The sequence below is a fragment of the Gymnoscopelus microlampas genome (genome assembly GCF_963454915.1).
Source record: "Gymnoscopelus microlampas genome assembly, chromosome: 3".
Lineage (NCBI taxonomy): Eukaryota > Metazoa > Chordata > Actinopteri > Myctophiformes > Myctophidae > Gymnoscopelus > Gymnoscopelus microlampas.
The window spans coordinates 34,724,237-34,788,092 of record NC_139940.1 but is presented as its reverse complement, the minus strand read 5'-3'; the positions used below and the strand labels follow the sequence as shown (position 1 = coordinate 34,788,092).

Below are 63,856 nucleotides of genomic sequence, written 5' to 3'. Positions count from 1 at the left end.
TCTTGTGTGTTCCAGACAGTAACATGTTTTTCATGATTTGAACCAAATTCTACTCTTAGCAAATGGGCTGCATACCATCTTTTTTTGTTAAAAAGGGTGACACTATATTTGCACCCCCTCATGTCAAAGCTGGATTAGATTGGGGCTAAATTGGAGCTAAACTTTGTTTTAAAAAAAGAAAGAAAAGAAAACATCATGTAGTGTGCATCCATCTTTGGTTGGAAAGGCTAGTGCACCTGCCCCGCTTCATTTACAGGTGTCGACTGATTCTCTCACTGGACGGTCACAGGGACTGACCAAGCGACCTTAACCTCCCCCATCCCATCACAGCACCCCACACACACACACACACACACACACACACACACACACACACACACACACACACACACACACACACACACACACACACTCACACACTCACACACACACACACACACACACACACACACACACACACACACACACACACACACACACACACACACACACACACACACACATCTAGACATACATTAAGATACAGCATACACACAAACACACACGCGCGAGAGCGGGCGCGCGCGCACACACACACACACACACACACACACCATGTGCACACTCAAACACACATACTCCCCCATGAGAGTAAGGAAGGGACGGTTGGGTTAGTATGAGCTGGGGCACAAAGACAAGCATTATACCTCCACATCCCTCACACCAATCTCTTTGGACTGATTTTTTTTTTGTTCCCTTGGGGGGCTGTATTATGACCAGGGACTTCATAATATTTATTTTTGGAACAATTATTTATTGATTTTAGTGCATATAAACATACAGCAGTACATAGGGGATAAACAAACCAAACAAACAACTAAACAGACCTAACAAAACAACATAAAAGGGAAAGAGAGAATGAAAGGAAAAGGAAAAAAGGGGGGTGCGGTGGGACAGAAAGACAGAAATAGAATAAAGTGTGTGCATCATAGCTCACAACTAACCAGAAAACAGAATTAGAGGTCATCCCACCAAACAGTCAGTCACGTCATAATATTGATCGATATTACATTTTGTTTGTAAGTATGTGTACTCAAGCCCAAAGGTGGGAAACTATCACTTTGTCTATTGAGAACATTATTACACTATTTATTAAATAGTGGACTATTTTGACCACTGGGTTTAATGAACACTGATCCAACATGTCACACGCTGGCATATGGGGTTGAGATGACATCACTTTGTATTTGGATAGGCTATTTCAGGTGCCTTCAGTGCTCAACAAGGTCACAGGGTTTACAACGACACAGCAGGCATCTCTCTTTCATGTCTCCCAAATGTTCTAGTTCTGAGTCACCAGAAGGGGCAAACACAGAGGTTTCCCCAAAAAGAATGAAAGAACCCACACAATGTTTGCATTGCTTTCCACAACCTAGTGATTGATGGAACCCCAGAACCCACAGTGGGGTGAAGCACGGATCTTCTGCATACAGTGCCAAACATCAACACACACACACACACACACACACATGCACTGGTCTACAAAATGAGCCCCCATGCACCCACCCACCCACCCACCCCCCACTCTCACTGCTCTGTTTCTCTGCTCTAATCTCCTCTCCGCTTTTCTCTCCTCTTCTCCCCTGTTCTCCTTTGCTTTCTATTTGTCTTTTGTCCAGCTCCCAGCATCTTCTCCGCTCCTGTCCCGTTTTCTGTCCTTCTCTCCCCTTTCTGTTTTTTTTTCTTCCTCACCAGCAATATTACTGAAAAGCTTAGATTGTGTCACTCCTCAGGCTTTTATGGCACTAACCCCCTCTAGAGGTGATATGATGTAATGATTCTCCTCTTACTGTCACACAAAACTTAGTGAGGTTTTCTCTCTCTAGCCTAGGCTACTTCTGAGGCTGTCACTTCTCCTCAAAAATAAAATGAATAACTTTGGACTTTGTGTAACTGCAACCAAATATTTTCTTCAACCCTCATTTATATATATCAATTCACTGCTGCACATAATTCAAAGTGCGTTATGACCCCATGGTGCATTGTGGCTATTCAATCTCTTTCCTTTTTGGGGTCCTCTGGCTTGCGCTGAGTAGGATCCTTTGTTTCTGCATTGCATTCATCTGTGAATAAACTTGGGATGCATAATTGGCACCACCTTTCAGACTAATATTGTAAATAATATTTTCAGTCATTCAGTCTTGAATAAGCATTGAAACTGACTGTGTAAAGAAGGCCGATTCATACTTCACCATATGACAGTGTTGTGTGGCGAAATTAGCAGACAAGCTCACAACTTGATGCGGACGCCTTGTGAACTTGTAGCTATTTTCGGCGGAGCATAAATTACCCCCCCCCCCCCCCTCTCTCTCTCTCTCTGTGTCCCTCTCTCTCTCTGTCTCACTCTCCCTCTTCCCTCAAGCTCTCCTCTCTTTATGGCCTCCTCCACTCCAGGGTTATGACCGGCCTACCAGAGCTGAGAGTAGCCTATCCACCGTGTAGGCTACCAGAGCTGAGAGCACCCACCGTGTGGCTACCAGAGCTGAGAGCACCCACTGTGTAGGCTACCAGAGCTGAGAGCAACCACTGTGTAGGCTACCAGGGCTGAGAACACCCACCGTGTAGGCTACCAGGGCTGAGAACACCCACGGTGTAGGCTACCAGAGCTGAGAGCACCCACTGTGTAGGCTACCAGAGCTGAGAGCAACCACTGTGTAGGCTACCAGAGCTGAGAGCAACCACTGTGTAGGCTACCAGAGCTGAGAGCAACCACTGTGTAGGCTACCAGAGCTGAGAGCACCCACCGTGTAGGCTACCAGGCCGGACTGGTGGGGGTATAACCGAAATCATTAGCCCCAACCCCTATGCCAGAGAAAGAAAAAAAAAACGAAATAAATATTGTTAATTGTACCATATCTAAATCAAGCCCTCCAGATCCGTGCAGATAACTAAAGAGGATAATATTACATCACCCAAAATTCTATGGTGCATAAAAACAACTCTAGAACACTGTCAAATTTACAAAGGGTAGGCCTACTTAAACTCTCTCTGTCTGACTCTGACTCTGTCTGTCTGACTCTGACGGTGTGTGTGTGTGTGTGTGTGTGTGTGTGTGTGTGTGTGTGTGTGTGTGTGTGTGTGTGTGTGTGTGTGTGTGTGTGGGTGCGCACGCGCGCGTGCGTGCGCGTGTGTGTGTGTGTGTGTGTGTGTGTGTGTGTGTGTGTGTGTGTGTGTGTGTGTGTGAGAGTGAAACTCTCTCTCTCTCTCTCTCTCTCTCTCTCTCTCTCTCTCTCTCTCTTTCTCTCACTCTGTGTGTGTGTGTGTGTGTGTGTGTGTGTGTGTGTGTGTGTGTGTGTGTGTGTGTGTGTGTGTGTGTGTGTGTGTGTGTGTGTGTGTGTGTGTGTGTGTGTGTGTGTGTGTGTGTGTGTGTGTGTGTGTGTCTCTCTCTCTCTCTCGCTCTCTCTGACGTGGGGGTTTGCCCTCTAAATAAACTTTGCAGCGCTAGGAGGGGGGGAGAGAGAGAGAGAGAGAGAGAGAGAGAGAGAGAGAGAGAGAGAGAGAGAGAGAGAGAGAAACGGCAGAGGGCTGAAGTCATCAGCGGGCCATACAGACGGACTGACTGAATAGGTCCTGCACGCAAAGCAGAAAAGCGCTGAAACTGCGGAGATTAGGCTGTACTTTGGTTCAATTGCCTGCTGCCGACAGAGAGAGAGGTGTGTGTGTGCGTGCGCTGCTGCTGCGACAATCAAAAAGAACAACGAAACATTCACACCTCATCGAAACCCGACTTTATTGGCACTTTATTTCATAGTAATAGAGGTGGGCGTGTGACGGCGTGCACTTTTGGTACCAACTTTGATGCTGAGATGACGCGAGGACCTTCTTCTCCGCGCCTGGCATGACAGGCTACTAGAAACCAACCGGGACGCACAGAACAGGCGCATCTCCAAAGAGCTTCTTATAGAGAATTTACAGCTTGGAATACTGGAAGGAGAAATCAGATCTCTATCATTTCTGAATATCTCAAACTTTTGTATTTCTTTTTTTTCCTTTAATTTAGAGTAGCCAATATTTTTAACCCCCTTTTTCTCCCCAATGTAGTCGTTATGCCAATTATTTCCTTTAACTTTTTTTCATGTGTTAATATGGTTCTGCTTTCCTCCTGCGCACAGCGGATAATAATATAGTATTTTTTTTTCTTCTTCTTTTTGTTGTTGTTGAGTAATGCTCTCAAACACGGCACGGATCATATAACTGCTACCTGATTGATTTCAGTCTGGCTTTCCTGGCTCCATATGAGGATCCTATCCAGGATGTTACTGTCCAAGCGGCCCAGGCATCATTGGGCCATCACCGCACATTTTTATCAACACATTATATCTCATGCGTTCGCAACGGGCTGGGGGTCCTGCTCTGTCTAGGAATTCTTCTATAGGCCTGCTACAGACCCCACACCCACTGCCAGCGTGTTGTAGCGGGACACAGCGGAGTCATCATCATCATCATCCAATCAGTGATTATAGGTGGACATTGACATTGGCTTGTACGAGTCTCATCATCTGTGGGCTAACTATGCAATTACAACTGATCTCCTTTGTTTTGATCACCTGGCACTGCATGGAATACACTGGTTGTCAGCAGCACAGCAGCGCCAGGCACCGGCCTCACAAACGTGAGTAAAAAAAAAGTTCAAATACTTTAAGTTAAAGGGCGCACTGCATGCGCGTAACGAGAGGCTGCCTGATGGTGCGTCCTGACTCTCTTCTCACCCTGCTCTATGCCAATGGTTCTCAAACGTTTACATTTCAAGGTCTGCCCTTAAACTCTGACAGGGTACAAATGGAACCAAATGGACCCGTCCATTTGGTCCCATTTGCACACTGTCAGAGACGCGTTACAGACTTGTAAGGGTCAATTTAGAACCCCCTAAAAGGAACCCAGGCAGAGAGAGTCCATGGATGGAATCAACTTTGAGAACCACTGCTCTGTGCACCCGTCACCACATTCAGCGCAAGTTCAAGCTACAGTTTACTTTAAAAAGAATGTAGGTTATATAGGCTATATATTAGCCTATATATTATTATTTTTAGTCGGGACAGTCGGGATAACAATAATTAACATGCTAGGGACACTTTTTTCCGCAACTTTTTATAAATCAAGAAACACATCTGTGAAGTGATACACGCTTCACTGCAGTGTAATCACATTGATGTTTTCAATTTTCATACTAAGACGATTTCTAGGCTATAGCCTATAGGCTAGCCTACTGGTTGGCCCTTTTCTGACAAGATCCATAACAATTCAATTTATTGCGTAAAACAACTCATTCCATTCATTAGCCTACCTTGCAAAAAGCTTCCAATCCCCGTATCCAATCTTATTCTATTACCATTTAATATCCAGTCCTGGAGATTTTCTCTTTCGATGCATTGTGCTCCATCAATCCATCCAGGACGCTGCAGTCGCTCGGTAGCTGAGCGTTGCATTCAGTCCCCTGGTTCCCGTCGCTCTCTAGCGGTCAGAACAGTAGCCCGCACTATGTGGGGTCAGTGCCTAAACCAGTGGTTCACAAACGTTTTAGCTCAAGACCCAAAAGAGAAATTAGACGTTTGCCCGGTTCCCCAAACTAGTGAAAATAGCAGATCTACAAAATAATTTCATGAATAATCATTTTTAAAAATCCATAAATTAGAAAATACATTTTAAGAAGTAGGCCTAGTGATAATAGCCGATCTACAAGCTCACAACACCGTGTTATGAGCTTGTAGATCGGCTATTATCACTACTTCTTAAACATTTAGTTTTATAATTTATGGATTTTTAAAAATGATTATTCATGAAATTATTTTGAAAAATCATTGCATTTTTTTTTTATGATTCATGAAAAATGTTGAATTTCTTTGGATTAAAAAAAAATGTTTTTTGACATTTACTCGTGACCCATAAAAATGTGTCCATGACCCACAAATGGGTCCCGACCCAACGTTTGGGAAACAGTGTAGCCTATTCAAGGTCCCACTCATGTGTTGAGTATAATTAGTTATTTCCCCTCTTTCTTCCACCTAATGTATTTGTTAATGTCTGTTCGCGATTCGAGTCCTTCCAATGTGTTACTGTTGCCAGGCCACATTTCTCCCCTGACAGCAGCAAGCCAGATAGACTCATTAAATATCATATAGTCAGACTCTGTAGCCTACACCAGTGGTTCCCAAACTTTTACATTTCATGGTCTCTCCTTAACTATGACAGTATACAAATGGAATGGTTCCAATTCAGAGTTACAGACTTGTAAGGGTCCATTTGGAACCCCCTCAAGGAACCCTGAGAGTCACTGGCCCCCACTTTAAGAACCATTGGCCAACGCTATAGCCTTGGATCAAGACGGTCATCGAACAGTCTTGTATCAAGAGGCTATGCAGGCTATTGGTCTGAGCAAAATCCAGATATCTGCCTGGCAGAAACAATAGGAAGCCTACTTTCAGGCTATACGTTCCACAAGTTGTACACTTTATGTGGTTGTAAACTGAGGAGAAAGGATCACTTTGTGGGATTTTTTTACCATGCAGGTTGCTATTTATCTATTTAGATATTGCGCTGTGCTCTAAAATGTTGTGCTAGGCTTACTTAAGATGGAAATCATAACTCACTTTAATTACCACTCCAAATCCGAGATAACGCTAAATGTAGGTCCATCAGAAGAACAAAGGAGACACCACATATTGAGAAACGGTCCTCTAAATCTCTTGGTATTTCATATCCCATACATCACCCCTACAGTCCAACATTATGTCTCATCTCTTGAGCTATGACCAGCGTTTTTCCATGACACTCTGAAATGAGTATCAATAAAGTATATTTTTGTATTCTTCCTACGCACACTTTATCACTGAGGGTGTCCAGATGTGCATTCTGACCAAGTCTGCTAGAGGAGAGCATGCAGAGATAACTGGAATATTCCATGTATCACCTGCCAGCGTGGCTTAAAACTGTTCATGATGTGCAATAATAGAGTTTAAAGTGATGTTTTTATCTCTGCCACCTGTGGTTGAAGTCTCATTCTGCATTTCTTTCTCTTCAAAAGTTTACGCGTCGCTCTGTTATTTGAAACCTCGCCGACCAAGAAAAGTCCCCGCCGTTATTTTAAACAGGTGTACAACACCAATTAACACAGCAGTGGTTAGTGTGTAGAAGGTGAGATCACATGTTGTTTTTATGTATTGTTTATGTATTGCTGGCATCTACAGAGTTATGCTCGCAGAGCACTGAGATGTACTTCAAATGAGCAAGGAGCTGTGCTCACTTTGGAGAGACCAGACCCAGTTCAGTTCAGTCCAATATAATTTGGTTCAGGCTTTTTGAGGTAAGCAAGGATCAGTGGGCTCTGGTTCAATAATAGTCTTCAGCAGAAATAGAGCAAACAAACAAAAGTCGCCCTCAGACAGAGGAGAGGAGTAAAAAACCTTTACTGTATGTGTTGACTGTAGAAGTTCATTTTACATGCTTACTTTGTTGCTCCCCCAAGAGGAATTGTACAGAAATCCTGCTGTCACTAATGTAGGACAGATGCAGATACACTGGACTACAATGTCTGTATGCTTTTACCATACATCTCCAGAAGCTAAGAGATCCTTTGAAATGTTAATTTCTGTCTGAAAATGTAATGGAAAAGGATATAAGACTGGGAAGACTGGACAGACAGAGAGAGGGAGAGGGAGAGAGAAAGAGAGAGACTATGTTTTGACTACAGTCACACCTGATTTTTAAACTATTCCAGGACCAAAATTGGGTCAGTGGCCAGTCTCTTCTGATTTATAACAAGAATAGCAGTATGTTCTGATGAGCCTGTGTCCCGAGATGAGATACCAGCATTCTCAGTTGAGCTCATGTTAATATGATCCCATCTGACTAAGAAATGCACTCACTCTGCATTGAGGGTTAAGTAAGAAGAGTGAACTTCTGCCTTCCCGATTGGCGAAGCAAGCTTTGATGGAATTGAGATGGACATGAATCGGATGCATCCACAGATATCAAGGAGGATGGAGGAAGCAAGAGTGTGAGGGGGGTGAATGAGTACACACTACTCAGAGAGGAAGAAGGGGCAGGAGAAGGAGAGAGTCAATGACCATTCAGTCAACTGGCCAAAATTACCATGCGAAGGCTGGGTCAGATCTCCAGGCTTCCTGTGAGTGATGATGCATGGGTACTAACCATGCACACACACACACACACACACACACACACACACACACACACACACACACACACACACACACACACACACACACACACACACACACACACACACACACACACACACACACTAACCACAGATTTTAGATTTAATCTGAAGGGAAAACAATGAGAAGGGACGGGCATCCATTGTGTAGCATGATGGAAACCTTAAAAAGACAAGGAAGACATTAAAGAATTCATTGTGAAACTTGAACAGAGAATCACTGTCTGTGGTTCCACCTGTCTTCTATTAGACTATAAAACTAATATTTTTTTAACTGTATATGTGTGACTGTGTGTGTGTGCGTGCGTGCAGATGCGTGGTGTGTGAGTGTGTGTGTGTGTGTGTGTGTGTGTGTGTGTGTGTGTGTGTGTGTGTGTGTGTGTGTGTGTGTGTGTGTGTGTGTGTGTGTGTGTGTGTGTGTGTGTGTGTGTGTGTGTGTGTGTGTGTGTGCGTGCGTGTGTGTGTGCGCGTGTGTGCATGCGTGTGTTTCTGTGTCCATGTGTGCATTATGTGAGTGAGTGTGTCAGTGTGTGGGTATGTTAAGCAAGATACCACTGCCCAGCTGAGGGTGTGTTGGTGCAAGTGCAAGGGCAAGGCCAAATTCCTGTGTCTTAAGGCTTCTCTGAATCAGGGCTGCTTGGCAGGAACACATGTGGGCAAATGGACAGCAGTTGTAAAGATTGCTGAGATATGTCAAACACAGTACCATGATATATGGCAAATTGGCAGCAAAATGCTGAGCTGCGAAGAGTGGGAGAAATGCCAACTCAAACCCAGTGGCATAAAATGTGTGTTTGAGAGAGAGAAACCTCCCCCTGGACACCTGTGGTAGCCATCTCCTTAAAGCATCTATTATATAAACTAAGTATTAGTGCTGAATACCAAAAAGGGACCAAAGGATCCAATGTCATAGACATTGGATCCTAGACATGAGTTTTAGAGCAGGAGTATAAAACACTGCACTTTACTGATGGATTAATCTGTTAAGTTCTGTCATCCCCTGTACAATATGATACAGCCACAGAAACCTGCATGCATGCATGCCCTTGGCAGCATTAGCTCTTGGACTGAAACATTGTATTACGTGACTTTAACAAACCTCCTCGACTGCTATACCCATAAATATAGTGATATAGCTGCAGTGAGTGTAGGACCAGAAACTATCATCTAAGGCAAGGGTTCCCAAACCTTTCAGGCCGCGACCCACCAAAGTAATCATTGTTGAACTGGGGACCCCCCAAAATAATCGTATTTGAACTGGGGACCCCCCACCCTGACAAGCACTTGGAATTGTTGGCATTACATTTGACTCGGTTCCACAGATGAATATTGTGAAATTGGCCGATCTACAAGCTCACAACGCCTCGCTCTGCGAGGCTTTGTGAGCTTGTAGATCGGCTATTTTCACAATGTTTGCCTCTTTCTTACGTAATATTTGCCAGTTTGGCCAATTTGGTATATATATCATACATACAATAAATAAATAAATATAATACATCAGTAAAAAAAAATGTGGCGACCCCAGTTTGGGAATCACTGTTCTAAGGTGATTTCATCTGTGTTGCAGTTGTATTTACTAGACTTTAGACTTTATTGTCCCCAAGAGAAATAATCATTTCCACAGCACAAAATAACAGCAATGCAGCCACATTAACAATGACATAAATTGACAGACAAGCACTCAGGCCTGTTTAGTGACGCCTGTTTTTTAACCACATGAACTGTCTGTAGTGCCTCAGTTCTGGGGTGAACGTTCGGTTATTGGCTATTTTTGACGAAGATATTTGTTGTCGAGTGAAAACAGCAAGGTGCCTAGTATAAAGCCACGGGTGACTGTTGCTTTTTGGCGAAAACAACCCACATTCAATTGCCCATAACTATGGAATGGAATATCGTGGCGACACAATTGTTTTTCTCCGATTCTACGAGACCCCCCTGCGTCCTCTGTGCATTTTAACCTCAATTAAATTGTAATTGTTCTGCAGAATCTTGTATATCCAGTTAGCCTTTTTCATGAGCTGACATTGTCTGGTACATTATATACTGTATCAACTTTCATTAGCCTACTGTACATATTGTAAAGTTTTAATGACATGGACATGAATTGATAAATCAAAGCATTTCTCTCTCTCAAAAAAAAACTAAACGCATATTCTTAAAATACATAAATTATTATGGGATCTTAACAATAACATTTGTGTGTATTATTCAGGTTCTATATCAGTACAGGAAACGTTTCATTATGTGGGTAAATGGATGCCTGGGTCTGATGTTACTCTGGATTTGTTTTTTTTACCAAAGAATGGAGTAACCTATTAGCATGATACCCTGAGATTTGGATCCTTACCTTATTTAAAATATACCACTTCAGAAAAAGATAGTTGCTGTGGTTTGTACTAATTAGAAGGACAATTATGAGCTTAGTAAAGATCTCAGACATTACTGCATTCAACAAAATGAATGCAGTAAAAATTGTGCGCGTGATATTGATCTCTGCACTATCAGGACACAGGTGGTGATAGACAGAGGTTGATAAGAAAAAAAGAGTTCATTCCTCCATTGATTCAAATAATTTAATTGAAAGCATTATTAGTTGAGCTGCGAAGCAATTGTAATGAGGCTGTCTATGTATGTATGTATGTATGTATGTATGTATGTATGTATGTATGTATGTATGTATGTATGTATGTATGTATGTATGTATGTATGTATGTATGTATGTATGTATGCATGTATATATGTACAGTATGTATGTATGTATGTATGTATGTATGTATGTATGTGCGTACGTACGGTCATGGAACTATATAATATGTGACATGTTGTGCAGTTTGATGGTCAAAGGTAAAGGTCGGGCCTCATAGCTCAACTAAACCTATGTTGCCCATGTTCCTAGAGAATGTCTCACGATCTGGTCATTACCTTAATATAATGGCTAACTGATATGGATCTGTCATGGTGATTCACATGGATTTGGCTTTAGATCAAATGCAGTGTATATGTGCATGGCTATCATCACTCTGAAACAAAGTGGAGAGTGAATGGAGATTTGCGGTGCTCATATCTACCCATGCAGGGCTGTGTAAGTTGTGGGTTGCGGCCGTCAGGACCCAGGCCCCTCTACACGTGATTGCAATTTGGGCTTGATTGGATGTTCATGATGTATGCCGTCTTTTTTTTAATAAGAAATAGACACCTCCTGACACTAAATTTGGAAGCCAATTACATGCAAACGTATGGCTTATCCAAAACCTGTTTGACGCTCATTGTCACATGACACCTGAGATCATGTGTACCTAATTTGGTGAAAATCAATAGCAAATAGCTTTTCTGATGCCACTTTGATCATGGGTCAAAGTGAAATTGCTTTGGGTTGATCAGACGATGATATTTTGGCCTTCTTTGTAAAGTAGGCCCCTCCTGCACATTTTGGAAGCCAATTGTTAATTAGCCAATCGGAATGGAATGTGACAAATTGGTACGATACATGTTCACATGATTACAGAGATAATGTGTAGTGATTTGTGTGAACTGACGAGTAGTAGTTGTTTTTAAGAAAATGGCTGAAAATCTAGTTAGGACAGAAGCTGGGACTTTATGGGCAGTTGAATAATTTTCAGGGAATCCAGGGGAAATTAATTGTATGACCTAAGGTTCAAGAGTTTTAGGCCAAACCATAAAGAGGGCTGGTGTAGCACCACCTTCGCACAATGCCACCTTGAGGCCGATTTGGAAAAATGAGGGTGTCTGCCTTGGCCTACTGGCAGTGCGTGTGAAAAGTTTACGCACGCACGCACGCACGCACGCACGCACGCACGCACGCACGCACGCACGCACGCACGCACGCACGCACGCACACACACACACACACACACACACACACACACACACACACACACACACACACACACACACACACACACACACACACACACACACACACACACACACACACACACACACACACACACACACACACTCTCCTGGTAGGCTACACCAGTCAATCAAATGACCCTGCACTCACCCCTCATAAAGAAAATACTAGTAAACAATAATAGATGAATGTTGGACAAATCTCTACAATGGCTACTACCTACTGTTGCCATGATGTTTATCTTGAACGATACTGCCTCACAAAACCAGAGTAATATAGCAGCAACAATTAATCTCGATAAGACACCCTGCTATCAACACTCTACCTTTGTCAGAGTACATGCCTAGAGAGAAATCAAAGTCTCTCTTAGACTCTTTCAGTCTAATATGGACATGTGTTTTAGAGACAATTGGATGCTGTGGGAAAATAATCTGACAAACAGATAGTAAATGTGAGTTATGTTACTGTTCTTTTGCACAAATGTCATGGTAACTTGACAGACAAGGAAATTATAAGTTATTTTGTTTCATTTCTCAGAAAGTCATCCAAGAAAGTTGTTGGCCTGGGTGAATGTTAATTGTTATACGTTTTATTTGTTATTGTAGTTATTATATCCAGTAGCTGTACAGATGTTTTGAGTTTGTCTGTTTGCATGCATGTGCATGTTTATGTTGCTTTGTCTATCTGTACACTTAGATATGTCTAGGACAGAGCCAAAACATGTAAACCCTAAAATGTTATGTCAGGCAGTGGGACAAACTCATGAATCGCAGCATATCCTAATTGACCTGACGTGTGCACTATTACAGATGAAAAACTTTAAACACCACAACACCCTGCACAGTGAGTCCCATAACAATAACATCTGGCCCTTATACAGCATATCTCACTCAGGAAATTGGTCAATTTGGACCATCGGGAAGGATTGTCTGCAATATTGACATTGAAATCAGTTACACCCTAAAAGCCTTTTGTTTTGTTTTTAAGCTCTCCACAAACTTGGTATACTATTACTGAATAAAAATGCATTTACATTGTCTATTGGATTGTGAATCCAGCCCAGTTAAATACACAATATAGCTGTTCACCAGTAATGTTGAGAGAGGATGTGCTCCATCAGAAACTTGGCCATATCTCTGGTACTGTTTGTCCAACCATCATGATATATAGTGAATACCGTATGTTTAAAATGGGTCAGAAGTTGTCTGCAAATGCATTTTAAAATCAACAAACGGGTGCACCACAAATGCCAAAGGTTGAATCTCTTTTAATCTGCTCATTTGAAATTCATCTCATTGAAGAGCATCTCCTCCGGAACAAAGAATCATTCAAAATGCAATGCTTGGTTTTTGTTCCTATATGTGGTTGTGGACTACCACATAGAGCTTCTACTGTAACATAAAGGTTTGAACTATAGTTATAAGCTTGCTAAACACATGGAAAACTATGTTGAATATCCACACACACAGATTTAAAGTATATAGGCGCTTTGGAATTTGTGGATGTTTAGGATGTTGCAGAGTGCAGACCATCTGCCTGCGTGTTCTTTGTAGGGTGCAACGCTTTGCAATCATCATAATATGGAATGACAGACTGAGACAGGGCAAAGAGAGCAAAAAAGAGAGAGAGTAAAGGAGACACGAAGACTCAGAGAGAGGCTTGTATCACTGAATAAATCCCAAGGAATGCTCACAATGTTACTGTAAAATGAGACAATATCTGTTTTTTTTTGTCATTCTGTTTTTACCACAGGAAGACTTGCTTCTCACCATAGAAATATTCAAAGTTCACTCTTTGCTACAAAGTCAGGGACTTTTGGTTTCTTTGTGGTTGGGTTTTATATGGAAATGCGAACAGAAATGCAAACAGGATGACACATGTACAATACAACATACTTGTACAAGCTGGTAATTTCTTATCTCTTCTCTTGTTACTTTCTAAGAGTCAGAATTTAATACCCGAACATGATAGAGCCATATTACCATTGTACGCTGCAATATTTACTGCAAAATCCTGAGTGTTAGGTTAAGTTTGAGTGTAAAACTAAACCCACCTCACGGTTAGCTCTCAGCTGCTTGGCTTCTCTCTTGATTCATAATCTATGCAAAACATAACACACACTTGGTCTTCAAAGCATAATAGAAAAGGTTATTCGAGGTCAAGCTGAACTAAATTAATTGTAAGACATTGGACCATATATCTTACAAACTGACTTCCTGAACTATTGTCTGGGGCCCCTAATGGCTCTCTTGGGGCTACTTTTCTTGAATTCATAGATGGCATCAGTCGTAATTTGTTTTTAAAAACCTGCTTTTCAGGTTTAGACAAAATTTGTCATTTGCTTTCCTGCTGCTAGCTTTTCCCAAGTCCTAAAACTGATCCATATGTGAGAGATCCCACTTAAAGATTTTCCTTTTTTTTCTGGTTTTATCCCAGGCACGGACAGAAAGACGTATTTCAGCTGTGAGTTGACAATTGGGACGCTGGCATTATTATTTGGGTACCCACAAAACTTGTGTGTGTGCACACGAGCACGCATGTACGTGTCTAAAAGGTTTATGCAAGAAGACGGTTACCAACTAGCTATAGTGACTTATTGCCACTTAAATATGGCTCATTTTCACTTTGTTGAGGTGCTTGTGTTTTCCATTGAATTGTTGTCTCTTCCACAGAGAGCACGGGGTGCCAGCAGAGTGGCTGTCTGACCTGCTCAGACTATAATGGCTGCCTGTCCTGCAAGCCACGTTACTTTATGCATCTGCAGCGGAACGGGATGAAGCAGATAGGGGAGTGTGTGCCTTCCTGTCCCCGGGGATTCTATGACACACGCTCCCCAGACAGAAACACCTGCACCAGTAAGTGACTATGCCACAGCCAAATCCTCAGTTTCATGCTTAAATAATCCATCGTATGACGGTGCCTCGCACCAAAAATAGACTGTCTATAAGCCCACAATGCGCCACATACGACAAAGTATAAATCAGTCTACACTAGAACTTTACCGTAAAGCTTTTACAATTACATCAGTTGTTTTATATTACTCACATGGATTTTTGTTTTTACAAAAGCATTGATCAAACTGGTAAAGAACACAACTATTTTGGGAATAATACATAGAAGAACAAATACTGTTAGGTATATATATGTATAGTGTTAGTGACCTGTGAATAACACTAGCTTTTTCCCCCGTACTCAAGACAAACACATGCACAAGAAAGAATCTCAAACTTGTCATGAGTCAAATTTGTCCTCTTTATGGTATGTTTTAACTTGCACATAATAAACACAAGCACAAGTTGGCTATGTGGCTCTGAGACCTTGTCAAAATACATGTCCTCTGTCCATATACAATTCTTAAAAAAACAGCCACAGAACCTGTGGCAGTCCTACTGGCCCCAATGCTAGTGATATATGTTCCTGTTTGCCAGATACGGTCATGCTCACGAAACTTACTAGCAACCTGATTATTGCAAAGTTGGATCGTCTTCCCTGTTCAAAACGTCTTTGTACTGAAAACATAGGTCACCACCCACCCAGTAAAACACATCCATTTGTCTGCAGTGACCCATATTCTCCTTTCCCAATGACATATGCACACATACAGTATGCACACCCAGACGTGCAGGCACACACACACAAACACAAACACACATGCACGCACGCACGCACGCACGCACGCACGCACGCACGCACGCACGCACGCACGCACGCACGCACGCACGCACACACACACACACACACCACACACACACAAACATAAATGACACCCTGTATATTTAAAAGGCAGTATATACACACGATAACTTGTGCGGTTAAATAAACGCCAGTGGTGGGTCTGTCATGCATTTCCCTGTCAGAGTGCAGACCGGAGTGCGACTCCTGCTTCAATAAGAACTTCTGCACGCGCTGCCGAGCAGGATTCTACCTTCACCTGGGCAAATGCCTGGAGAACTGCCCCGAGGGGCTGGTCCGCAGCGACGCACAGAGGGAGTGCGTTCCCAGTGAGTATTTACTGTGATCACATGTTAGTAGTCCATCGACAATTTTGGTTATAAACAATGACATCCTTAGCGTTAATTTGTCCATTTGTAACTCTTGAGAGTGCACATATAATTAACCACTTAAACGCCAGGATCCATATTCTGAGGGAAAACCTTCGCAGAAAAAAGCAGATCGACAAGGGCTTGTCGATCGGCTATTTTCAGCGAAAGCTTTCCCCACAATAACAGAAAACAGAAAAGTACAGAGCCCTGAGGGACTTCGCTCAACCATATGGGTTTTAAGGGGTTAACAGTCAAGGTTTCACAGTGTATGGTGACAGACATGACATGTGTGGCTCTCTGCAGAGTGTCCTGCGGAGTGTGACTCATGTGTGAACAGTGACACATGCACACGCTGCCGACCAGGCCTGTACCAGCTGACGGGACGGTGCCACCACGTCTGTCCCGAAGACTACGAGCCCGATGACAAGCTCATGGAGTGCACCCCGCAAGGTCAGGCTTGTGTGTGTGTGTGTGTGTGTGTGCGTGCGTGCGTGCGTGCGTGCGTGCGTGCGAGTGTGCGTGAGATGCAACAACATATCGGAATTAGATGATGTCATTCACATGAAGCCCAGTGGCAAATAAATTGAATCCCAAACAACTGTCTGGAACTTGCAAAATACTCTTTATTCAGTAACAACGTTTTGTTTACACGGTATAGTTTGTTCTATCATGTTGTTACAGAATAATGATTATTTTTGCAAGTTCCAGACTTGGTTCCAGACTTAGTTTGTGGGATCGCTCTCTCCTTTTTATGCTTGTGATTTTTCTGTTATCCTGTGCACCTGTCGTGCCAATGACCCCCAAATTGATATACATATACATGGCAGCGGACCCCCACCTGAAAATGTTTTGTGCCAGGAACCCCCAGAAGAGAACACTTTCAAGATCTTTCAGAAATGTTCAGAAATAGCAGATGTACAGTACAAGCTCGCAGCACGGCACAAATCTTAATGGGTTAAGGTGTGCATCGGCCTTTAGTCAAATATATTTAATCCACCTTGGACAAGAATGAGACTCGCTCATAGCCTTTGCTCCTAACTTATTTATAGAATGTGTTATCATTATCAAAAACAGGAGAGAACACAATATTGCCAGGCAGGCACAACAAACACAGGACAAGCTCCATCTATTTTGGCCATTGATCCACTTTAGTGACCATATGACCATGAGCTTGACCTTTCAAGGTCACCCAAGGTCAAAAACAATGAATATGTCTCTTACTTAAACAGTTGACCAGTTATAGGATAGAAAATAGGCTATTTTGACTGATGACGTTGACACCAAATATGTAGAACCCTACCCATTTTCGTTTTACTCCTAGTTGTATCTGTCCTGTGTTTCATAACTGTGGTACTGCCATGACAGATCAATAAAGGTTTATATAGAAGGATGTTAACATTTTTTATTAGGTTACGAAAACAGAAAACAATTCAAAACGTTTCTGTGACCTTTGACTTGGACTATGACCCAATTACCTCCAAAGTTTGATCAGCTAATCAAGCCATGGATCATACCCATCTTTCCTGAAAGTTTCATGTCATTCTGTGATAACGGTTTTGTATAAAGTTGCAGATTGACAAAAACAATATCCTCACAGCTCAGTTCAATAGAACATTATTTTATAAGCAATCTGACAAACCTATGTTTGAAAAACAATTCTGGTAAGAAGAAAATAATGCAGTGGATCATAAGATAGCAGGATGAAATAGAATAGAACAGAATAGAATGGAATCTTCTTTTAGGATATCATATTGACACAAAACAAAGTCCTATACCTTCTCCAAGCCACTGACATCAACCTTCTTTCCTCCACTGGTCTGACCGTGGTCCACAGTGCACTGTGAGGTGGGTGAGTGGGGTGAGTGGAGTCCCTGTGCTCGGGCAGGGAGAACCTGTGGATTCAAGCGGGGCCAGGAGACCAGGACACGGCAGGTCCTCCAGTACCCATCGCCCTTCGGAAACCCCTGCCCGGAGATTTCCGAGATCAAAGAGTGCCTGGTCAAAAGGAGGAAATGTCCAGGTAAATGCAATGAGGATGTTATTGATGATGATTGTGAGAAAGAAGGAAAATGCTGGTGGTGCAGAGATGTGGTTTGGTGGTTATGTGTCTGGCTTATCTATACCACAGGCATTCGTATTGTCTGTCTGAAAGTGGTGTAATCCCAGCATTTCCATCAATGTCTCTTTTGCAAAGTGTCAAAAACAATGGGCGTAATAATAATCCCAACCCATCAGAAAACTGTTCACACGTCAGATTTGACGTGTGAACACACGTCAAAACACACGTCAGCAGCTGCACATGCAGCTGCTGTTGATTCCTGTCATTCTGACCATCAATGCTTCTAATAATTTGTAATATGGCAGCATTACAATTTTCTCTGAAACCCAGACTTGCTGCTTCAGCCTGTATAATCTGAACTAGTCATTCTTCCGTTAGGGACTATGGCTGTTTACTCAGAGGATTTTCATTGTGGTTAGAGCGGAGGACAGAGGGGGGGACACACATGTGTGATGTTGCAATAGGGTTGTTTTGTGTTTTTCCCCTGAGACCTTTTTCGATATTTAAACAGTAAAACCGCGCTCTGCTTCTCATAAACATGGGATCGCGTGATCATCTCTAATGAATTGAGTGCAAAATGCTTCTCAGACTAGAGTCGTAAAAAGAAATAAAGGCATGTGTCGTCGAAGATTTAGTACTGTGTATGCGCACGCAAGTGCACAGTAAAGTACACACAGCTCCATCACCGTGTTTAGGGCGTGTGTGAAGGTGCATGCATGCCAGTATGCATGTGCGTGTGTGTGTGTGTATGTGTGTATGTGTGCGCGTGTGTATGTGCCTGTCTGCGCATCATTAAAGTGGTGTTTTGTGGCTGGTTGTTTTTCAGCCGTCCATGTAGTGTTAAATGATACATCACAGACAGGCTAGGAGGCTGCGATCCAGTCCCCTGGGGCCTCACACTCTGACAGAACAAACACAGTGGGTGTGGGTGTGTGTGTGTGTGTGTGTGTGTGTGTGTGTGTGTGTGTGTGTGTGTGTGTGTGTGTGTGTGTGTGTGTGTGTGTGTGTGTGTGTGTGTGTGTGTGTGTCAGGCACATACACATGCACACACATGCACACACACACACACGCACGCATGCATGCGTGCGTGTGTCTGTCATTCTGCTCCAGACTCTGGAGCAGAATGGTCAGTTCAACATCAACATCCTCCCATAGGGGGGGCACGCAGCGACTGGGGATCAGAATTGCTTTATCCCCACAGCTGCTGGTACACACACACACACACACACACACACACACACACACACACACACACACACACACACACACACACACACACACACACACACACACACACACACACACACACACACACACACACACACACACACACACACACACATGCGCACACACACTAGGGCTGTGTTGACACCGGACTCTGTCTTATATATTTCGCCCAGATCAACGTGATTTTGAGGTTATGTTTAGGTATAGTTTATGTGATAGGGTTAGGGTTAAAGTTAAGGTTTAGGCATACTTTCTGTGAAGTTAAAGGTTAGGGTTTCAGAATCAGAATCAGAATCAGAATTTAGGCGCCAAACCAAAGGAAGAGGGAGTCCCGTGTTGACATATTCACAGCCAAAGCAGATACAGATACACTCTCTCACAGACATGTGAGCGCACACACATGCACAACAAACAGCATGTCCAACATGGCTCACTGAAATAACTACAAGGCTCACACTCTAGGTGGTAATTTGTAAAGAGAGTCTACTGCCTGGATCCAATCTGTAACGCAGACAGTGAAATGTGCCCTCTGTCACCCCTGTCTCGTGCCTCAGTGTGTGCGTGCGTGTGTGTGTGTGTGTGTGTGTGTGTGTGTGTGTGTGTGTGTGTGTGTGTGTGTGTGTGTGTGTGTGTGTGTGTGTGTGTGTGTGTGTGTGTGTGTGTGTGTGTGTGTGTGTGTGTGTGTGTGCGTGCATGTCTCACTGTCCTCCATCTGCCACTTTCACTCCCCCTCTTTCACACTCTCTATCTCTCTCGATTCATTCTCTCAGCTCGTTCCCCTCCACACAGACGCCTGCATACACACGGATACACACATTCCCTCCCGTCACTATAGCACTCCAAAGAAAACAACAGGCCACCTCTCTCACCCACCCCACCCCTGTCACCTCTCTCACCCACCCCCTCCCCTCATCACTCACCTCCCTCCCCTCATCACCCACTCTGCCCCCTCCCCTCTCTCAACCTCACCTACCCCGTCCTCTCACCTGGTCCACCCTCTCATCCCTCTCTCTCACCCACCCCACCCTCTGTACCACCGTATCCCGACCCAACCCCTTCTCCCTACTAGGGATACTGGTTGATTGGGTCGGCGCTGAGACTTGGTGTGGAGTTGACCGCTTCATTGGTCCCTCCTGAGCCTAGTGGAGTCAGAGAGTGAGAGATGATGGATACAAAGCTGCGTGTGTGCGTGCGTGCGTGCGTGCGTGCGTGCGTGCGTGCGTGCGTGCGTGCGTGCGTGCGTGCGTGCGTGCGTGCGTGCGTGCGTGTGTGTGTGTGTGGTTATCGACCTTGCCACCGTGTGTTATTACCCAGCTGCCCCAGCCAAACAAGAGTTAACTATGTGCCCTGGCAGTGTCCTTCCCTGGTTGTTTATGTTGTGAACACGCTATGCAGGTCAGTGGTCCCCCAGCAGAGCCCCTTCTCCTGTCCTAACAAAAATAGCAAATCTACAAACTATCTACTGTACAAGTGATATTTTCACTGCACTACACCACCATACGACGAAAGAAGTAAACTCATAGTGGTTAACACAGTTTTACTGTGTACTTGAATTTTGATCCTCCCTTTATTCTCCTACTTGTCTGATGCCTTTCCTCGTCCTCCTCCTTTCCTCTCCTTTGGCCCCTTCTCCTCCTGCATCCTGATCACTTGATCTGTGCTTTTCACTCTGTCCCGCCACTCCTTTCTCATCCTCTTCCCCTACGAATCACCTTGTATGCTTTGACGTGTCACCATTTTATCTCCTTCCCTTTTACAAAACTCTGCAAACGCACTTCTGACACATTCTCTGTCAACTTTACTCCACTTTCTCTGCACTTTTATACAACATCCTTCAACTTTGCTACCTAATGCCTCTCTTTACATTTTCATTCTCCGCCCGTCATGGTTTCTGTTCTCAAGTTATTTTTGTCTCTCTCCATTCATGAACTCGCCAATAACCTGAATACATATTCATTCTTTTATCAAACTCTCTTATATCTTCCAGTTCGATGTACAGATTCACAGCGACACTCTTTGACTGCCAATGATGAGAATGACGAGATTTTATGTTTTCAGTGGTTTTACGCTAGATGGCGCTGTTCGCTAACCTATGAGTCACCATTTGAGTCTCAGTGAAGCAATGAAGCAGCAAATCACGTGATCGCAAAAAAACAACCACATTCACTTCCATGTTAATGGATTTGGAAAAAATGCTCTGCTTTATGTTGCTTTTTGGCGAAAACAACCTACTTTCACCTGCCAATATTTATGGCATGGATGATCGCGACGGCACGCTTGTTTCCCCCCGATTCTTCTCGGATACGTCTTTTAAAGCGATCATACTGGAGATAAATAAAATGTTTTTTCAAAGGTTAGTGAAAACACTCGATCATCGCTGTCAGTGGCTTAGCAAACAATGTTTTATTTCTGGCAGTCAAAGACTTAAGGTATGTATGTACACATCGGGGATATATATTTGTGCGATTAATTTGCCTTAAAATCTATTTTAGTTTGTTCGTCATGAGAATACATTCACATAGAGCGTGAATATTACTCACCAATAAAGTGGTGTAATATTTATTCTGAACCAGGTAAAATGTTCTCAGTTTCCGCACTTTGAATAAAGGCCTGTATAAATGAAGTATCAACTGTATTCATACTAGTTTTGATGCGAATAACTCGCCGGCGAGTATTTCACATTTACGTATAATTTATTCGTCACGCCCCTGGTGTGTAGAGGCCTTTAGATGTGATTTCAAGTCTTCAAGAGTTGGCAGTAAAAAATCCCAACTTCCAGGAGGAAGTGATTAGCTCCTAAAAGCGTAAGTGGGTGATATCGTCTTGCAACAAGCAGAAAGCAACAGGAAACAAGAAGACAAATGCAAGCCCTGAATGTCAGGGGAAAACCTTGGCTCTGCTCATCCCTTATCCATGAGTAGAGATTGTGAATGTTTATACACATCCTCACCCGCCTCCATGCCTTTCAAGTTAACGCTGGTTAATTTGTCCTCCGATCGACCTACTGTTCACCTCTCTATCTCTCTAGCCGGATAGATTGGGTGCCCTCTGCCAAACTTAACCCCTTAAACAGGCCACCCCCTGCACACGTACACGCACACACGCACACCCAACCACACACACACACACGCGCGCACGCGCACACGCACGCACACACACACACACGCACACACACACACACACACACACACACACACACACACACACACACACACACAATCATGCCTCACCCCTCCACACATGCAGTTCCCGTCCTACGCATATATACACACTCACATACAGAGACACCCCCCGACACACACGCACACACACACACACACACACACACACACACACACACACACACACACACACACACACACACACACACACACACACACACACACACACACACACACACACACACACACACACACACACACAAGCCAGCACCAACTAAGTGAGGAACGTTACATACACACGTACACACAACACCCCCCCTGCACAATAATGCTGGCGGCCGCACGGCGGGCATTCCTCCTACAGGACAGGCCAGAGCCTTTAATCCCAGCCTGGCTCCCGCCAGAAGCCCCCCGGACGACAGCACGCCTGCCACGGAGGATGTGCCATCATTACACTGATTGTACAAACACAACATGCATGCATGCACGCACGCACGCGCTCACACATGCACACACACACACACACACACACACACACACACACACACACACACACACACACACACACACACACACACACACACACACACACACACACACACACACACACACACACACACACACACACACACACACACACACACACACACATGACACATCCTTGCTCTGTCTGTTATTGTCCCCTCATTAAAGCCTAAAATATACTTTGTCATGTGACAATATTGCTCTCCGAAAACTTTCACTTTCACGTTGATGTTTTTTCTCTCGAAAATCTGTTTTTTTCATGGTTGTACAACAGCTCTCTGGTGTACTCCCTCCCTGGTCTGTCTGTCTCTCACTCACTGTGCCAGCATGCCAGACAGTCTATGACAGCTTCTCTCCCAGTAAATCCCCTCGGCCCCGTTCGGCGGTACAGTTTACTGGCCAGTGTGTGCTCTGTGTGACCATTTGAGCGTTCTAGAAGTTACAACCATCTTTTCAGCAGAGTTAACAGCCATGAATGGGTTTAAAAAATAATTAGGGCTGTGAAAGACATTGAGAGGGGATAGCACAAATGACTGCAGACATTCCTCTCGTCATCTAATTATTAGAGAACATGAAAACAATACAATAGTAATCGTTTATATCCTGAAGAAGGCAGTTGTCTGAAACGTGGTTTCTATTTCTCTGCGTCCATAATAAAAGATTGGCACTTGGACTAATTGTGTGTGCGGCCACCTTTATGTCTAGTCTTTATTTTTATTTATTTTTACATTTTTGGGGGGATTTTTCTGCCTTTATTGATAGGAACAGTAGACTGGCAGGAAATAGGGAGAGAGGAGGGTGACACGCAGCAAAGGTCGCCGGGATCGGGAGTCAAACCCACGACACTCTGTCAGGCTGGGTGCCCAGACGGTTACGCCAACCGTCCGGGCCAAGACTAGTTTTTTACAATACAGTAATTCACTTCTTGGTTAATTGGTAGAGATCTTAAGAAGAGCTTCTGTGAGATATTAAAAGCGTACATCACATCTCATCTTGAGACCAGACACAAACCTTTTGTTTTTACCCAATTTAGGGCCTGAATTAAAATGACAAGACAAATTCACCACTCATTGTGTTACTAAAGCATGATTTATATTATGAGTATAAATTAAGCATGAGAGATACTATAATCATTAACACGATCCTTTTAAAGCTAGTTTAAAGAAATATGTTACTTCTCTATTGATGTGTGTTTGTGGGTCGATGTTAAAAAACACATTTAAGTGCAGTGTTGGCTATACACAGTAAAAGTGTTTTATGTTGTAATTGTAAAGATTGACCCTTTTTACGCTTTCACAGTTAACACGCCAGATTTGACTGTGTATAATGTTGTGCAACTCTCAGCATAAATGGAAAAAAATAACATATAACGTGAGGTGGGATTGGTTAGAGAGGTTTCCATCTGCATTCACAGTACAACCTCAGTATTACATGAGTATCACCGATTATCCCTACACATTTGTGGCCAATTGATTCCAGATGATATTTTGGTATCCCTGTAAAGAGCTATCTGCTTTGTGAGGTATTATGGTGACCACGCTTGGATGTATTCACATGAGATAAATACATCTTTTTTTTTGTAGATCTGCTATTATCGCCAAATATTCACAGATGTGTGCCAGATGTTTGTTTATTTTGATCAATTTTTTGTCTATTTTTGCCTATTATGACATGCCCAGAATAGGGGTGATAGGGTTCATGTGGTTAAACTTGACATGCTGTACATCTCTGATATTGGAATACCTTTTAATACTATACACTAGAATCTAGACTTTACTCTCAAGATCACATAATGTGAATTCTGTTTTAGGGTACATTTTGTTTGGCATTCAAAAACATTTGATAAATGTATGCAGTGGTATAACTAAGCACATTTACTCAAGTACTGTAATTAAGTAAAGTTTTGAGGTATTTTTACTTTACCGGAGTATTTCCAAATTTCTGTACTTTTACTTCTACTCCACTACATCTCAGAGGCAAATATTATACTTTTACTCCACTACAATTATTCGAAAACTTTAGTTACTAGTTACTTTGCAGATTTTGATTATTATTACAAATCATACATTACCCACTTCAGACGTATATATACATTTCGGCCATTTGAAAATAGCTGATCTACATGCTCATCGCGACACATTGTGAGCTTGTAGATCTGATATTATACATTTTACATTCTGCATAATGAGCACTTTCTACTTTAGTACTTTTAAGTATATTTTGATGCTAATACTTTTGTACTTTTACTCAAGTAAATTTTGATTACCGGACTTTTACTTGTAACAGAGTGTTTCTACATTGCAATATTCATACTTTTACTTAAGTTTAAAATGTGAGTAATTTTTCCACCACTGTCAGGGTCCATGCGCCCCTTGTCAATACATGCAAGATTGATCACAAACTGGTCCAAGTCCAACTAACAAAATGCAGGTTGGTTTGATAAACGCTCCCCCTAATGATCTCAACATTGGCATGGATTAGGTTTCTGCTTTGGCTCTGCAAAAGCGGAGAGAATACAGTGTGACTAATCTGTTGATCTTATAAATAGTTATGGTGTCAAGGCAGAGAAAACATTGTGAACCCAGAGGACTTCCTGTGTTGAAAGGGGAGAGTGATGAGTCGAAATGAGTCAGACCACCAAGATACGCTATCTGTCCATCAATTCATCCATCCCTTTTAGTGGACTTTGTTTGTTGCTTTAATTTTTCAACAAAACTTCTTTCACACTGCACCGTTCGTACACAGACAGTGTGCATATGCATATATGAGTACATACAGGTTCATTTGTATGTGTGTATGGGGGCAGGGGCCATCTCCTCTCCCCCTCACAACTTGTATACCTCTAAGGTCTTTCATTACTCCTGCTTAAAGACTAAACACAGTTGGCTGGTAGGGCCCTGTATCGCTTTGAGTGGACCCTTGGAATGTATGGGTCAGGTCTGGACTGGCAGAGCAATGGTGAGCCCCACTGCCCGGTCCAGGCAAGGAACTGGGCTGATTAATGGAGAGAGGGAGAGGAAGGGAGTGCGGGGGGTGCTATGAGGCAGACGGGGGAGGAAGAAAGAGATATGGGTCTTTCTCTTTCGCTCCAACTCTATCACCCCTCTTTCTCTCTCCCCCCTGTGTCCATGCCTACTGCCTACTTCAGCAGTTTCACAATCCCCATGCATCCAGCCAGTCAGCCAGCCATCCAAGCAGGCTGTGGTGCTCCACTCCAGTCACACATGGACAGCAGCAGCACAACAACAGGAAAGGGCCCCTGGTTTCACTAGCTAGATCTGTCTCCACTCGCCCTGGGGGTGTATCTTGTTATTATCATTAATAACTTCTGCCTGAGCTCCAGCAGATAAACCTCCAGCATTCCTAAACTCCTTGTTTTGTTTATGAGATGGTGTTGCAAGAGCAGATAAATTGGGGGGTTTATTTAAAGGCTTTCTATTTTGGACAAAGCCTGCTTATCAGACCAGCGGATTGCAACAGCTGAAAGTCTGACAGGGTGTGGCGTCTGTCTGTGGGGGTAGACTGACATCTTGTGGTGAATGGAGAACATTGCATGAATTAATGTCAAAATCTACCACATAGCACAAGTTAGTAGGCTATATGGAAGTTATAAACATTTAAACATGAAATTATCCATGCAATCTTTCGCATTCTAGGAGTTTCACATTTCTTTCTTTCATTCTTCTGTCCACCACATTTTTTTTCCCTGTGGGGAGAACTCAGTCAGAATAACAGCACTTTTGTTAACAAAACAACGCACCAAGCAGGCTATGTGTGAAATTAAACTGATTTGGCAGATGCTGGTTTGAAACGGCTTATGCTGGAATGAATGTATGAACAGTATTCATGGACACCGGACCACAAAGAGAAACCTCTTCAGTACCAGCCAGAACAAAAACAGATGACATGATGATGTGGTGAGGATTACACTGTACAGTATGTAGTCCCACATTTTACATGACATGAGCTGACTTTATCCTCTTTCTGCTCTGCTCTTTTCGTCCAGGAGGCAGGAGGAAGGCTGGGGGAAGGGGGGAGCGGCGGAATCGCAACAACCGGAGAGACAAGGACAGCCAGGAAGGGCGCAGGGAGAGGAAACGTGAGAGAGAGAGGGAACGAGAGAGGGAGAGAGAGACAGGTGACCGTGAAGACTCTGAAAACAGGAACAAAACAGAGCACCGGCACCGCAGAGGCCAAGACACACAGCTGGCCTCACCGGAGGAGGATGGCACCACAAAGTAGCGCTCCACCTTCAAATGACTCAACCACCTTCCTCCTTTCATTCCCCAATTCCTTCTCCTCCCTCCCTCCCTTCCACCCCCACCCCGCCCCCCCCCCACAACCCCTCACCGCAGGGGTGCTGCTGCTATCTGTATGATTTGAATATACTGTTTATGCACAAAGAAAGATGGGGCACATTCAGCCACAAGGCTTGGGCCATTATGGACTTTAAAACTCCTTTTCTTTCTACCCTCTCCACCCTAGCCTCTTGTTCACCGCTAAGAGTCTCTCATCACGTTCCCCCCCAACTTGCATTTTCCTGAAATGCATTAGAGAAATAAGACTGCTGTTGTGACTGGACAAGACGAAAAAAAGAGCAAACATTTGGGAAAAGTGGAGGACTGATAGGCAGATGGATGGACATGCGTATTGGAGGGACATTGAGGTTATATTATGTGCTTGTTGATATGGTTATTTAAAGGGGCCCAGGTACAACATTGCGCCTTTTTTATGTAGATTTTGTGACATTATGTAGAATCTTTGTTTATTGTTGTTTTTATTATTTAGATGTCTTTACAATTTTGCTTATTTGATGTGTAATTTGTAAAAAAAAGAAAAAGAAAAAAAATAACAAAAAAATAACTTGTTTGCTCGTCATCTTGTGACATCATCACCACCACCAGTGACAGAATGGAACAGATGTAGCTGCATGTTGTCATTATGTAAGTCAAATGAAATTGACTGAATGTTTTGTCATTGGAAAAAGGCTGCAGAGGGGGAAAAAAAACAAAAATATATATTGTTTCTTCTGTATCTCTGGGAGGGAAAAACCTAATTTGGCCCAAATTAATGACTAATTTAATCTGTCACTGGTTCTGCCTATTGGTGCAAACAGGGTCTGTGCTTTCAATAAAGCCCCTGACCAGAAACCAAAAGTACCTTTATGTCAAATAAAAATATAATGGGTTTGTATGCGTCTGTGTTGCTTTTCATTATCTCTTTACTTTCTGTGTAACCTTTCTCACATACATATTCAGCACAAGAGGTGATAATCACGTGATATATGATGACATATTGTCGCTGTTGGGCAGAAAACTTGTATGTCCAAAACCGTAACTTTTCAGGAAATGTAAAAAAAAGAAAACCAGTGATCCAATATTTATTGGTCACAAGGTCTTGTTAATACTTTTCATTGGTTAAATATTTATAAAACCCACATACGGACTTTACCACTTTCAACATGCCGTCTCTATTTTGGGCATGTCATAGGGTTCACATGAGGCTAGTCTTATGACAGTCATGTTTCAGGGCTAGGCATGTCATAGGTGTAAAGTTTTAGGATTTTCAGATATCTTAAAATAGTTAAAATCTACAATACATGATTGCTTATTTCCGCTATTTTTGTGTGACACTGTCATACAGCAAAGTATAAAACAGAGTATTCATTTATGAAATATAGATGAAACATGGAGATCCAAGGTTTTTACCCGACAGACAATATATTCAGCTCTGGAAAGATTAGAGACTACTCCAAGTCTTTCTCAAGTCATCATATCTATGGCAACCATTCCATTCCAGTGTGTTGAATTCCAACCCAAACACACCTACTACTACTTTGTGAGTTACTGATTAAGTAATCAACTGAACCAAATCTCCTATAATGAAGAAAAGTATAATAAAAACAGTGTTTTGGTCGCGACACGGGACACCATAGCATTCCACTGGAAATGGCTACTTAGTACTTTGCATAACAGGTTTACACCATAGAGTTAAATCACCATTACACCACTGGTCATCACTAATCCTCTTGCAATAGCAGTTGGGAACTTGGGAGGCAAACAATCCTAGTAATTATTTTAGTTGAAGAAATCAGGGTTGAACTCTTGCATTAATACATTTGTATTGCTTAACTATTTTTTTTTTTTTTAACCAATTATCGTTTTATGGAAAAAAAGAGAACTGATAATTTCCAGCCATCCAGGCTCCTGGTGAATCATGACCATAAAACATTTGAGTCTGTGTAAAAAAAAAAATCCCAAAAATATATACGTATATATATATTAAGTATATATATATAGACGCAGAATCAAACATTTTATAGTCATGATTCACCAGGCTTAAAACAAAATATATTCAAAAATCTCTATAGGAAAAATGAATGGGTCTTCTATCTGTGGCACCACAAAATGGCCGCCACTGCTATGCCCTATATGGTATGACAACAGCAAGCAACAAGCAAAAACAAAGCCCCCTGTGATATTAAAATGTCATTATTTATCATAAAACACATACCCGTGTTTGAAATTATGGAATGGACACATTAGCATAGTCTATTCAGTTGGTTTTATTTTTTTAAAGGTCAGATGATATTGATTAAATTAGAAACATCCCACTCATCAGCAACAAACAGGTAGTTGAGACAGTTTTGAGACAGTTTTTCCTCTATTCTTTAAGCAGCAGTGAGGGGGGGCACACACCAAAAAATAGTTTATCCTGCAATAAAAATAGACATGCAAATGCAATCCATCACTTGGGCTTGTTATTTAGACAAGACAAACAGGATATTCACAGTAGCACACAAGTAGGGAAATATATGCTCTTTAACTTCACAGGTCAGGTACAGTAACAGGGACATCAAGGTCAAAACTAGGGTCCTGAAACCAAGGTTACCCCCCACAGCTACGAAAGGAAGAGGAAACTCTGAGAGTCTGAGGTGCCCTAGGATGCCATTGCCATTCTAAGACTTGGAGAACTGAATAACGAATGAACGAATATTGTGAACTATTAATTACATGTCCAATCTACTTAAAGTTGGCCGCAAACTCTTCCCCCTTCTTGATAGAGCCCTTAAGCTCGCCAATAGCGTCGGCCACCAGCTTCTCCTCGAAGGCGGTCAGCTTCCCTAGGCCCAGGTTCTTCTCGATGCCGTTCTTCCCCAGCAGGAGAGGTGTCGAGAAGTACTTGCATTCGGTCTCCTCTGACCTGACGTACCCACACTCCACCACACCCTCTTTGCCGTTCATGGCGTCCAGGATGGAGAAGGTGAAGCGGGCACCTGCATAGGCCATGGAGAGGGTGGCAGAGCCGGCTCCAGCCTTGGCCTTCACCACCTCAGTACCAGCCTCCTGGATCCTCCCGGTCAGGGCGGCCAGCTGGTCAGCAGGGAACTCTACCTTGGGTGTGCACTGTGAGATGAGGGGAATGATGGTCTTTCCTGCGTGGCCACCAACGACTGGCACATTGACCCGTGCGGGGTCGAGGCCCTTGAGCTCTGCCACAAACGCGTTCGCCCTGACAATGTCGAGGGTCGTCACGCCGAACACCTTGTTGGGGTTGTAGACGCCGTGCCTCTTCAGCATCTCGGACGTGATGGGGACGGTGGAGTTGACGGGGTTGGCGATGATGCAGATCATGGCCTCGGGGCAGTAGCGGGCGCAGGCGTCGGCCAGGGTGGCCACGATGGTGGCGTTGGTGTTGAAGAGGTCGTCGCGGGTCATGCCGGGCTTCCTCGGCACGCCGGCGGGGATCACCACCACCTCGCAGCCCTGAAGGGCAGCGCCGAGCTGGTCGGGCCCCATGTGGCCGGTGACTTGGGCCCGGGTCTCGATGTGGCTGAGGTCGGCCGCCACGCCGGGCGTGTGGGCGATGTCGAACAGCGAGAGTTGGCTGACAAGCGGGCTGTTCTTCAGCAGCAGGGACAGCGGCTGGCCGATGCCCCCTGATGCCCCCAGTACCGCCACTTTGGCCTGGCTCTGGGACGACGTGGAGAGGCTGCGGGCAACGGTCACGCACATGGCGGGTCTCACGGCTCGGGAGAACATTCTTGAAGCTTTGGTTTGCAGTTACTTTAGTGTTAAAATGGTTGAATTCAACGTCCCCGTCGATGTGACACCAGTGTCCTCTGACCGCGATAGAACCGGAAGACCAAGTTAGCTTAGCAGCTGAGGGAAATGGCAAAGGTATAAGAAGGCGTCATCAGCCTGCGTCATAAAACGCAGTCAGTGTTGCCAGGTTGTGTGAGAGAAACACGCAATCAGGTCTATGAAAACAAGCCTGTCTACAGTACTTTGGCTTTTTGGAAAATAGCCGATCCACAAGCTCACATAGATCTACTATTTTCAAAAATAAAATAAAATGGAGATTTTTTTTTTTTTTAAACATTTTAACAACACAAATCTTGTATGGGGGTCCCTACAATATATTTTGTGCCAGCTGGCACAACATATTTTCAGATGGGGGGGGTCCTTGGATTATATAATTACATAATTACATATTCATTTGATACTATATTTAAGAACCACTGGTTTAAAACAACATTAGGAAGCAAGCCCAAAATAAGCAACTACACACTTTAGAAACGAGCCCAAAAAAAACGCAACACTACCAAGCGACTTTACAGAAAAACACGCCCAAAGTCGCTTATAATAAGCAGACCTGGCAACGACACTGATAACGTTACGTGCGTCATTGCGTACACTTACGCAGGTTCGCCCCCGCCCCTTTCCCGACGGGTCGACTCCTTCAGCACGAACATAGCCGATCTACAAGCTCACAGCGCTTCACGTCCGCGACGCGCTGTGAGCTTGTAGATCGGCTATTGTCGCCGCGCGCGACACCGTCGTACGACGAGCCTAATATAAATCGGGGCTGTTCGTCTCGGATTCTGTTTTTTTCGGAGGAAAACAAAAGCCTCAGTTAGCAAAGCATTTCGATAACAGTCTCCCCTCTAAAACAACCGCTGGAAACAGCAGTGGCACGAACTGATACTTTATATACACCATAAAGAAGACAACAACATCCAGTGACACGGCAGGTAATGTGATTGTATCTATATATGTGTGTGTGTGGTAATTATGTGTTTATATGTTCGATACGTAATAGGCAGGCTAGCTGTTTGTATCGCCCCAGCTGTGCTAACACTAGGCTAACCAGTTAGCACTGTCAGTTGAACTCCGTCTATTTGCTGGAATGGAAGAGTTTTTTTCAACGCTAATCACAACAACAGCACTCATTGTTTTGATCAAGTCATTATAAATCTGTCCATTCGATCGTTACTGTCTTTGGGTTTTTGTAACAAAAGAAAACGTCACGCATATTTACATTTTGCCCAAACTAGCTTGCTAACTAACTTATCAGTTCACTTTTAACTGACGTTTTGTCCACAATATAAACTAAGACAAATGATTGTCACTGCCTGGCTGACATGAGCTGTTTGTGCTGGTTTACAAGTGTCAAGACAAAAAAAAACAGATTTAACAGTTCCCTGTAACCAACAGAACAGTCGTTTCCCCGGTAATCCAACACAACAATGTCATTGTTCGTATTCTTATATCAGACAGCCAGTAACGTATGACCCCGTAGGGAATGTTATCAAACTTGCCAACTCTCTACAGTTTATGATTTATAATATATTGACAATGAAGAGGCCCCAAAATAACAGACATGCATTTCAAGTTCTAGCTGTCTTTGTGTTGGATGTAACGTAACTTGATCGTGTTGTTGACACTGTCTTGTCTTTTCTTTCCATTTGTCAGTGGCTGGTTTGAAGAACAGCACTCCTAATGATACACCGACATTAACGGTTCTCGCAGTAAGTATCTAGTAATGATTGATTGATTGAATACTTAATTAGCAGTTTTCCAAAAAAAAAAAAACACAGGCAAGTGCAGTTCAATACAAGATCAGCTAAGAGGATTTTAAACCTATGAAAGCCTATGGCTTGTTTCCATTGGGGTCCTTTGTAATCAATTCACCGAGTAGTGTTTTTATTCTCCCATTATTGTAAGAAAATAAACATGATCGAGTGTAGAATAATGTATTATAGCGAGCTAGCAAACAAGAATTGTTGCTGTAGGTACTTGGTTGCCAGCAACTCAGATGCTATATATACTCTAGAGATGGCATATATATCTGCCATCTAGAGTTGCAATACCAACCAACCCATAACAGCCCATTCATGCAAACAGAAAAGTCCTATCTGATTGTATTAAACAATGTTAAACTCACCAAGATTGCAGCTGTACGGAAACTTGGATTATCCTCTTTGTATGTGTCAAGTCTTTGTTTCATAAAAGTCCACCGTTGTCATGTTATGTGCAAAATGTCTGTCAATAAATTCCGTCCTGGTGATTATTTTTCTTATTCTTCAAGTTTGTAAGCGCTCGTTGGTCCTGCGTACCACCTGTTTCTAAATTGCACATAATTCAGGAGGCAGCAGGACACGTGAATCCCGCCCACTACATTTGATTGGGTAAAGCGCGGCCTGCTTCCTGATCTGAAGGCACGCCCACTTGTAGGCCAGTGTGTACACGATATGACGAACCCCCCCGACAGATTCAAGCGCAGAGCAGAATCTGTTCTTGAGAGATTAAACTGGCCCTGACACATAGGAAAATAATCACCTGCACGGAATATATTGACAGAAAGTAGCTACTAGCTCATACCATGTCTAAGGTGGATTTTTATGAAACAAAAAAAATGACTTTTCTGTTTGGATGAATGGGCTGTCAAGGGTTGGTATTGCAACTCTGCCAGATAGCATTATACCATTTCTAATGCTCTTTCAATGTTCCCTATTCCACAGTACTTTCGTAGGATGGCTAGCTGTAGCGAGGTAGACCACTCTGTTGGCTCGCTCCCATCCAGCAAGAAGGGTACTGACGGCGGTGGGGGAAGTGGTAACAGTGCAGAATCATCGTGTTCTGGCTCCAGCGGCTCTTCTCCGGCTCTGCCCGTACCAGAGTGTGCCATCTGTCTGCAGAGCTGCGTCCACCCGGTGCAGCTGCCCTGCCGCCATGTCTTCTGCTTCCTGTGTGTTAAGGGAGCGTCCTGGCAGAGCAAGCGATGTGCCCTCTGCAGACAGGAAGTGCCAGAGGATTTCCTGGAGAGACCGACGCTGCTCTCCCCGGAGGAGCTGAAGGCATCGGCTGGACGGCCGTCGGCAGGGGATCACGCCTGGTACTATGAAGGGCGTAACGGTTGGTGGCAGTATGACGAGCGGACCAGCCGCGAGCTGGAGGACGCTTTCTCCAAGGGCAAGAAGACGGCCGAGATGCTCATTGCTGGCTTCTTGTACGTGGCCGACTTGGAGAACATGGTGCAATATCGGCGCAATGAGCACGGTCGTAGGCGCAAGATGAAGAGAGACATTGTGGACATCCCCAAGAAGGGGGTGGCGGGACTGCGTTTGGACACTGAGACTGGGGCTGTTGGGGCAACGGGTCGAGAAAACTCTGCAGATGGTGCTGATACCATAGCAGGGGCACAGCAGCAGGTCACGATCCCCCCGGCTCCCACCAGACCCCCCACCTCTCTTGGGGGCCAACCTGGCGGCAGCAGCAGCCCCTCTCTGGAGGACACTCTCTCCCAGTTGCAAATCAGTCCCAGGCCCATACCTGCCCAGGAGAGGTCTGAGGTTGGGGAAGGAGAGGAGGAGGAAGAGGAGGAAGCCTCTCCCTCTAGGTCCTCTGACCCTCATACCTCTGTGGAAGAGTCTGGCTCTGGCGATTGGAGCGATGATGAAGAAGAGGATGACGACGAAGATGAGGAAGAGGGTGGAGACGACGAGCGTGTGGAGCCCTATGAGATGAGGCCAAGGAGGCAAAGACTGAATCCAGAAGACAGAGTGCCCCCTGGGGCAGAGTCTTCTGACCCTTCCTCATCTTCCAGGGGCACTGGAAGGTCCAGAATGCCTGATGGCCAATGTACAGTGACTGAAGTGTGAAGTCATCAACCTCATTAAATGGCTATGTTCCATTCCATTAATTTATTCCTTCTCATATGCCCTTGTTCACTTCACTGTCACAGATCTGATGTTGGTGGAGAACTTGATATCGGGGGGTAAAAACAAGCTTTTATCATTTGTGCTTATTTTTGCAGTAAAATTAAATCTTCAGCGTGTTTATTCCCATTTCAGACACAGAGGGCATCCACGTTCTTGTGAGCTTTTAGATCGACTATTAAGGGGTCATCGGAAAAGGGAATGGCGTGCCTATGTAACTTAGGTAATGACTTGCGTACTTACTTGATGATGCCTTTTATACCGTTGCCATTTGCTAAGATAGCCGCCTGGTCTTCCAGTATGCTTGTGGTTAAAGGACACTGGGTTCACATCGACGGGGACATTCAAATTTACATTTAAGATTAAAGTACAACAACCAAACTTACAAGAATGTTCTCCTGAGCAGCAGTGAGACCCACGATGTGTGTCGCCCCGGAGCCTGTCCACGCCGCAGAACCACACAAAAGTGGCGGGGGACATTGAATTCACGTTGAAGATTGCCCATTGTCTTTCTATTAATAATCACGATTCCCAGGGACGGTTTCATAGTCCCAGTCCAAATCTGTGACATCAAGTTGTGAAACAAGGCACACAAGAGGGAGTTATTGTAATGGGGCTCAGCCACTGACATTTAACATGAATATCTACAGCTTAGACACACGCAGGCTTTCCAAAGCTTGGCTTTTTAAGACCCTTAAAATCCCCTATAGTATTTCCTTGCTTCAGATTTATCTAATGATGAAAACATACTTTCAATTTACGGTTACTGTTTAAAATTAAAATCTTTGGTACAGTGGCAGTTTGTTTCCTCCATCTGAAATCAAAGCTGGTCTTAAATTAATAATAATTTGTTGATTCAGGGCTGTAACCCCATGAGCGATGTAAATATTGCAAGCTCAGACTCAATATTTCACAATGCAGACCTTAAAGAGAAATCAGCAAAACCATCTGGCTGCTTGAGATTTGGTTCCGTTTTCGACTTGACATCAATTAACCTGCAATTTTCAAGTGTCTTACATAGAATCTATCAAGAAACATGTTGCAAATAATTGCTCATTAACGAAAGCAGATCCCATTCATTTCAATCTCTGCTCTGACATAACAGGAAGATAATTGGCCATTTTTTATATGAATCATCTTGGTGTTAATCTTCTGAGTCGGTTTCCAGTATTCTTTCTAGCCCTGACTAACGTATTCTAATTGGTGTGTTGCTGAAGAAAAACATGGTCTTTGAGTGTTCATTATTACCCATGTTGAAAGGCTAGTCTGTTTGTTAATGTGCATGTGTTTGAAGACAGTTTGTTTTTAACACTACTGGGTGGGGAGGAGGATGTTGCATTGATTTTAGGATTTAGTTTGAATAAATGTTTGTTTTTGCCTTTCTTCTGGTTGTAAATCTTCTCTTGCTTTGTCTCATTCCTAAGGCAGTAAGAGAACAAGAGCAAGCCATCACTATTGGCCGTCTCCTGAAATGTTAAGTTTTAAATATATTTCTTTGTGGGGGAGGGGGTGTTGTTTCTCTCCCTTTTCTTTTTTTTAACATTTCTTACATGCATACATTACCATTTCCTCCAGTGTCTCAGTTTTAGACTTCTCATTCTGAAAAATAAAGTAAACGTAACTTTCTGTAACAGTCTTTGCTTGATTTCACCGTTTGTAATTTAAGAATAAATTGTCATTTCATCAACCTTAAAGGATGAGATTTTGTGCTGTTTTCCAGTTGAATCTAAGGTTTTCCCCCCAATTGTATTGCACAATACAACTCAGTTTATAGTGAAACTGTTACTTGACATTGTTGGAAGTGTCAGCCTTAACGGAATGGTACATGTCATGGTGGAAAACCACACAAACATATCACTTTATCTTGAAATTATTTGTGGTTTGGAAGCACATTGTGAATTGTCCCTCATACACAGTAACATCTTGTCCGAGTGTAATACAAGCCAGTCTTTGCCAGCCATAGTTCCAAGATTTCTGATTGGATTTGGACATTTACAGTCGATCCAAGTATCTGAATATCTTTCAAATATATTTTACGGCTGTACATGAGGTTCCACACAATAGCCTACAGCAAATGTTATGTTTTTTTTAAAATCTCTCAAACACAATTTTATTTACATTCCCAGATCAAAACTGTCACATTTTACATATTAAATTCCATCGACCGGGACAAAGCAGCATTTGAACTACATTTCCACTAAAAAATGCAATTATTAGCATTGTCTATTACATGCTGAATCCACAGGAACTCATGATATGCAAAGCTACCAAACATCTCAGACGTCTCAAGTAAACAATGGAATTTATAGAACTGAAAACATCTGTCTACTTAATAGTCTATAACTACTTAGCCTAATGTCAAGTTGTCAACTGATGTACTATGATGACTCATGGCCTTTACATAAAACGGTTCACTAAAACAAGTTAGTGGTAAGAGTAAGAACATGACTCCAGATTTCACCTCACCTGTGCTTGTTTGGTATTATTCTGTCCACAGTGGCACCACAGGCTTGTGCCTGGTCAGGAAATGAATGACCTTTGTAAAAGGAACATGAGACAAGCCCCGTCATCGTCCAGGGAATTGTCTGCTCAACATTTGTTTGTGCTTGCATCATTTGTTCAGTAAGATATTTGTATAGAAAGCCGAAAGCAGCCCTGATATTTGCAAGTGAAAAACATGTCGGTTTACATTTAAGTTACAAATCAATACTAAATGTTTCGAAATATTTGGAATACAGGATTTTATGAGATTAACTTTGACTCTCACGTTAACACTAAAGGGGAGGTAGAATGAAAGCTTGATATTCCTCATCAGTATCTGATTCTGAGGGCATCTACTTTGTGTGCTATTGTTAGGCTCAGGATAGCATGATCTGTTCTAATCATTAACATAATCTCATCGTCAGGAGCTCAGGAGGAATACAGAAAATCATCTCTGGAATGTAGCATGGTTTTGGTTTGCCATTTTAATCCATTTGTAAAATACAGGGCGCTGCAAGTTTCTTTTCCACAAACATTATGCAATTACACAGTACATCAACCATAATGTTTTTATTAAAAATATAAGGAGGAGTTCACCCAAAAAATTACTTATTTTCTATCAATTGCACACCCCATGAAGCCTTGAATTAATGGATTTGTTTTTGTTTTTGTCGCATTCCTAAGCCAATAATTTGATGACTGGGTGTATTTCCGGTAGGAGACACAAATAATCTACTTTGTGTCTCCTACCGGCTAATGTATCCGGTAGGAGACAGGAATCAAATTATTATCTTAGGAATGCAACAAAAACTTTTTTTAAATCATGAATTCAAGGCTTCATGGCGAGTGCAATTGATAGAAAATAAGTCATTTTTTGGGTGAACTACTCCTTTAAGATGTGCACAATTCAACATTAACCATTCAGTGAATGGGCCTTGGGTGACTGTCACAATTAGGTGGTTCTAAAAATGTCAGATGACCGTCATATCTCCCAAGTCATTTGACATTTCAAACCAAATGCCTCAATTTCTTCATCTGCCTACAGAGCAGCAATGAAGGAAGACGAAGATATTTCAGGTCAGATGATACTGATGATCTAAATTTGGCCTGTCCAATATATCAGAATTGGACTGAAAACAAAACAGCATGGTTTTATTGTTGTTTTGCTTACTCATAACAGGCAATGCAAAAAAAAGGCACAGTATCAGTGTTTACAATGCATCAGCTGTGGTGTCTGCTGTTGTGATGATAAACCACTTAACCACAAAGAATGTCTAAATTATTTAAAAAATAGCAGATCTGGGTGGCGCAGTGGTAAAGTACCTGGCCACCACTGCAGAGCCTGGGGATTCGAATCCACTGCGGGGAATCCGGCTTTGTCGTGCATCTACACAAACACAATTGTTGGGGGCGGGAAGCCGGGCGGGGAGGGTGATATTAGTCAATACATGTAGGCCTACTCCTACGGGCTGGGGCAGGGAGTGCTGCCAGGTAGGACGTAGGACGAAGGCTCTACGTCCTCCTCCTGGCAGGTGAGCCAGTAAGATACAGCAGTGACAACACACAGAAATGTGTGTGGGGTGGAATCAATTGGCATAACGACTAAATTGGGGAGAAAAAGGGGGTAAAAAGCAAAAAAATATAAATAAAATAGCAGATCTACAAGCTTACACTGCGTGTTAACTTTATTTCTATTTTATTTTTCATTTAGCCAATAATGACAATAATTGACTATGACCATAAGGACCTATAATGTTAAAGAGGTTAACGGAATGATTAACCTACATGTCATGTAAGGCTGCAACAACGAATCGATTAATCGATTTAAAATCGATTACTAAATTAATCAATTACGAATTTGATAATCGATAATTAAAAATCCCCCCCCCCCCCCCAAAAACTTAGATCTACTTGATTGGCAGTGAACGGTTGTATTTGCATTAACGTACTGTAGATCTTGATTGGCAGGAAATGTGTTTTTCTAATATTTTTTTTTTTAAATATTTTTTAACATGTCCCTTGTGCCCACCTATCCTGTATACATTTAAAAAGAGTACTGTTACCCTTTAGCCTAAAATGTTTTTTTAATCAAATCAAGCAGTCAGAAGAAGATAAAAGGTACCATAAGGTGGCTTTTATTTATTTTGATATGTATTGTATGGGTAGTAGCTTAATCAGCAGCTGAGCAAAATTGTATTGTGTAACATGTACTTTTTAATTAATTATTCATCTGTATCGTCTTTTTACAACATGCCTAAAACAATCTAAAATCAAAATTATAAGGTAATTGCTAAATAAGTGCGATAATCGATTAATCGTTAAAATAATCGACCGATTCATCGATTATGGAATTAATCGTTAGTTGCAGCCTTAATGTCATGGTGGAAAACCACACAAACAAACATATCACTTAATCTTACAATTAATAGTGGTTTGGAAGTCATTTTATGACTTGTCCCTCGTAACATCTTATCAGAGTGGAATGCAAATACCGTACCAGCCATAGCTATGAAAGTTCTGATTGGATTTGGATGAAAATGTGTTTACAGTCAACCAAGTACCTGAATATTTTCAAATACATTTTCCATTTGTATTAATTTCCACCAATGCCTACTCAAATCAATGTGGATGAATCTACATATTGGACAAATACTATATCGTTACCCACAGGGGGAACAGCAGCACCTTTGGCAAAGGCTTTGCCTGCTTATACACAGGGGTAGGAATCTGCCAGGCTAGTTTTAATTTGACCAATGAGTTCCAATTGTATACTATCTGAAAGTGTGCTTGGAAACTCTGCATCAACAGCTTTCTCACAACTTCATCTTGAAAATGTGTCTAGAAGCAAGTTTGTCCTGGATAGTGAATAGTAACTCTGCAATAAATCCTGTAGTGTCATCTGTCAATCATCTGTCACTCCACTGCCACTGCAAAACTTTCCACATTCAAATCGAGGCAATTCATTTTTGAGAACATGGTTAAGTTTATTGCAGGAACATTACATTATGTAAGTTGACAGTAAGTCAACTGCCAACTGTGCGCTAAATTACTGTCGAGGAAACTGGGTGGACCTCACTTGTGTTTGGACTTGCCAGCCAAGGCCTGCAGGTTTGCCGGTGCACCCCACACTGTCCCGAATACATCCTTTTCGGTCCTCAGAGCCTCTGACAGCGAGAGTTCTCTCCCTGACAACACTACCCTCTTCATAGCCTGGATTACAGGGGCTGGGCCTTTTGTATAGCGACTCAGCCAGTTTTCTGCCTGTTCCACAAGACTCATGGAGCTGTTTTCACCTTCCTTTGCTTGGGAGACTTCCAGGATGCCATCTGCCAATCCAATCTGCACGCCAAGCTCAGGGTCCACTTTCAGAGCTCCACACAGGAGCTTCAGGGCATTCCGGCTGTCCACAATGTGGACCAAGCGGGCCGCACCACCCCACCCCGGGACCAGGCCCATGTGTTTGTGTACGAACTGGATCACACTGCCTCTAGCCATCAACCTACAAGTGGAGGTGGGAGTCAGATACTAGAACTTAAGAACAAGAATAAGTACGGAAACGAGGGTGTGTGTGTGTGTGTGTGTGTGTGTGTGTGTGTGTGTGTGTGTGTGTGTGTGTGTGTGTGTGTGTGTGTGTGTGTGTGTGCGCATGCGCAAGTCTTTTCTCATTGTGTACCTGAAGTCACAGGCGGTGGTGAGTTCTGAACCTCCTCCCAGTGCTCTCCCCTCCACCAGTGCAACAGAGATCAGAGGCAACCTGCACTGGGAAAACAACAGCAGTGTTACACTGTATACAATTTGCTTTAGAAACATAGGACACCAGGTTGAAAGTGGTTAATCCAACACACATATCACTGCGCCATAATGGTTTTGTCAAAGCTATGTTAGCGGTGTGTTTTAATAATGTATTTTAAAGTGCGGGTTGATTTAAGTCTAGCAAATAACAGCAACACAATGATATTTAGCCAGCATATACTGTATTGACTGAATGGTACAGGTAAACTTGGTAACATTTTCATGACTTAAAAATAACTTAATCTAGAAATAAAGCTATTAACAGGAAATAGTCAGCATATACAGTATGTATGATATATGGCCTAAGCTGAAACAGTTTAAGCTACATTCCATATTTTGCTACACTCTTTATTTGATTATAACTTGCCATATGTCATAGAGACAGAAGCCCTTACCTCAACAGTCTGGTCAGAGTATTTTGCATGAACATACACATCTTCATCCCATCCTACAAGCACAAATACATAAATCACAAAATCAAAGTCATCTAAAGGTACAGTACAGAAATCCAAACCACCTGTACATAGAATGGAAAAGAGACAGCTGAGAGAGAGAGCAAAGGAGAGAAACATACTGTCCAGGGTGAGACAGAGCTTTACAGAGACAGGCAGGGCGTGGCAGAGAGACAAAATATGTATGTTTCTACCTGTGAGTTAGATATTGCTCTCACAGCATTGAGGTCTGAACCAGAACAGAAGGTCCCAGCCGCTCCCTGTACAATGAGTCCTTTGCCCTCTGTCCAAGTCTCCAGTTGGCTCACCCTCTCCTCCAGGTCCACCATCATACTACCTGGAAGGGAATAAACAACATATATGCAGTCAAGTGTTTAGTCCTTAATTTGCTAAAGTGAGTCATACTAAACTAAATTGCTTAATTTGAAGTTGCATTAATTTGCATAAGAGAAGTTCTAAAAGTGATGAGTCGTGTTGGCCTCGGTCCAGCTAACTTGTATCACATCATGTTAAGTCACACACCTTGAAATGCTAGTTGAGAGTAGCATATCGTCACTGTCAGGCAGGAACCTCATATATCCATATTTCAACTTTTTATGTTTTTGAAGTTTTTTTTTTAAATTAACGGCATACTTCATACTACACAACTACAGTGTCACACAAAAGTAGCAAAAAATAACAGATCTACAAGCTCACAACGTGTCGCAATGCAATGTGTTGTGAGCTTGTAGATCTGCTGTTTTTTTATTTCAATCCTGAAAAGTAAAAGTTTTGCACATATGAGGTATCCACAACGATATGTAATGTAAAACTAAACATGTACAGTACATTTCCAGAGAGACTACAAAGTAAAGCTCTTAAACTACAAAAAACAAAAAACAAAACTAGGCAGTATAGAGGAATAAGACATTTTACAAATAGAAATTATATGAATGCAGTTTGAAAACATAATTCTTCTACTGTTTATGTGACACCCGGGAATCGAACCCGGGTCTCCTGCGTGGAAATTTAACATCTGAACCACTAGCTTAAAAGGCAATTCCCCCTTGACCGGGGGAGATATTAGGATTTTGGTCATCAGGCAGCGGCTCTGAGCCACTCTGTTACATTTACAGTACATCAACACTTCAAAATGATTGACACACAAAGTAGCTTTGATCCCTGGATAGCAAATCCCCTGGACGCACATCAAGAATGTCACATTGTACCAATATAACATCTGTGTAAGATCTAACGTCCATAACTCCACTGATACATCCACAGTATAACACTGTCACTGCAGAATTCGTACCAGACAAGGCATTCATGCGAGCGGGGTTGTTGATGGTCAGCACCGCAATGCCAGACTCCTGTTTGACCAGGTCAATGGAACCTCCAGGAAAAGCCTGCAGCTTCTCTCTGACCTCGTCCTGGTTGAAACCATGGCTGCTGGAGTAAACCCAACCACTGCTCCGTCTCTGAAATGGCCTGAGAGGAATAGAGATAGTTAGAACATGACACCCTATTCCTTCTGCATCATGCATAGGAGATCCCTTAACCCATGTGCCTTGGCTCTCTGAATTTGCAGAGGTTGCTGTTACAGCAGGAACAGGATCTGATTGCTAACCCCAGTATTAAATACATACTTGACGATGCTCAGCTGTAAAATGTTTAGAGCTAAGAGAGCAGGTGGTGTAGAACTCATGAACAGAAAGAAAAAAGGAGTATAAATGTTTCGTAAGAGACATAAGTGCTGCAATCATATGACTACAGACAGTTTGTTATACAATGTGGTATCATGTCCCCTGGAGAAATACAGTCTACTTAGTGCAATAGTTACTTTCCATAATGGTGTATTGTGATCTGGGGGAGGTCATGGGCAAAAGGTTTAATAAGTTAAATATTAATTAAAATATAAAACACTTCAAAAGGTTGATGACCATGACCTTCCCCGGATCATAACACACTACACTACTATGGAAAGTTTCAGCACAATGGAAACAAGTCCCCAAGGACTTTTTTGTGTTATCCTTTTAGCCTTAATGTCTGACGGTACCACGTGCTGTTCACATTTCGGACTAATAAAGTATTAAATCAATCAATCAAAAACCTGGGTTGTGGGCAAGCGTAAAAGATATATACATACTGACAACTTCAACTTTGCAATATAGATTTAACAAGCTGCTTGTATAATAATAAAACGAATATTGTATTATAATATAACACATGATATTAGTACTATTAGTACAATATTTTGTCTACAGCCGAATTAGATTTTGGTGAATTAACCACTTAAAACCCTATACTGTCTATTTCATTGACTGGGGTCCCCCCAGGGATCTATACGTGGTCCTATCATTTTTTTCCCCGTCTACAAATACACCAAATACAGTATCGTTGCCAAAAATAGCCGATCTAACAGCGAGTCACAAGGCAACAGCGTTGTGAGCTTGTAGATTGGCTATTTTTGGAGAATGTTCAGTTATGACATTAGGGTTGGGATCCTTTGGGATTTTAACGATTCCGGTTCCTCAACGATTCCCTCTTAACGGTCCGATTCCTTAACGGTTAATTCCCTTTAACAATTCCTATAGGGGGTTCCAGACTGTAAGGCTTGCAGGTCTGTAACTCTGAGAGTGTACAAATGGAACCAAATGGACCCTTACGGGTCCATTTGGTTCCATTTGTACACTCTCAGAGTTATGGTGGTCCTTGAAATTAAAACCTTTGAGGACCACTGGTATTGTAATTGTATAGCAGACGCTCTGACAGTGTGATAAAACCGGTTCCGGGAAACGGTTCCAAAGGAGAGGGAACCGATTCCGGTTCCTCAATATTGGATCTGGTTCCTGCGGTTCTGGATCCCTACCCTATAGGACATGCCCATATAGGGACGCTAGGGTTCATGTGGTTAAAGGATCCTAGAGGTGAAGTTCCTTTACCTACTCCAGGACCCCCTTCTGCTGACACTTCTCTTGAGGAGTCTGCTCACTGCACACAGAACCATCCTTCTGCAGCTTGGAGATGGAGAGGAGAACATCAAATTAATCGACTTTCTAGCAGGGAAAGTTCTCGTAAACACGGGGCAACAAATAATTATAGACGATGGAAATTCAACTAATGTGATAGTACCTACATACACGTTTCATGTTATAATTTGGCATTTTATACATTTGAAAACTTGTGAAACAGGACATTCTGCATAATGAGTACATTCTACTTTTGGTACATTTTGATACCAAATACTTTTGTACTTATAACTCATAGTAAATGTTGAATTCCGGACTTTTACTTGTAACATAGTATTTCTACATTGCCGTATTGATTTACTTGAGTAAAGAATATGAGTACTTTTTCCACCACTGCATTTAAGAATAGCTGCCCCAGTCCAGTGTTTAGTATCATTCTAACGAGTTCCATGCAGTAACAGTCATTTAGCAGTTTTTTGCTACTTCAAGAACTGCTTCCACTTCACCATCTACACCTGATAATCCAAGCTTTCCGTACAGCTGCAATGTTTGTTATTGAGTTTAACGTGATTTAATACAATCAGATAGGACTTTTCTGTTTGGATGAATGGGGTGTCAATTGGTATTGTAACTCTAGATGTCAGATATTAAACATACTAAGAGTTGCTTGCAGCTATGTGAACCCATGCAGTCCAGTGTTTATCACCTAGTATCATTCTAACGAGTTCCAAGCTGCATCTCATTCATTTATCAGTTTTTGCTACTTCAAGAACTGCTTCCACTTCACCATCTACACCTGAACTTTCATTGTCATGTGGAAAATGTCAGTCTTTGGTGTGCCTTTCGTTAACGGACAACGAGGCTTACATCTGCAGCACATTATAAACATAATGACGCAACATCACACACACAACATATTTATTATGAAATATGAACGGCTAACCTTGGTTGCTGTGCAAGTCTAGCTGTGTTCCAATGAAACTTGTCCCCCTGGAAACATGAACTAGATGTCGGAAAGCTTCCAATACAGGGCCTACTGTTGCAATGTCATGCATTTCGCCACTGGGGGGCAGAATGACACCCTTGCAGCAAGCAGGGGCTTTATCTGTGTAATTATTTCTGCTCGTCCACACCAGTCCACACCAAATGGAAGTGTGGGTAAAAAGTCAGGTCCATTGATTTCACAATGACGATTTTGCTATTGGGTTGTGCATGCATCTTTCATAAAAACCCCATTAGCCTCTCAGTTTACTGTGATTTGTGAGTTAATAAATCATAGGTCTAGGACTAGCCTATATACCACAAAGAATGATCTGGTCTTTGTCTGACTCAACATTTTGTAAACACAGCCTGCTGAGGAAGACTTTGAGCAGGCATGTCCTTATTCAGTATGAAGGAGAGATGGCTTTGAAATGCAGCTGTTGGCACAGGGAAATGGCAGTCGTACTATTATGTCACATCTTTTGGTCTATTGGCAAATCTTTTTTTCAGTATTGTGCTGTGTGTTTGTGAAACTAAAGACCGCAATTTCCTTTTGGGATGATTAAATTGCACTGTGCTTTGTCATGCAGGGCTGCCTTGTCACAGACAACAGATAGATGTGCAGGATAGCCTGGCTAAGTAAAGATACTTGCATAGATAGTGCATTTATACAACAAAAACTAGTCTGAAGAGTCATATCGTAAATGGTGCCTTTATATAGCACCTTTATCCAAAGTGCATTAGGCTACCTTCACCCATTCACACACAGACGGCAGAGGAAACCATGCAAGGCACCAACCTATTCATTGGAAGCAATTAGAGGTTCTTGCTCAAGGACACTTCGGGCCCTATATTGCACGCCGCCTTACCCCTTATGCCTACACTTTTAAGACATTTTTAGTATTTTGAAGAAGAAAAAATGTGTGAAAATAGCTGATCTACATCAACACGTTGTGAGCTTGTAGATCGGCTATTTGAACAATTTAAAAATGTTTTTCAAAATAGTAAACAATGCCTAAAAGGTTTAGGCACAAGGCGGCTCGCAAGACAGGGCCCTTCGACACTAACCCACTGACAGCAGGGGATCAAACTGGGAACCGTCCGCTTCCCAAGCGGCCCCTATACCTCCTGAGCCACTGCCGCTACTGTGTTTCCTACCTGATGTTCCCATGGTGCTCTCTAAGTCCTGTCACTCAGAAATACTGTAGTGTCCCAGGCTGTTAGTGGCTGAGGAAAAGAATCCCAGCATGCCCTGGGATGTATCTGTGTGTGTGCATTATTGTTCTATTATTGTGTTATTGTTCACCATGGGAATGTGTTGGGGGAGGGTATGTGTGGTTGTGATTAATGTCATTGTTTTGTGTTCAGTTTATTTCAATTGTTTATTTTATGTGTGTGTTTTGAGGAAACACCCTGAGTCATAGGGTTAGTTGCAATTACATTGATATCAGAAGTGGTATGATCTTGCTGGAAGAGATTTTAAAAAAAACTGCAGCTTCTCCAGGGTAAGATGTGAAAGCCATGCGGGAGCTCTGTAGAGGTACCAGCTTACACATGCTCTCAAAGAAGAGACTGCCAGCCCTGGAGGAAAGCTTACAGACTACAGGCAAGCCTCAGAGAGTAGAGGAGACAATTAACTATACCACTCTTTTATGGGCACCCTGGATCATCGATTTGGCTGGCCCCCCTTCAAGCCTGTCCACTTGATGGAGCGGATAAAGGGAGAGCATGAGAGCCTATGCCGCCGAGCTGAATGAACGGATACAACGCAGCTATCCCGCCTTCCCACGCCATGTCCAGAAGGAGTTGGCCCTGTAGGCCTTCATGCATGGACTCCGGCCCTACCGCCCTTGGAGCGTGTTCGTCAGCCCACGGACACTGCTGCAATTCCCTAACCCCGATGCCCCTGAGTATGCAGCTGATAGATATGTTTTGTGGACCAGATTGATATGATCTAGAAATATCGATCTAACCAGTCAAATTAATATAGTGATGTCTTTTTGGGCCTGTACTTCAGTCTTTTAAACATGCCTTTTGTAACTCTACTATACTTTCTCTACCAAGGCCATGTAGCTGGCTCCATATTTGCTATCTGGTGCTGGCTCCATATGTTCCCAATCAGTAAAAACATGTCTTGGTCAACGTTTTGTGTTTAATGTCCTAATGACCTGTATCTCTGTACGATGACCGATATCTCTGTTTGACCCGGCATCGTCACTAATTCCCTTTTGTCAGCTGTCATCCTGTCACAGATAAAACCATGCACATGTCCTATGATATCGAAGGAACAACTTGTTTATGGAACCGAGAATTGTACACAAGGACACCCTAAGATGAACAACAACTTATTATTAAGACAGCCAGACGCCTGTCCATCCTACGACTCCCATCCTACGTCTGAGGGTCTTAAAGCCAATCATAAGGATGCACCTATGTCTGATGTCATTGAAGTCCAACTGTGTATAAATACTATTGCCTGTTATTGAAGCATTAGTGTGTGTTTGTGCGTGGAAGTGCTTGTTGTCTTATGTCAGTGTGTCAGTGTGTTTGATATTCTTGTCTGTAACTTGTACTGTCTCCTGTGTGCACACTCGGGCAATACAGACTAATCATTTTGGACGTACCAGGTGTCTGACTCTCATTTCTTTGGGTGTTGGCTGGACGGGTATTGGGGGGTCTTAGTACCAAACCATCTTTTCATCTTTCTTTGGCTCGTGCCTTATTCATAGGGTTCAAATTTAACTCTATTAATGGTCCTTCGATAAACGGTTAAACATCCACCCGAGATTATAATTTTTTTATAATTTTTTTCTCGACCGGTGTGTTTAGAATCAGCGTTCAAATTTACTTTATTTTTGCATTCCTTCTGGGTGACGATTCAGCGGTGAATTCAGATTCAGTTTTTTTTTGATACTTTTCCTTTTTTGGACCCCCACCTCCTCCTCCTCCAGTCGACACTCCAGAGGGCCGATCTGTTCATCTACGCGAGGTGAGACAGCTCTTATCAGCCGCCCTGAAACCAGACACTTTGGGTATGTGAAAGTTCTGTATTGCTCACACGGGAGGCTATAGTATAGTACTTGTTATATCTTGTTTGTCTTGTAGTTTCTGTTTACTGTTCCGTACAGTTGTCTTAGTTGTCATAATGTACTAATTTTCCTTCTATACTGATATTTGACCTAAGATTAACCCCTGCCACCCCTTTACACACTGCCTATCGGCTGTATGTGGGTTAATGTTCTAGTCTACTGTTCTAGCCTTAGATAGACAGGCATAAAACGTCCGCCTTATCGGGTCTCAAATCAGCTGAGTTCAAGGGTACTTCAGTGTTGCTCTTCCCCTGGCCTCATATTACCTGCTAGCTACAGGTAACACATTTGTATGCAGTTGTATTTCTATGTTAGTACCACCCATCGGATAGTTGTCCGCGAGTACAAAACATTAATAGGCAGCTGCATACTGGAAACACAATTTCCAACCCATACGGCATTGCCAGGTTGCCTTCCTTGTAATTCAGAAACTTCTGCATCGGTCGTTGTGAATATTCCCAGTTGTTCATATATATATATATATATATATATAATTGTGCTATGTTTCGCCCTGCATGATTATGTATGTGTGTATATGGATTTATGGTGTGTACCTCTGAAATGCCACGTTAACACGTCATTTGGTTTTTGGTACATGTATAAATCATTATGACTGAGCAGCTGGATATTCTCGGCGAGTCCGTTTGAAGTTTGTGTTTTACTTACCTTGTCAGTACATTTTTTTTGTTTGTTTGTCTTGTACATTTTGTTTTAGTTTGTTTGTCTTCAATTGTGAGTTACATTATGCCATTACAGCTGGTCTGTGCATATAAACTCTCTCTCCCTCCCTAACTAAACCCAACACCCTGGTCTTATCAAATTGACCTTGGAGTAAACTGCAGAGCTGTAGCCTATTTTTTTTCCCCCCGCCGAGTTGCTGTTACTGATACTAATTTTTTTAAGACCATTTAAACTTTGACACACACAGATACATTCAGTATGTGCCAATCAGAGGGGAATTATTATAATATATAATCCAGATACACCATTCAATTATTTTTCATTTTTAAACTTTAATATTTTGATTTCATTCCCATTTTTCTAGAAACTAGCCACCTTTAAAGTCTCCTGTGTTCCTTTCACTTCTCCTGTGTTCCTTTTCTCCAGGCAACCTCTGTATCACTAAACGAGCTGCAGCATCTCATCCAATCAGCCCCTAAAACAGCATTACATCAGCACGGAACAGTTGGTATAATATCTATTCCTTATCTCCTAGGATAAACCACAGCCTGCTGATTTGCGAATACAGTATATTTTATTGTTATTATTATTTTTACTTCACATCATGGGCAGTCTAATAACAACCTTTACTTCATACATGGAAAAGCCAGAACAGCAACTTATGGCCATACCGGGTCCTCCGGTTAGCCCACTTGAACCCCCTAGACAGGTTTCCAACACAAATCAGGCTAACATTACACACCCTCCAAACACCGGACACACCGCTGGGCCTTCTACACCCAGTAAATGTCAGGCTCCGCGTCGAGATTATAGGGCAGTCCAGTGTTACAGTTGTGGAGAATTAGGACATTCGCTGGTAAAATGTAACAACCTAAACGATGAGCTCCCGTTCAAACCCCAGAATACAGGGACACGCCGGGCTATAAACCCAGAGCCACCTGTTCAAAGACCCAGGGAGCACCCCAAAAACCCCAAAATGTCCTGGAAAATAGAACGTAATCGCCCCATACTGATTATCGGCGACTCCAACCTTGCGAGAATGCCCAAACCTCATCCCAGGTCGAACATACAGATACAAGCTTATCCAGGAGCAAAATATCCACATTTCTCTCAACTTTTAGCGAGGACTCCGGTAGACCACCACGCCACTGTTGTTATCTTATCTGTAGGTATCAACCATCGGAATGAAAGTTCCCTGCAGAACGGTTCACAGCTAGATGAAATGTACAGAGCAGCTCAAACCACATTTCCAAACGCATTGGTATACATCCCCATGGTAAATTTCAGCCGCACACTGACAACACGTCAGAGGAGGATATTAGAGTTACTTAATACTCTCATATATAGCCACTATCACCATCTTTTCACCCTCCCCGCAGCCGAATTCGAGACCCAGGGAGATCAGATTCACTGGACCCCGCGGACTGCAAACAAAATATATGCCCATTGGGTACACCAGTTACATCAGAACTCGATGTTGTAGTTTTTTTTTGTCACATTCAAATTAGAGATTCATATGTATTAATGAATGGCCATCTTGAAATAATCTGATACCTGTTACATTTATATTTTCCCAAGTATTAATCTCTCATGATGTGTCTTGTTCTCATTTTTTCCTATATTCTATGTCTCACTTTCCATCACCACCAGAAAATTGGCATTATGGGAAATATCCTTTCCCCATCACAAGAGCATGAACGGCTTCCCAGGCATGGTCCCACCAGTGATAACCAAGGGCAGGGTACCGTTCACTCAGGCCTACCAACTTCATTTGATAAGTCAATGTATGAAAGTGAGGATGATGACAAGGTTTTGTTCGAAAAATTTGCTCTTTCTCCACGTTCTAAGGATGTGGACCTGCTTGGACCTGCTGTCGGTGACGCTTCAGGACTTTCCCCCACCCCATCCGACGTTCCTCTACCTGACACTAGTAAGACATCAAACATTTTACCTGGACGTCGGGTTAACACTAAAAAGGCGGTTTCTAAAACCCACCACACACAGCCACACACTGATCAACATCCAGTAGAGCTCCACCCACTAACCCCTCCATTCATTGCCTATCCACAGTCTGATGGGTACCAGAAATGGTATCCCGAGGACATTAAACTTACGGCAGCCAATCTGCCTGACATTCGATCTGAGCCGGAGGCATGGCAGGCCGCTCTTAAAGCCAAGATAAAAACGCGTCACCTCAACGCAAAACAGGCCCGAGATCTAATTACCCAATGTTGTCCGCTCGTTATGGCGCACAACATTTCGCGAGGAGTTATTCTTAGCGCTCAGAACGGTCTCCCGTTCCACTATCTCTGTGTAAAGATAAATGATGACACTCACATACCTATAATGATCCGAAATGAGTCCCACCAGATGGCTGTAGAAAAAATGATTGAAAACGCACACGGTCTCATGTGTGCTAACCTTTATTGAGATGCTGTCACTGACTTCATTTATAAATTCATTCACTAAATACAACACAAACAGCACATAAATGGGGGACCGGGGCCCACCGACAACAGGTGCCAACCAGGAACCATTCAGGTAATACACTGTACACCCAGAGCACACCAATGTATTAATTCCATTTTATTATTTGCCATTCATTAGTTCAGTTTCTGATGGTCTGGTCTTAAGTTAAACCTGTTTTATGTTTTTCTTTCTCGTTAGCGGATAGTTTAGTATTTATTTTGTTTTGGTAGCTGAGGGGATTCTATTTATGGCGACGGGGACATTTTCTCTGGCATAAATGGAATCCCACCTTTTGTTTCTTTGATCAACCATCATTTTTGACTTCATGTTAAAATTCCACCCTATAGTATTTGTTATAAAACCTTCTCCATGTCTGCTTTATGCCTTACAGCATCACTGTACCCCGAAAGAAGGCAGCCGAGATCCATTCAGATCCAAATTACTGATGTAAAGATTTTTGGGTGACCCAAGACCGTATTGGGATCAGAGGTCAGTGGATTTCAGAGGGGTCACAACAGAGGTGAGGTGTGTTGTTATATGTTTTGGATAGATGCTGTCAATATATATATGCGCATATCAGACACAATATGTGTCTACCAGTGTGTGCATAGATATTTATTGCCTGGTACATTTGTTCCTTTGCATTTTAACATCTTACGCCTCCTGTGCTCCTCTGGAACTCCAACAAAGATTTACACATTAATATGAATCCTGGTACAATTTGCTCAGTTTTTAATAATAATTCATATCCATTTACTTAAAAAGGAACTTCATTTTATTTTTCATTGTCGGTTCAAAAATAATAATAATAATAATAATAATAATAATAATAATAATAATCTTCAAATATTTTGTTAGATTCTCAGAATACACTAAAATACTCGTTGTCAATTTACCCACTACTAAGTATATTGGATAATCAAATTCTCATAGGTTCTCTCACTCCCTTATCCAATACAGCCTCCTCTCATTTCTCCCGTTTCTTATCTGTTTACATTCTCTTGGTCGGAGCTGTTCTCATAACAAAGTAGGCTATAGTTAATAATGGCTCACAGAGAAGACTACTTTAACAATAAGTTTCAATGCCTTAATAATACATTTTAAACTATTTTCAATATTTCAAATTCTCTTAAATATTTTTAATATAATTTAAACTAATAAGTAATACGGAACCAAGTCAGGATAAAATATTTCTCTTTCCAAAATTAGAGTTAAAAAAAAAAAAAAAAAAAACTTTGAACACTGAGTGACTCTCTCTCTGTCTCTCTCTTCTCCCTGTTGAGCGCCTGTTGTTTATGGTGTGTGGGTGAGTGAGAAAGTGCAGGAAGTGTTAGTAACTGCCACGTTGCTTGGCAACGACCTAGCCTCCATTAAGTTCAACTTCATTCAACCCATATCAGTTAAATTAACCCTAATACGATTCAATATGTTCTAATATCAATATTGGAAAAAAAATAACTATAATATTAAGTTTATTATAAAGTCATTTTGAATTATTTTTAAAAAGTTTTGAAAATATTTTATCATTTTAACTTCAGATTTTTTTGAGCTGGTAGATCTGCTCTTTTTGAAAATGTTTAATTTCGATTTATTTTGGTGTACTTTACCGAACTCTAATATACTCTTCAGAACAAAGATGTTTATTCCTTATTTTTCATTGTTATATTATAATTTTAAATATTTTAATTATAACTTTAACAAATGTTTGAAATTTTATTTTTTTAATTTTTTTTCTTTTGATTTTCAGTTTGATTTTTTTGTCTTTCTCATCAACAAATTCATCCTCTGACACACACTATATTACAGATATATGGGTGTCAAATAGAGGGGAGTTTGATGAATATTTGATTTAAATATGATTTGATTTAAATGTTTAATATGCTTTGTTTGTGTTTGTTTTATTTTAGAACGAGAATGTAAGCCACTCCATTAATCCAATTCCTGGACAACAATAAGGTCACAATACCTGCTAATTGTGACATACAGGGCTAAAACTTTAATTTTATTCCAAACTGTTTTAAACTCTGTTTCATACTATAGTCAACTGTAGGTCTCATGCCAAACAGTAAATTTGATTTCCATCTATCTTACAGATTTCAACTAATGTCTTGGATAGATGTTTGATGCCCCCATGCCTACATGATGCAATCGGAAAGTATTTCGTGAGTTTTTCCCTAAATAAAGTGTAAAGTGATGTAATAAATACAGGTATCAGGAGTGTATTGTTCCAGTCTCAAATACTTGGACCAACAGGTCAACTTGTTAAATAAAGCACATGACCACAGTTTCACACGAGGAGGATAACTTTTCTATTCCTGGACATGCACAGAATCGGATCGGACACGTAGGTGTCTTGTCTGATTTCAATTTGAAATTGTCAGACTGGTTAGTTTTCTCTCACTCTATCAACAGAAACGGGCTAAGGGTCATTAACGGTGCTAAAATTGATTAAATCTAAACATATTTTGAAAAGGTTTGTTGGGACAGTACATTAGCTGAGATTTTTTTGAATTATAATAAAGTTATTTGCAAGTTGCAAGGGGAAAACTTTTTTGGTGTGGTGTCTTAAAATGTCATGAAATATAACCATGTTTTGCTTCCTAATTGAATAAATAACCATTACATACAGTCCTTTTGAATTAATATCTGAATAAATTACATAGTCCTTTTGAAGATTTTGCCCTTATAGTCCTTTAATACAATTTAAAAGGCAATTTATGTCTACATGTATCTGAACATGTCTCCTTATATGAATTAATTAATTAATTACATTTTCTTTCAATGTAATCTACCAATCTAGTCCCCAAAGAACTGGGGACTGATAGATATGTTTTGTGGACCAGATTGATATGATCTAGAAATATCGATCTAACCAGTCAAATTAATATAGTGATGTCTTTTTGGGCCTGTACTTCAGTCTTTTAAACATGCCTTTTGTAACTCTGCTATACTTTCTCTACCAAGGCCATGTAGCTGGCTCCATATTTGCTATCTGGTGCTGGCTCCATATGTTCCCAATCAGTAAAAACATGTCTTGGTCAACGTTTTGTGTTTAATGTCCTAATGACCTGTATCTCTGTACGATGACCGATATCTCTGTTTGACCCGGCATCGTCACTAATTCCCTTTTGTCAGCTGTCATCCTGTCACAGATAAAACCATGCACATGTCCTATGATATCGAAGGAACAACTTGTTTATGGAACCGAGAATTGTACACAAGGACACCCTAAGATGAACAACAACTTATTATTAAGACAGCCAGACGCCTGTCCATCCTACGACTCCCATCCTACGTCTGAGGGTCTTAAAGCCAATCATAAGGATGCACCTATGTCTGATGTCATTGAAGTCCAACTGTGTATAAATACTATTGCCTGTTATTGAAGCATTAGTGTGTGTTTGTGCGTGGAAGTGCTTGTTGTCTTATGTCAGTGTGTCAGTGTGTTTGATATTCTTGTCTGTAACTTGTACTGTCTCCTGTGTGCACACTCGGGCAATACAGACTAATCATTTTGGACGTACCAGGTGTCTGACTCTCATTTCTTTGGGTGTTGGCTGGACGGGTATTGGGGGGTCTTAGTACCAAACCATCTTTTCATCTTTCTTTGGCTCGTGCCTTATTCATAGGGTTCAAATTTAACTCTATTAGCAGCCATGCCTGTTTCCTCCTCTCTGGGAACACCATCTCGGTCAGTGAGGCCCAGCTGAAGTACAATATCTGGACTGTGAGCTGAATAATACCAAGTGCCAGGCCAAATGGCCAATATTGACACGGGAGCTTCACTTCCCATGGTCCGCCCTGTGGTCCAGCACTGCGGTCATCCACAATAATGCAGATTCAAACTGTAACCAGGGAGTGAGCTTTGATCAAAGGCCAAGGACTGTTCCAAATCATGGTGGCCAATAGAAGACTGCACCACACGTTCTGGCTGGCCAGCATCCAGGATGCCTGCTTCATTGGGCTGGATCTGCTTGAGTGATGGGTAGTGGTGGTAGACATTCTTAGAGCCTTTCATAGACACAGTGACTATACCCCTTAAATGTTGTCCCATCCAGAGAGTTTATCAGGTTAGCATGGGTCTGTTGGGACACAGCCGTGACCACGGCACCAACTAAAGGTCCTATTTGGCATGCACACGGCCCCCGACAACAGCACCAGAAACGGGCCTGGATACATGGGAGAGAGAGGACTTTGTCTCGGGTGTTGTTGCGGCCGTTCGACCCAGTTGAGAAAAAAAGAACCAGGTTGGGAGACAGAGAGATCCTCCACACCGGACGGCCCACACACTGGGGTATCAGATGATTGGGGCCCTGTGGAAGTAAGGGAGGCATCCACCATAGCATCCTGGGACTTGGGTGAGTGGGTTACAGGGGAAAACAGAACCCCTAAGATACTGTGTAGCGGTCCAGGATCTTAATGGCTGAGGAAAGGATTCCCAGCAGGCCTTGGGGCACATATGTGTATATTATTGTTCTAGTATTGTGTTTTTAGGAAACACACTGAGTTCTAGGGGTAGTTGCAAGGAACAACATTGAACTGAGTTGGTACAAATAAGAGTGTTCCTATAGAAAGTTGTCATGACTTCTCCTTCGGGTCAGAAACCCACTAGTCATTACAGTTTTAGGATAAGGATTTTATTTTCTGGCCAGCTGAAATATCTAAAATGTCTCATCTATTGATGATGTTTATAATACGTTTCTGGTTAGACATAATATATCCATGTTATAGTTACAATTTGGCCTGTTATGTTATAGGTAGGGATGTATTTTTTTCCCCAAAAAATCTTGCCTACGATAATACTGTAGTGAATATCGGGCTACACCACACCTCTTTCGAGAAACATAATATCATACAAGCAGAGTGAGTTGCACCTTTCTGAGTGGGTAGTAAAGGGTAAGAATTGCACTGGGATATAGTAGTTACTGTGCAAACACAGACAGGCATAAACAACTGCAGACATGTGGGTGCATTATTCAAACAATGTGTCACACTAGACGTCAGTGATTCTAAAACCAACACCAGCAGCATTGAGGTGTGTAAAGTTTTGTTAGATTCTTGTGAATTATTCAGGGTTAGAGGTACAGGGTCAAGCAGACACCCAGTCAGCAAGATATAACCATCTCATCCATCATGTCGTTGCTGTCGGACAACCTTGCATCTCCATATTTCATCTTTTTATGTTTTATTCATAAATAAATGCCCTATTTTATACTTCATCGTAGGACAGTGTCACACAAAAGTAGCTAAAATAGACAGATTATTTTTCTCATTTCCTGAAAAGCAACGGTCTTGGATACACAAGTTGTCCGCCCGACGGCGACGATATAATCATCTCTGCAAGAGACAGAATGAAAGAGACTTGGACAAAAAAGAGAAAGAAAATGAGGACAGTGGGAAAACAGATGGGCAGAGACATGGAGAAGGAGAGACATACAGAGATGAGCGCTGAGGAGAACAGGGAATTACTGTCAGAGGAGCAGAGGAGCTTGAGCTATGTTCTGTCCTGTGAAATAATCTATAGCTTCCAGGGACGTAAATCGTTCTTCACATCCTCCACCCGTCTCCAATGTAATACTCTGCTCTGGGCAAACAAACTAGGGGGGAATCAGAAATAGCTTGTAGAGAACACTGCTTTTCTTGGTGCTTTAACAATGTGTGTGTGTGTGTGTGTGTGTGTGTGTGTGTGTGTGTGTGTGTGTGTGTGTGTGTGTGTGTGTGTGTGTGTGTGTGTGTGTGTGTGTGTGTGTGTGTGTGTGTGTGACAAAATTATTTTCGCAAGCAACAGCGTTGTGCCATATTAGTATTAAGCTAAATTAAACCCTATATATTTGTTGAGAATGTCCCTCAGGGGTCGCTTTTTCCCTTTAGTCAACACCAAATTCTTCACCAAAAATAGATCTACAATAGATCTACAAGCTCACAACGCATCGCTGTGTAGACTAATTTATTTATTGCTTGATTTTTACGAATGTTCGCCTATTATAACATGCCCAGAATAGAGGACGCTAGGGTTCATGTGGTTAAAGGGTCATCAGCTATAGGATACAGTGGCCGTCCCAGTGGCTCTGTCTCTGTTTTAGAATCCACGGTTCTAGAATCTATTTAAAAGCAAGGAAGGAATCTTAAAAGGTCGGTGGGACTCTTCCCAGGCAGACATTCCAATCCTGACAGACTGGCAGCTCTCTCTCCTGCTGAGTACAGTATAGACAACTGGGTCAACAGCGCGCAACCTGTCTCTAGGCATCACTTCATCACAGTGGTTCTAAAACGTCTTCATGTCAAGGACCCCCAAATTAACATTGTCCGCAGACCCACATCTGACAATATTTTGTGTTAGGTACCCCCGTACGAGATTTGTGTTTAAAAAAAAATCCAAATCTTTCAAAATGTCTTTCAAGATTTTTTAAATTAGCAGATCTACAACATTCACATCGCGATGCATTGTGAGCTTGTATATCAGCTATTCTCAGTGTGTTTCAACGATGCTGAAAGTTGCTTACACATACACGGTCACGTACATGTAAGCAAGTGTATAGGGTTAAAGTGGTTAAACTGATTTTGATGCTATAACACATTTTGCTGGGGTCCCTCTGAAGGACCCCTGGGGGTCCCCGGACCACTTTGAGAACCACTCTATCAAGTACAGTGCCTGAATAGAATAGATTTGGGTGGTCATCTTTTCACTAGACCTGCCTCTTGCATCCATCCTTTGCTCAGTCCTTTCAGTTGTTCTGATTGAAGCCGGTGATGCGGTTTTATGATCCATCCCTGAGTGCAGGAGAGTGGAGGATGTTGTCAGAGCCTGTACCTGATAATGGAAGTGAGTCTGAAATTACAAACTGCCTAATGCCAGAGACAGACCCTGACAGACAGCGTGAGTGTACAAAAAAGAGACTATAGGGGAGATGTGAGTGTGCGGCACGCACGTTTTTGTGTTCATGCATTATCATTATGTGCATACGTGTGTGTGTGTGTGTGTGTGTGTGTGTGTGTGTGTGTGTGTGTGTGTGTGTGTGTGTGTGTGTGTGTGTGTGTGTGTGTGTGTGTGTGTGAGAGAGAGAGAGCGAGAGAGAGAGAGAGAGACAGAAAGAAAGAAAGAAAGAAAGAGAGAGAGACTCACGCAGTGTGAGAGAGAGGCCCTCAAAGTGATGCATCACACCGATCAATATGCAGCTGTCCAGGGCTCTACAGGAAGTCTGGGAATGTGCTGCAGTCAGCAGGGCTCTAAAATCAACCCACACAGATAAGAACAACACACACACACACACACACACACACACACACACACACACACACACACACACACACACACACACACACACACACACACACACACACACACACACACACACACACACACACACACACACACACACACACACACACACACACACACACACACACACAGAGAGAGTGAGAGTCTATTTCAGGGCAGGAAGAAAGGCAGGTTGGCAGGTGCCAGGGGTCCTCTGGTGTCTCCAGGTTTCCTGTATGAGTGTACAGATCAGTGTTTTTCACACTGCGGGTCACAGTTTCTTTTAACGTTATTTTTTGTGGGTCACAGTTTCTTTTAACGTTATTTTTTGTGGGTCACAGTTTCTTTTAACGTTATTTTTTGGTGATTATCTTTTATGCTCGACACAATCTTAAGGCAATTTATGTTTAATTAATTTCATTTACAATTCCAGGCGCCATTTGTAACAGATATTTACAGCACTATTTCAATCTTTTGCATGTAGGGTGTAACTGCAAAATTCTGACCAAAGTATGTGTGACCTAGACATACCTTGTCTGATTCCTTTGATCATTTGCATGTTTTAAAAGCGGAATACTGTATTGATGAACAGTATACATAGAGACATGTTATCTCACTTGATTCTATTTATTGCTTATTTTATGCACAAAGTATTTGGTGGGTCCTGGGCCAAAAGTACCTCCACAGGTGGAAAGAAAATGTTTCTTTCAGTGGGACTGGAGAGCTCAGGCCACAGGCCCGATATGGAGGCCAGTGAGAAGAACATTTAGAAGCCTATTTTTCAGCAATTTCAATTCCGCCATATTTCTATATCTAGTCCAAAAAATGTACTCGGAAATGAATGCTATTGGTTGGGACCAGAGCGGGGGTGGGGAATTAATGCTACTGGTTGTGTAGCTGTAGTCAATCAAATTATCACAAGCATACCCTACTTTATCATCAATTTTAAAATAAATGGGACCATAATTTACCAAAACGCATATCATGGTGATTGAAAGAAGACATTAAACTAGCGACTGGAAGCATATAGTATTTATCACATTGTTTATTAAGGTAATAAAATCAAGTGTAAAGTTTGGCAAAAACCCATCGACTTGAATAGAGCCTAATTGCTTCTGACACCAGCAGAGGTGAAACAGCGAGACTACAGGCCATTCATATTTACAACCGGAATGCTAGCCCCTTGGTTAGGGCAGACATTCAGTGTTAATTTACCTCAGAGTGTTAAATTACAAACTTATCTTATCAGAGTTACATATGGATAAATGAACACTGAAGATTTTACTGTGTATTTGTAGCAATATGTTGAATCTACAACTTGGACATGAGCTTGTGATCGTTGAAATAACTGTTTATTTGAAGCAGGATAAATAATCTCGAATACAAACTGAAATCAATCCTATTCATTCTGTTTTGGGGAGCGATCCTAGCCATGTTTAGATTGGAAGTTGAAACAAGGTTTCCGCGGAGCGTGAGCTGTCAATATGGTGAAACTGAATCAGGTTTCATGGGTATGTAAATAAATACTCTAATAAGGTCCATGAGAGGATGGAAAATGTGTAGATATTACCATTACCGAGCTACCCCTGATGATACCCCTGGTGCGCACCTATAGGTGTGTGTGTGTGTGTGTGTGTGTGTGTGTGTGTGTGTGTGTGTGTGTGTGTGTGTGTGTGTGTGTGCACGCGTGTGTGTGTGTACAGTACAGTACAGTCAAAACATACTATTATATCACAGCTGTTAAAAAAGAAACTATTTGCTCAAATTCTGTGGTTTATTGGACAATGAGTGGGTAATAAGGTTCGATTGCTGGTTACTTTATCTAAGATGTTCTGAATAGATTCTGCAAGGCCAGGGTCTTTTGTATTAATGTATTTAACTGTTTATTGTTCGAGTGTGAAAGGGTATTGTTAATAAGTGCACAGATTTTTGCACAGATAAATTGTTTACTCTAGCTTTATCTGCTAACAATGTAATCAAAAGATATGATAAGGGATTCAAAGGGATGTTGAAAATTACACCAATGATCGTAAAATAACCAATTCCAGCATCTGGATCCCCCAGATGTGATCCCAGGCCAATAATGGGAAGCTACACTCTACCCAACCTGACACAGACATACAAACAGGAAAACATTGTGCAGGAGAATGCTGGGCTGGGCATCTGGAAAGGATGACAGTATTTATATCAGCACCGGTCCGGGGTAGGATTTCTGGCACCAAAACATTGTCTCACCTGCTATTTCTGTCAGAACATGGTGGCAAGTTTCAGACTAAGGGGTTAGGTGTCTCAGGGCCAGGGGAGTGTGTGTGTGTGTGTGTGTGTGTGTGTGTGTGCGCGCGCCTGGGGGGTTGCCATAGACTGACAGACAGCGTTAAAGAGGTGAGACTGAGTATAACAATTTTATCAGCTCATCACCGCAGATTATATGAGATTTGTGTTTATGTGAGACAATGAATGACCTTTCTCGAAAGACAGAAACAAATGTGCAGGGAGGAAAACACGCGCAGACACACACGCATGCATGCACGCGCGCGCGCGCGCACACACACACACACACACACACACACACACACACACACAGACACGCACACAGACACGCACACGGACACAGACACACACATCATCATAATGATGGACTGTCCCAAAGTCACGTACGAACTTCACCACAGTCATCACTCACATCACGGTGTCACCTAGGATGTCAACCAATAAGATTAAGGGAGCCAGACAACCCTCATGAGTCGTCTGGTCCCGTTCTTTAAATGCTGCGGGTTTAACCACTTAAACACCATATGGTTGAGCGGAGTCCCTCAGGGCTCTATACTAGTGTATTTTCAGTTTTCTGTTATTGTGGAGAAAGCTTTTACTGAAAATATCGGCTATTTATATAGTGGTTAAGACTGAGATAGCACCCAGGAGGAAGCGAGGGGGAATAATTATCATCATCATTATTATTATTAGTATTAATATTACTGAAGACTTTGACAGATGTTTAGAACTTATCGATACTTTAAGAAACTCTTGTCTAGTCTAGTGTGTGCTGCTAACCGCCAGAGGAAAAGCAAGAAAAACATTTCATCATACAACAATATCTTTTTGGTAGTGCTTTCACAGGCACTCCTTTACAAAGTTGATCAAATTAAGCCTTATTTCATACTTTAAAAATGTGCCGATCTGCAAGCTCACATGTAGATCGGCTATTTTCTGCAAAGAGATTTGGTGTAGAGGGGAAAAAGGAGTGGGACCATGCATAGACCCCTGGGGGACCCCACTCAATGAAGTATATAGGGTTTCACTTACTTAGTAAACTGGACCTGAGTTGGCTCTGTACTTGGATGGCTTTTTACACCAAATCTCTTCCCACCAGGATATGGATAGAATATGGATGCTGGGGTTCAAGTGGTTAGGTTAAAGGGGTAAAGTGACTGGAACTTTAAACAGAACACTGAATGAGAACACAATTTATAATGCTCCACTTCAGTCCGTGACGCAAAAAGAAAAACAGGAAATTCCTCATTACATTTATTACACAAAAAGAACAGCAAAGGCATCACTTTCATCATGATATGTTTCACCACATTAACCCAACAGACTGTATTGATATGTATCTGTCCATTCAGTAAGTAAAAGTAGAAAAGTTTTTTGTTCATTTCCTGTTTTCAGAAGTTCGGTTATGCATTCATTCAAAATGGGCTCGCATGAATACTGTTACGGTATTAGGTATTATGATTGGAAAACTGTAGCAATGGGTAAAGAGCAAAAATAACCAATGTAAAACATAATGTAATTTGTTTTGAAATTAAGGAAAACCAGCCTTTGGTACAAAGGTAGAAAAGGGGACGTTACAGGCATATCTGTTGATATCAGATAATGTGGGACATCTGCATTGTTATAATTATGTAACGTGTAAAGCCATGAATAAGAAATAAATCATCACAGAGAGGTCAAGTCATCACTGTAAGTAATACTTCTCTACTTCTCCACTACACTGAGAAAAGTAATGTTAGAGAAAATGTTAAGTTGACTAAAAGCGGACCTTAACCTAAATCCAACATACAGTACTATACATTTTGTCACATTTTGTGTATTGGTAAAAAAAAAAGAAAACACCATACCTCAATGATTTTAGACTTGATTGAAAAGCAGATGAATTCGAATGGATTCGGACAAAAACTTTAATAGGAGCTAGCATTACTTTTTACAGTGTACATGTAGCTATAACAAAGGGCATTATTAAAGAGTCCATTGTAGTTAGACCTGCAAGGCTACATGTGTCAAGGCTAGGCTCCAGACCTGAGCAAAGCACATTATTTCAAATGGCTGACATTAACATGAGGTGCACTTATTCTAAATTGCCTCGCAAGTGATGTTTTCCCTGTCCTCTGAGGCCATTCACGTTGCTTGGCAAGTTGTCGGAGCACACCTCGATAAGCTGAGATACTGTATAATATGAAACGGTTTCAGATGTACAGAATAGTTATTTTGCCTCGATCCTTGTTAAGCTCCACTGGATGGGAAATACATTCTAAAAGTTGGTGAACTCAAGGCTAAAGCACTTCTGACTCAGTACTTTCGGGTCCATTTTGGTTACATTTGT

General features: G+C 42.2%; 5 protein-coding genes across 6 annotated transcripts in view; 2 read left to right on the top strand and 3 right to left on the bottom strand.

The window, feature by feature from the left end:
- The first annotated feature begins 3,556 nt into the window (after window positions 1-3,556).
- On the top strand, window positions 3,557-28,293 carry rspo3 (R-spondin 3). Its single transcript, XM_084052647.1, has 6 exons — window positions 3,557-4,651; window positions 14,762-14,944; window positions 15,947-16,090; window positions 16,436-16,582; window positions 17,967-18,152; window positions 27,111-28,293. The coding sequence occupies exons 1-6, from the start codon at window positions 4,363-4,365 to the stop codon at window positions 27,344-27,346; spliced, it is 1,185 nt and encodes a 394-aa protein (XP_083908773.1). The 5' UTR covers window positions 3,557-4,362; the 3' UTR covers window positions 27,347-28,293.
- A 1,356-nt stretch (window positions 28,294-29,649) lies between these two features.
- Window positions 29,650-31,289, bottom strand: LOC311042260 (malate dehydrogenase, mitochondrial-like). The gene has a single exon (XM_084052896.1). It carries the CDS (start codon window positions 31,144-31,146, stop codon window positions 30,127-30,129), a length of 1,020 nt encoding a protein of 339 aa, XP_083909022.1. The 5' UTR covers window positions 31,147-31,289; the 3' UTR covers window positions 29,650-30,126.
- A 694-nt stretch (window positions 31,290-31,983) lies between these two features.
- On the top strand, window positions 31,984-36,736 carry LOC311042767 (E3 ubiquitin-protein ligase rnf146-like). 2 transcript variants are annotated; one of them, XM_084053755.1, is made up of 4 exons: window positions 31,984-32,138; window positions 32,860-32,915; window positions 33,909-34,739; window positions 34,770-36,736. In XM_084053755.1, the coding sequence occupies exons 3-4, from the start codon at window positions 33,921-33,923 to the stop codon at window positions 35,046-35,048; spliced, it is 1,098 nt and encodes a 365-aa protein (XP_083909881.1). In that variant the 5' UTR covers window positions 31,984-32,138; window positions 32,860-32,915; window positions 33,909-33,920; the 3' UTR covers window positions 35,049-36,736. The 2 variants fall into 2 exon arrangements, with proteins under 2 accessions (XP_083909881.1, XP_083909882.1); XM_084053756.1 differs by having other exon boundaries at window positions 33,909-36,736.
- A 3,591-nt stretch (window positions 36,737-40,327) lies between these two features.
- echdc1 (enoyl CoA hydratase domain containing 1) lies at window positions 40,328-45,742 on the bottom strand. Its single transcript, XM_084052713.1, has 7 exons — window positions 45,722-45,742; window positions 44,752-44,826; window positions 43,122-43,297; window positions 42,025-42,167; window positions 41,774-41,826; window positions 41,260-41,340; window positions 40,328-41,085 (listed from the first exon to the last, which is right to left on the bottom strand). Exons 2-7 carry the CDS (start codon window positions 44,814-44,816, stop codon window positions 40,659-40,661), a joined length of 945 nt encoding a protein of 314 aa, XP_083908839.1. The 5' UTR covers window positions 44,817-44,826; window positions 45,722-45,742; the 3' UTR covers window positions 40,328-40,658.
- A 17,026-nt stretch (window positions 45,743-62,768) lies between these two features.
- Window positions 62,769-63,856, bottom strand: part of mtcl3a (MTCL family member 3a) — a gene marked incomplete at its 5' end in the record, with an annotated part of 18,473 nt that continues 17,385 nt past the window's right edge. The window contains one exon of the mRNA XM_084052312.1: window positions 62,769-63,856. This exon is cut by the window's right edge and continues 411 nt beyond it.

Coding starts and splice junctions, on each gene's coding strand:
- LOC311042260 (XM_084052896.1), bottom strand. CDS start 31,146: ATGTTCTCCCGAGCCGTGAGACCCGCCATGTGCGTGACCGTTGCCCGC.
- echdc1 (XM_084052713.1), bottom strand. CDS start 44,816: ATGGTTCTGTGTGCAGTGAGCAGACTCCTCAAGAGAAGTGTCAGCAGA. Junction 43,298..44,751: donor AGAAGGGGGTCCTGGAGTAG/GTAAAGGAACTT, acceptor TATTCCTCTCAG/GCCATTTCAGAGACGGAGCA. Junction 41,086..41,259: donor ACCACCGCCTGTGACTTCAG/GTACACAATGAG, acceptor CTCCACTTGTAG/GTTGATGGCTAGAGGCAGTG.
- rspo3 (XM_084052647.1), top strand. CDS start 4,363: ATGCGTTCGCAACGGGCTGGGGGTCCTGCTCTGTCTAGGAATTCTTCT. Junction 14,945..15,946: donor AGACAGAAACACCTGCACCA/GTAAGTGACTAT, acceptor TTTCCCTGTCAG/AGTGCAGACCGGAGTGCGAC. Junction 16,583..17,966: donor CATGGAGTGCACCCCGCAAG/GTCAGGCTTGTG, acceptor CGTGGTCCACAG/TGCACTGTGAGGTGGGTGAG.
- LOC311042767 (XM_084053756.1), top strand. CDS start 33,921: ATGGCTAGCTGTAGCGAGGTAGACCACTCTGTTGGCTCGCTCCCATCC.